The 57,615-nt window shown below is 54.2% G+C and overlaps 17 protein-coding genes across 17 annotated transcripts; 3 read left to right on the forward strand and 14 right to left on the reverse strand.

Moving 5' to 3' along the window:
• Positions 1–13,484: 13,484 nt before the first annotated feature.
• IUM83_17621 (rab-like protein 5-like) lies at positions 13,485–14,574 on the forward strand (the record flags this gene model as incomplete). The annotated part of the gene is made up of 5 exons (XM_067942583.1): positions 13,485–13,538; positions 13,606–13,742; positions 13,811–13,909; positions 13,980–14,207; positions 14,316–14,574. 5 exons carry the CDS (start codon positions 13,485–13,487, stop codon positions 14,572–14,574), a joined length of 777 nt encoding a protein of 258 aa, XP_067779962.1.
• Positions 14,575–15,843: 1,269 nt separating this feature from the next.
• On the reverse strand, positions 15,844–17,487 carry IUM83_17622 (WRKY transcription factor 19; the record flags this gene model as incomplete). The annotated part of the gene is made up of 1 exon (XM_067942584.1): positions 15,844–17,487. One exon carries the CDS (start codon positions 17,485–17,487, stop codon positions 15,844–15,846), a length of 1,644 nt encoding a protein of 547 aa, XP_067779916.1.
• A 2,512-nt stretch (positions 17,488–19,999) lies between these two features.
• Positions 20,000–20,731, forward strand: IUM83_17623 (uncharacterized protein; the record flags this gene model as incomplete). The annotated part of the gene is made up of 1 exon (XM_067942585.1): positions 20,000–20,731. One exon carries the CDS (start codon positions 20,000–20,002, stop codon positions 20,729–20,731), a length of 732 nt encoding a protein of 243 aa, XP_067779917.1.
• An 86-nt stretch (positions 20,732–20,817) lies between these two features.
• Positions 20,818–21,387, reverse strand: IUM83_17624 (40S ribosomal protein S8; the record flags this gene model as incomplete). Its single annotated transcript, XM_067942586.1, has 1 exon — positions 20,818–21,387. The coding sequence occupies one exon, from the start codon at positions 21,385–21,387 to the stop codon at positions 20,818–20,820; it is 570 nt and encodes a 189-aa protein (XP_067779976.1).
• Positions 21,388–23,399: 2,012 nt separating this feature from the next.
• IUM83_17625 (CCT domain) lies at positions 23,400–24,740 on the reverse strand (the record flags this gene model as incomplete). Its single annotated transcript, XM_067942587.1, has 3 exons — positions 23,400–24,029; positions 24,148–24,339; positions 24,420–24,740. The coding sequence occupies 3 exons, from the start codon at positions 24,738–24,740 to the stop codon at positions 23,400–23,402; spliced, it is 1,143 nt and encodes a 380-aa protein (XP_067779920.1).
• Positions 24,741–26,134: 1,394 nt separating this feature from the next.
• IUM83_17626 (DNA primase) lies at positions 26,135–27,406 on the reverse strand (the record flags this gene model as incomplete). Its single annotated transcript, XM_067942588.1, has 1 exon — positions 26,135–27,406. The coding sequence occupies one exon, from the start codon at positions 27,404–27,406 to the stop codon at positions 26,135–26,137; it is 1,272 nt and encodes a 423-aa protein (XP_067779963.1).
• Positions 27,407–27,553: 147 nt separating this feature from the next.
• On the reverse strand, positions 27,554–28,955 carry IUM83_17627 (E3 ubiquitin-protein ligase TTC3; the record flags this gene model as incomplete). Its single annotated transcript, XM_067942589.1, has 3 exons — positions 27,554–27,979; positions 28,056–28,370; positions 28,455–28,955. 3 exons carry the CDS (start codon positions 28,953–28,955, stop codon positions 27,554–27,556), a joined length of 1,242 nt encoding a protein of 413 aa, XP_067779919.1.
• Positions 28,956–31,074: 2,119 nt separating this feature from the next.
• IUM83_17628 (E3 ubiquitin-protein ligase TTC3) lies at positions 31,075–32,465 on the forward strand (the record flags this gene model as incomplete). Its single annotated transcript, XM_067942590.1, has 3 exons — positions 31,075–31,575; positions 31,661–31,975; positions 32,052–32,465. 3 exons carry the CDS (start codon positions 31,075–31,077, stop codon positions 32,463–32,465), a joined length of 1,230 nt encoding a protein of 409 aa, XP_067779921.1.
• Positions 32,466–33,723: 1,258 nt separating this feature from the next.
• IUM83_17629 (uncharacterized protein) lies at positions 33,724–35,046 on the reverse strand (the record flags this gene model as incomplete). The annotated part of the gene is made up of 2 exons (XM_067942591.1): positions 33,724–34,152; positions 34,231–35,046. The coding sequence occupies 2 exons, from the start codon at positions 35,044–35,046 to the stop codon at positions 33,724–33,726; spliced, it is 1,245 nt and encodes a 414-aa protein (XP_067779922.1).
• Positions 35,047–35,342: 296 nt separating this feature from the next.
• On the reverse strand, positions 35,343–36,364 carry IUM83_17630 (uncharacterized protein; the record flags this gene model as incomplete). Its single annotated transcript, XM_067942592.1, has 3 exons — positions 35,343–35,744; positions 35,807–36,118; positions 36,188–36,364. 3 exons carry the CDS (start codon positions 36,362–36,364, stop codon positions 35,343–35,345), a joined length of 891 nt encoding a protein of 296 aa, XP_067779912.1.
• Positions 36,365–40,170: 3,806 nt separating this feature from the next.
• IUM83_17631 (uncharacterized protein) lies at positions 40,171–41,634 on the reverse strand (the record flags this gene model as incomplete). Its single annotated transcript, XM_067942593.1, has 3 exons — positions 40,171–40,611; positions 40,689–41,003; positions 41,080–41,634. 3 exons carry the CDS (start codon positions 41,632–41,634, stop codon positions 40,171–40,173), a joined length of 1,311 nt encoding a protein of 436 aa, XP_067779973.1.
• A 317-nt stretch (positions 41,635–41,951) lies between these two features.
• IUM83_17632 (uncharacterized protein) lies at positions 41,952–42,482 on the reverse strand (the record flags this gene model as incomplete). Its single annotated transcript, XM_067942594.1, has 1 exon — positions 41,952–42,482. One exon carries the CDS (start codon positions 42,480–42,482, stop codon positions 41,952–41,954), a length of 531 nt encoding a protein of 176 aa, XP_067779975.1.
• Positions 42,483–43,301: 819 nt separating this feature from the next.
• Positions 43,302–43,856, reverse strand: IUM83_17633 (uncharacterized protein; the record flags this gene model as incomplete). Its single annotated transcript, XM_067942595.1, has 1 exon — positions 43,302–43,856. The coding sequence occupies one exon, from the start codon at positions 43,854–43,856 to the stop codon at positions 43,302–43,304; it is 555 nt and encodes a 184-aa protein (XP_067779974.1).
• A 971-nt stretch (positions 43,857–44,827) lies between these two features.
• IUM83_17634 (uncharacterized protein) lies at positions 44,828–46,327 on the reverse strand (the record flags this gene model as incomplete). The annotated part of the gene is made up of 3 exons (XM_067942596.1): positions 44,828–45,268; positions 45,347–45,664; positions 45,740–46,327. 3 exons carry the CDS (start codon positions 46,325–46,327, stop codon positions 44,828–44,830), a joined length of 1,347 nt encoding a protein of 448 aa, XP_067779970.1.
• A 501-nt stretch (positions 46,328–46,828) lies between these two features.
• Positions 46,829–48,107, reverse strand: IUM83_17635 (uncharacterized protein; the record flags this gene model as incomplete). The annotated part of the gene is made up of 2 exons (XM_067942597.1): positions 46,829–47,248; positions 47,319–48,107. The coding sequence occupies 2 exons, from the start codon at positions 48,105–48,107 to the stop codon at positions 46,829–46,831; spliced, it is 1,209 nt and encodes a 402-aa protein (XP_067779969.1).
• Positions 48,108–48,275: 168 nt separating this feature from the next.
• Positions 48,276–48,797, reverse strand: IUM83_17636 (uncharacterized protein; the record flags this gene model as incomplete). Its single annotated transcript, XM_067942598.1, has 1 exon — positions 48,276–48,797. The coding sequence occupies one exon, from the start codon at positions 48,795–48,797 to the stop codon at positions 48,276–48,278; it is 522 nt and encodes a 173-aa protein (XP_067779972.1).
• Positions 48,798–50,457: 1,660 nt separating this feature from the next.
• Positions 50,458–51,012, reverse strand: IUM83_17637 (uncharacterized protein; the record flags this gene model as incomplete). Its single annotated transcript, XM_067942599.1, has 1 exon — positions 50,458–51,012. One exon carries the CDS (start codon positions 51,010–51,012, stop codon positions 50,458–50,460), a length of 555 nt encoding a protein of 184 aa, XP_067779971.1.
• Positions 51,013–57,615: the final 6,603 nt, after the last annotated feature.

The following is a 57,615-nucleotide window of genomic DNA, read 5'->3' on the forward strand; positions in this document are numbered from 1 at the left end:
TAGTTGCGGAAATGGTGACGAGCGTGAGTGGCGTCGACGTCAGTACGCCGGAAGCCTCGACCTCCGCCAATTCGCGGAAGCGGCGCCGAAGCGTCCTCCAATATTCCGGCAGAGAGGAGGAAGAGCGTGAGGCGTGCGCTGGAGGTATTGCCGTGCCGTTACCACTAGCCTGTGTAGTGGACGGAGACGCGAACCTGATGCCTGCATGAGCTGATCAGTGCACGGGCCTCAACTCCGACGAGGACCCTTTGCTGCAAGAGGAGCCGGAAGACGACGACGATTTGGGTGACGACGACTGGGTGGAAGACTGGGATATTGGAGACCTCACTGACGAAGACTCGGATGAAGAGGTTGTCGATATTCCGGAGTCGGTGTGCTTGTCGACCGCGCGAAACAAGAAGACGATATCAGAGATGAGAGCGGACGGCTGAGAATATGGTACGATATGTTGACAATATCCAACATAAGGACAATCACCATCCAACATACGGTCAACATAACTAACTGTGGTGTTTGTGTGGCTTGTAGATCCTGCAAAATTTGGTCCGGGTCCCACATACGCCGATTTGTACAGCGGAGATTACGGACCAAGCAACAGCGTGATAGCGGCAGCAGACGACCCGTTGGCACTCCTCTTCTACTTCATGCCCCCCAAATTATGGACCCAGATAGCAGTGGAGAGCAACCGCTATCACAAGCAGTCGATCCCTCTTTGGGCGAGGTCGATACGATCGCAGCAGCGACGAAACGGGCTGGACGTCGAAGATCTCGACGCTATTCACCAACGGCTTGCTGCCGTACCTGCCATTATGCCGCACGAGGTGCTGTGCGTCGTGGCATTGCTGATCGCGCGGATGCTGACGCCTATTCGAAAGGGAATCGCAGCACATTGGTCAACGAAGCCTGTCGGTGCACTCCCTGCCAATCGGTTTCATTTGTTCATGAAGAAGAACCGGTTCTTCCATATCATGGGCTACCTTCACTTTTCGAAAAACAAGTCGCCTCGAGCAGGCATTGACCGGGCCTGGAAGATTCAGCTGGTAGTTGACGTGCTACAACGCACGTTTGCTCGTGGGTACCGCGCGCCACCGGTGATCAGCTTGGACGAAGCTACCCTGCCTTCGCGCTCGCGCTACAACCCTACAAGACAGTTCAACAAGGACAAGCCCCACAAGTGGGGGACTAAGGTGCTCGTGGCGGCCTGTGCCAAGACAGTGTATTGCATGAGGTGCGTGGACGAAAACTGCAGCAAGCTCCGGCTTGCTGTTTTTTATTTTTATAAAGTCCTTATGTTGGCTCAAGTCAACATACCTTACTCCTGGTCTTTTATTTGTAGAACATAACGCTAACATAACTGTGGGGCCAAGACACACCTCCAGACGCCGGTTCCAAAAGACAACGATACCGGTGAAGCGGCAATGCTTAGGAACATGAACGCGCTGTACCCACCATCTCCCACATCGCCGTGGCGTTTGGTTGTGACTGATCGGTTTTATACGTCCGTGAAGCTGGCCTTAGAGCTGATGCATCGGCGGATGTACATTACGGGGACAATACGGACAGACCGCGCAGGCTACGCCAAGGGCGTGATCACTACGAAAGACTACAAGACCGTGAACAAAAAGAAGATGATGGTACCACCACAAGGCACCATCAAAATCGCGCAGAACAAGCACTTCCCGCAGCTAACAGCGGCGATGTGGATGGACGGCACCCCGGTTCATCTCTTATCGAGTGGAGGCAGTCGAAAGACAGGAACCGTCAGTAAGTACATCATACGAGGTTTGCTTATTCTCATAGTAGTGCTAATGCTGACTGTTGTATTTGTTGTTTGTTGTAGTGCGCCGGGTCGATGGAGAAATGCGGAGTGTTCCTGCTCCGGAGTTGGTTCGTGACTACCACCGCCTGATGGGCGGTGTTGACATCCACGACCAGCTCCGGATGCAGAAGTACAGTGTGCAGCTGTGCTACAAGACGCGCAAGCATTACAAGGGGCTATTTCTAGGACTACTCGACATGGCGCTGGTGAATGCGTTTATTGTATTCCGGCATCACCGAAAAGTAAACAACAAGAGACCTGTCAAGTACTTCGCCTTCTTCGAGACGCTGCTGGAGCACCTGCTGGCGATAAATTCACCAGAGGCGTACGCTGAAATTGAGGTACGTAGTATGTTGACCAAGACAAGATCAGACTGTTAGTGGATTGTCTTGTTCCAACATAACTGTTGCTTATGTTGATGGGTTTGTTTGTAGAACGCAACTTGCGCCCAGGAGAGGACAACGGATTCGCCAGTGCGAAATACATCTGCAGTTGCGGAGGCTGCATACTCAGTAGACGGCCACTGCCTGGAGGAGAACCCCGACACTGTCGACAATGACCAGGGCCTCAAGCGCCGCCAACGCTCATGTAAGGTGTGTGCCCTCTACAAGGTGCAACCGAGGAAGTACACGAAATACTTCTGTCCCGAATGCTCAACGGGCAATTGACGGTGAGTTACTCTATGTCTGTGTGATAATATTTTGGACAACCTTCTGACACTGATGCTATATGAAGTACATACCTTTGCAATGTAGTGCGAGAGGGGAAGGAGAAGACCTGCTATCACATCTGGCATGGTGACTGGGACAATGGGGACGTTATCCCACGGCACCTGCTGCAAGAGCACAAAATCCGTAACCGCCGGCCACCATCTCGCCACGGAAAGAAACGTCGCCGTCGAGCTTTGGAGAGTGCGGTGGACGAGAGTGGCGGCGACGGTGGAGCGATTTCGGATGCGGCGCATGGCAGTGAGCACGGAGATGAAGAACTGTCTGACGACGAAGCGTAGGCTAGGTATTCGGTACAGACCAGGATGCAATCAATTGAAACTTATTTTTGCTTTCTTTCATTGGGCTATAGATCTCAAGTCAGCACACTAATCGTGTGCAATATTTCAGAAATGGGACTACCCGATAGTTATTATGTTGGCTTTGCCATCATATGAGACACAGCCTCCCAAAATTGAGCCTACGTAAAGCCGATTATGTTGGATCTGTCAAATCTTTATCCGCAACAAACCCTGTACTATCCCGGTGGCATAGCTGCTGCGACAGTTAGGCCCATACAAATTCTTATACGTTAGTATATGGGACAGGAAAAGTTTACACCTCGTAACTAATCCGGGAACTAAGGAGTTAAAGTTTTGCCATTTGGGCCGGTCGAACACCACATCAGGATGTTTCATCCGAATCCATCCCGCTGAATATCTCTTCGCCCTTCGAAAAGGTTCTGAACATAATCACCATGCGCTGTTAGCCAAAAAGCGCCGCGCAACGACGCGTCTCAAGACTGACATAGTTGCTCCACCGCTCAAAGTTTTCCTCAAACAGAATTCCAGGGCAACGGTGTTCTTCGGGTCTTCCACATCGTCGAATAGCTCGCGGCTACGATGACGGTATGGCACATCGGCAAATTTCCGCAAGTACTTCCACGAATCTTCGAAGCTGAATGGCTGGAGGAATTTGTTCGTGTATCGCGCGTACTCCACGCCTCTTCCTGATTGTATCCTCGGAACGACCTGACCTCGACAATCGGCATCGAGGCCATGCCACACTCCTCCAGGCTTGCGCGTAGCTGTTGTTGGTTTCGTCAATGTAAGCCTTATACAGATCAGTATCGGACGCAACTACCTGGAACTGTGACCTTGCTCTCGCAAAATTGCACAGAGGTTCTCGATGTACGAAAATTGAGACTGTACCGCAGCTACAAGACGCTCGTGCTCCTTCTCAGCCTGTTGGCGGTGTTCAAGTTGTCGACCTGCGACGTCTTCCCAGAAAGAAGGAAACAAAGCTGATTAACAATTTACTGAACTACTCGTGTTGCTAGCTACACTTTTTCTTTTTTTATCATGTGTGTGTTTTTTTTTCTTCTTTTTTTACTACGCACGTGGAACCAAATTCGGTGTTCAGAAGGCACAGATAGAGGGAGCGGTTTGTCGAATTCAAGCCGCCCTAGTACATCAACGACAACTTTATCTTCAATACCAAATTCCGAGGAACGGTGAAAGATAAACCGACAGTGACGATTGAAGGAGCTTGTCACACTCTGTGTGCTCGGTGTTTCTGCATCGGATTCATGGAAATGAATAGCATTTCGTAGCCTCCATGTCGCATGAAAAGTAATAGCAGTGTGTACTCTCCACGAAAGCAGTACTTAAGTATAGCTTTTTGTACGTCTTCTGTTGCACTTTGAGAAATCCCGCGAGGAATTTGCCGCCGAGGAGAAGCCTTCGAGGTCGATCTGCGTAGTTGATAGTAAATTGGAAAGTAAATTTGAGTTAGCCTTGCTAGTCCTCCTCACTACTCAGCTTAGCTTACATGCAAGCCTGACGCTTCACACTCCTGCTGCCGGCGCGATCACCGGCCAGGCCTTCATCCAGCCTGAGCGACTGCGCTTGTTCGGTTATACCAGTCCTCGCCACTTGATTTGTGCTAGCGTCATCTTCAGTAACATCACGGTGACTGCCACGAAAGCAGTCCATCTCGATACTTGATTCCATCGTCAAGTCCGAGACCACACAATTACCACCCAGAACTCCGCCAAGAGCTGGTTAGGTTTTGCAAAATGCAACAGCCTCCCTCAAAGGCTACGCCAGCTCGACAACGCGCAACTGAGTTCTCAAGCGTTCGAATGACACGCGCTGGAGCGGCTTGGTCAGGATATCGGCGAGTTGCTGCTCCGTGGGGCAGTACTTGACCGTCAAATCGCCACGTCTAATCACATCCCTGATGAAATGAAAACGGGTGTTGATGTGCTTGCTCCGTGCACTCGCCACTTCGTTTTCCATCGCCTTGATTGCGGACTGATTGTCCACTTGCAGCAAGACGGCCTCCTTGGTCGTCCACAGATGCAACTCTACCAGCAATTGTTTCAGCCAGACAGCATCCTTTGCCGCCATGGCTGCTGCTACGTATTCAGACTCCATTGTAGACATAGCCACTGACGTTTGCTTCTTTGACGCCCAGGAGATAGTCGAGCCGTTGATCATCAGCACTGCGCCAGAGACAGACTTGGCATCAGATGTGTCGCCGGCCCAATCTGCATCACTGTAGATAGTCGCAAGGAGCTTCGTGCCGACACCTTGTCCATACTTGAATTTTAGACCAAACGATGCCGTACCACGTAGGTAGCGAAGTACGCGTTTCACACCTTGCCAATGAGCTTGCTGTGGACGAGCGACGAACCGCGCCAAGTAGTTGACAGCTGTAGTGATGTCAGGTCGGGTGCAATTCGAGATCCACAAGAGGGACCCAATTGCCTTTCTCATGATGGTCGTCTGCTCCATCATCAGGTCGTCATCATAGACCTTCGAAGTGTCCATGGGAGTGCGGACGGGTCTGCTCTCAGCCATTCCCATGTCGCGCAGCAACATTTCCACAGTGTCACGCTGGTGCAGCAGGATACCATCATCAGTGCGATGTACCGTGATCCCCAGACACTTGTCTGCGACACCTATGTCCTTAATGTCGAACTGGCGGGCTAGTTGAGTCATTGCCCAGTTACTGTCAGCTTCATCTTCACTTACAATGACAACGTCATCGACGTACAGCCCCAGCAATGAGAGACTTCCATTTTGGCGACGGAAGTAGAGGCACGGGTCCAACTTGCTCCTCGTGAAGCCCAGCGACAGCAGAAAATTATTCACCTCCTTATTCCACAATAGTCCGCTCTGTTTGAGTCCGTAGAGAGACTTGAGAAGCAGCCACGCCGTGTCGTCGTCTACTGTCCCTTCTGGAGGCTTCATTAGTATCGGTCGATCGAGATTAGCCCGGACGTACGCGTTTGGTACGTCTCCTTGACGCAGCTTTCGCCGCCAGAGTGCTGCTAAAGCTACCAGCAGACGAAGGCTCGTGATTTTGAGCACCGGTGAGTAGGTCTCATCAAAATCAATACCAAAGCGCTGTGTAAATCCGCGCGCTACGAGCCGCGCTTTAAAGCGCTCAAGTTCACCTCTGCTGTCAAACTTAATGCGAAATACCCATTTTGAAGACACCATCTTAGCTCCAACTGGAGCTTTCACAACTTCCCAGGTGCCGTGTGCCTTAAGATCAGCGAGCTCTTTCTCGATGGCCGCCTTCCACTGCGGCCACTCGGGTGTTTGTTTTGCTTCTGTAATGTTCCTCGGCGTGACCATTTGCGATGCTGCTGTTGTCAATAGCAGTGTTGCCGATCCTGCGAACTCTGTGATCAGCTCTTGTGGCAGCGAGAAGTCCTCAGTTTTCTGCTTCTTGCGTGAACCGAACACCCGGCGAATTGCACCAGCGCTGATTGGGTGCCCAGCATATTCATCTTCACCAACGTCACTTGAGTCACTGCCACTGACTTCCACCAACCCGCGCTTTTGCTCTGCGCGGGAATCTGCCCTGACACCAACACCTTCGCTCTCAGAATTGATCCGTGCGTCACCACCGCGCAGGTTATTTGCGCTTGAGGACGCAGTTGTTGTTTCAGGTGCAGTGTTGGCTGTGGTGACATCGGCTTCCGTCGGGGACTCGGTTTCCTCATGGAGTTCATCCAGCGTCTGACGGATTTCTTCGTCATTTACATCCAGCTTGTCGACGTTCTGTACGTCAGCCGTCACGATTATTTTCTTCGTCCGAGGAAGTAAAAGTCGATAACCTTTTTGCTGCTCACTGATCCCGATAATTATGGCCCTTTCTGCTCGTTTCTTGAGTGAAGCACTGGTCTTGTGAGCGATGTGTGCCGTACAGCGCGAGCCAAATCGAAGAATGTGTGCCACCTTCGGTACCTTATCTTGTAGCACATGCAACGGTGACGTGTAGTCCACGTTTGCACGAGTCGGCAGGTGGTTTCTGATGTAGGATGCGTATCTCGCTGCGTCTCCCCAGTAGCGTTCTGGTAGCTTGGACGCCCAGAGCATGGCACGCGCAGAGTTCATGATTGTTCGATGCATTCTCTCGACCTTGCCGTTTGAAGCCGAGTTGTCAGCAAGTGTCAACTGCAGTCGAATGCCATGGCGCTTGAGAAAGGCGAGAATCTCTCGACCACGGAACTCTCCGCCACCGTCTGTGCGAATTACTTTCACTGTGGCCCCATATTGTCGCTGAAACTTGGGAATGAAGTCCATCACATGCTTCGCAGCCTCATCCTTAGACTGGAGCAAGTAGACTCGATTGTAGCTCGACCCATAGTCGACGATAGTCAGCATGTGTTTGTTGCCATTACGATCAGGATCCAAGTCAACCTTGAGGTCCATGCCAAGTACAGCTCCGATCTCCTCGGTTGGAGCGGAGGTTGACGTGTCCACTTGTGGTTGTTTGTTCTTCTGTTGTTTAGCCTCAGCGCAAGACATACAAAACCGCAGCTTCTTTGACACGAGACCCATGTCGTTCGTCAGGCCCTTCGAATACATTCGAAGCAGATCTTGGAAGTTCACATGACCAAGTCGCTGGTGCCAACGCTGAAGCGTTGACGTCGGTACGTCCACGAACATTGCTGCTGCACCTTTATGTGAATTGACCGATTCACCATGCAGAATCCACAGTTTGCCGCGACGCTCCGCGATGGCAACGACGTTACCTGCATGGTTCGACAGTCTGCACGTGGCTCTGTTGAAAGAGCAGGAGATCCCATGTTCACCAAGTTCAGTCACCGATAGCAAGTTTCGCTTCAGCCCTGGGACGAAGTGCACTTCGTGCAGCAGCACGACTGAGGTGCCGTTTTCTTTTTGTACGCGTATGACGCAGCTTCCCTTCACGCTCGCATGAAGCAAACCTCCATTCGCCACTGTGATAGCCAAGTCTGAAGGCGACGTTCCGAACAACATTTCCCTGCTTGAACACATATGATGAGAGGCCCCTGTGTCAACTAGCCAACTTGTCCGCCTTGATGATCGGTCATTCGTCACACCTGTAGCCATCCAGAGGTCAGCACTCTCATCGCCATCGCCACTTTGATTGTTTCGTGCGGGTTGTACTTGGTGTGCTGAACCGTTCTGAGTGTACTTTTTCGGGTTTGGGCACTCAGCTTCCTTATGCCCTGCCTCACCACAATTCCAGCAAGTAAGCACTCTAGGTGTCGTACTTGACTGAACGTTGCCATTTCGCTTTTGGTCTGAGCGTGTCTGCTTCTTGTACTGCTTATTAGGCTGGCCACCGCTGTTGTGCTGCTGCTTCCCGACGTTCGTCTTCTGCTCGCTGTCGCCAATACCGGTGCCTTGCTTCCGCGGTTGGGGAGCGCTCCCTTGCCTCCCTGCTTCGCGTGTCCGATTCGGCGGCCGTCGCCCTTAAGGCGGATGAGAAAGTCGACAATCTTGTCTAGCTCTTGCCCGTAGTTAATCTTGGATACGTCAACCTTAGCGAGCAGCGTAGACTTGAGCTCGGGGCAGGCATTGTTGCACACGGTTTCAAGCAGTAATCGTGAGTTGTCACCCTCCATGAGTCGCTCGATAAATTTCAGGTATGTGACGTACTCCGTCCACGTATCACCGGCGCGCTTGCCGGTATCAAGTCGCTTGCCTAGTTCATACTGGCTCAGCCGGCAGCCGAATTCCTTCTTCAGGTACGTGATAAGTTCCTCATACGTAACGTCTTTGTCCCCGGCGAACTCGTGGTAGGATCTGGATGCCTGGCCTTCCAGGAACGTCCCGAGGACGGACGCCTTGAGCTCGCTTGACCACGTAGACTTGTTGAGCAGCCGCTCCATGCGCACAGCTGCCTCGAATTCCTTCAGGAAATCCTCGACTCCAGCGCCGAGACCAGGATACTCCTCTTTGCCATTGAAGCGTCGGCAGTGAATGTCCATGAGCTTCGGGGGCTTCTCGGCGGCCTGTCCCAACGCGACAGCTGGCATTGGTGGTTCCACCGCAGACTGGGAATGTTCTGGTAGCTGGGCAGACACTTGCCCAGCAGTTGGTAGTGGAGCCGATGGCTCCACCCCGACTCGGTGCTCTTGTTGCAGTGCCGACGGCTGCTTGGACTCGTCGGTTGGTGTTTCATGCGCAGTTGCCACTGTAATCTGCGCTGCCACTTGAGGCTCCGTCGCCTCCATTGTCTTCTGCTCAGTAGCAGCTAGCTCGGAGCCGCTAACAGGCCTCTTTCCCTTTAGAGGGTCGTTCTCTTTCATTGGAGTGCGCAGCCCTTCTGCGCTGTGCCGCTCTTTCAGCATTCGCCGCTGCGTGCTGATTATCACCATGGCGTCCTCCAGGCGGGCTGTCAACATGTCTACCATAGCCTCATCCGACAAGGGGGAGGAACGCGACGACGGCGTCGTCCGTGATGCTTGTTCGGGCGTTATCATGCCCCGATACGAGTCCGTCTCCCTGTCGTGAGGTGAGCCGGGTGGTGTCCGCAGTTGATCATGGAGCTCATGATGAACTCGGACAAGTTGACGCCGGTGTGCTCGCTCTGCCCTCGCGGCAGGCGGCATCGCCTGCGGACTATCCAAGTCTGAAAAGTCGAGACGCCCAGTGATCGACATTTCGAGAAGGGTCTTCTAATCGGCGAACCACGGTTTGGGCTCAGAACCTGTTGCACTTTGAGAAATCCCGCGAGGAATTTGCCGCCGAGGAGAAGCCTTCGAGGTCGATCTGCGTAGTTGATAGTAAATTGGAAAGTAAATTTGAGTTAGCCTTGCTAGTCCTCCTCACTACTCAGCTTAGCTTACATGCAAGCCTGACGCTTCACACTCCTGCTGCCGGCGCGATCACCGGCCAGGCCTTCATCCAGCCTGAGCGACTGCGCTTGTTCGGTTATACCAGTCCTCGCCACTTGATTTGTGCTAGCGTCATCTTCAGTAACATCACGGTGACTGCCACGAAAGCAGTCCATCTCGATACTTGATTCCATCGTCAAGTCCGAGACCACACAATTACCACCCAGAACTCCGCCAAGAGCTGGTTAGGTTTTGCAAAATGCAACATCTTCCCAGAAGGATTTGGGAACGACCAAGTCGTCGCGCTTACTAGACTTTCTGGAGTCCTTGGTGTGGTGCAGTTCTTGAAGTCTCATAGAAAGATCCTTCTCCTGCTGACGGAGTCCTTGCGCTCGTTCTTGATATGCACACGGAATCTCTGACGCCGGTCGTCGGGTGGGCTAGCCCATTTTTTCGGAGCTTGTTCACAGACGCTGTGTGGCTCTTCAGCTCCACGTTTCTGACGAGTGTTTGACAGCGACAGGCAGTGCCTCAAAACTAGAAATATCGGTCCTCTGCTGCAAATTGCTCGCTTCTGTTGATGCCTGGTGTCGCCACTTGGGGGAGATTGTCGATGTCCAGCCAGGAATGCCGAGGTCGAACGCCATTACGCGTTGTTGAGACAACCAAATGTGTCATAAGATTTTTTAGACGTGGTCTGAATACACACATGTTTATTAGAAACGGAGGATCTAAAGGCGGGCTGGAGAAGCCAACAAAAGGGAGATGTGCATTCTTACTTTCATGACATATGAAGAATTCGCGACGACATCTATTTCCAAGAAACAGAAGCTGAAATACTGAACACATCAAATCTTACTGCTTCATTTAGAATTCACTGCCAATTCATATTCCGACACGCCAAAGCGCTCGGGTTCGATGATCATACGATCAGTGTTGTCCTTCAACAGCTGGGATTCGAAAAACCTATGGAGACCACCAAGTCGAGTTTGGATCACTCGTCCTCAAAGATAGATACCGCCATTTAGGTAACTAGCAAACGAGAAGTCCAGTTATTAGTTAATCAACTTTGTTTTTCTTCTCATGTATATAGGTGTATCCAGGTAAGCAAGCTACAGTACGATGTTTGATTGTTTGAATGTTCGTGATGCAACCATAAGTATCTTCAATACTAACATAAGTTCCTGGTAGTAGCTAACTTACGGCGTGTAGTACATGTATTACTCAAGGAAAAAACAAGCACCATCGACTTTTTATCAAGGCCCTCTGGCAGGTTATTGCAAGGCTCAGAAAACACGGCATTGTTGCCAACTTCTTACAGTACTGTACCTATCGTCCAAGTGCCAGCCAGGGTGACGTGCGGGCCAGTCATCAGGGATGGCGTGGGGGACAAGGTTGTCCAGCCGTGTAATCACAGTTGACGTGGGGGGGACAGACCACCACGCTATCCCTGTTGACGAGCTGTTTCACGATTTGAAAGGGGTTTGAAGTGTTGGCGACAATGTTCCGTTATTGCTGGTGTGTTATGCTTGCTTTCGTGCCGACATAAAGCATTAAGCAACTTTACGAGCGATACGAATTAGCGAAAGCGCGAGCCATTTGCTCAAGTTTCCTCCGAAGCTGGGAGTCTTGACTTAATAACCCGGGGTTTGTCGTGCTCTCCTCAATACCGGTGGAAATTCGCTCCTGGGTCAATGCATGCAACAGCTGCCATTACTTCAGCCGCGTGCAAGGTATCAAGTTCATTGCAAGCTGACAACAGGATTATCAGCTCAGCTGTGTCAGGCTGACTTAGCAGATCGTGTTATCCCAACGCCACTTCGGAACTTGCCAGCGATGAAGAATAGCACTTCCAACGCCTTAGACGCAGCGGTTCTCGCTTGATTCCTGCGTGAGTGCGAGCCTCTGACGCCCCTCCTGCATTTTCGTTTCCCGACTTTACTACCTCGATAACTTCGAGTGGAGTTTTCGAGCTGGAGGAAGAGGACAAAGTCGCAATTCTGGAGGCACTCAACGCTTATACTGGCCATTTCCAGCCAGATGAAGCGCTGGAGGATGCTTTTGAATCTGCAGGCGTTGATCAACCTGTAGTTCGCATATCTGAAACTCCGAAGGCGCTCAAGCTGTGTGAAAAGCGCGCCAAGGCGAACAAGAGCCGCACTCGACACCGTCTGCGCGTGAAAGAGGAATGGGAGGCATTGAAGCTGCAAAGAGTGCAGCTGACGGCGAAGCTGGAGGTGCTCGAGAGCTCACATATCCCGAGTGGAGATTGCGTAGACAAGTTTGATTGGCAGTCGCGGGCGTCGCACGAACGAGAAGCGAGACTCGAAGCTGAAGGTCAACAGCGCGTACTTCAATCGGCAATTGAACGCAGCACTGCAGTGATCGAGCAACTTCAGGAACTGCTCGATAGACACAAATGCACCAACAGGCCGCAAAAGCGTGGAGGGAAGTCGCTGCGGTGGGGGGCCCAGCGTTTTCAAGCATAATTTATTGTTTGAGCAGTTTCCATTACCGTGGGAGTTCTACCATTTTTTATTAAGCCTTGTCGAATATGCTAGGTGTACAATCCGTGCTTGTACACGGATTCCTGGTTGTTTCAACTTTATAAAAATATATCAGCAAGTTTTGTGTATCAAGCAAATTATGCTCAATCAGAACTTCGGCAGTATTGTTTGTTGATAAAGTGATAAATCCATGGGTGAATTTTGAACATTGTTTCACGCTGATGCGGGTTGCGGTATTGTACGTTTCGTGCACTTTGGCGGAGACGACTTATATTTTGACGATTTAGAGGACGACTTAGCTGTGAGTGAATAACAGTTTAGGGATATGAAGGGCGATTTGACAAAACGACATCGAGCAACTGATGCAAAACAGCGAATGGCGGGTGGCCCGTCCGCCTTTCGTTTTCGCAACTCGCCCAAGCTGCAACATACTTTATGAGAACGTCACTTGTACGCGAAAACTACTGAGTCAAAGGCCCTAACACACTCTTGAATTGTCAAATATCTCTGCCTAGTCCAGCACATCTCAGCTGCATAGCGGAGGTAGGAGCGGTTTGCACATTTTGTATGACGGAATCGAGTACTGTCTAAGTCTAAAGAGTAGTGATCACGATTCCATACTACAAACGACTGCGCACTACACCGCAGTCCATTCCCAACCGGTAAAACCTCTCCGCGATTAAGCCTTACCTCAGCCAATTGCACACGTTCTAATCATTTTCTCGACACCTCGGGCATATACGACAACACAACTGATGCATGCGCTTCGTGCACTGATGGAGATATATGTTGCTAGTGGTCTAGTATGCAAGAATGGCCAGCATTGCTGTTCTGGTCGCGAAAAAAAAAGAATCGCGAAGTGCACGCGTGCAGCCGTAAATTTATCAAACCATGTAGTCTTCACCGGGATTAGGTGCTACAGTACTCACACTCAAAGCAAGCGAAACAACTATTCCCCATTCTCCTACATCAAACTTCTTAAAACCCTTGACAGATGTCTCAAGTACCTCAAAGTACTAATTGTGTTGTTGAAAACGCCAGTTCAGCTACCTGGTCGAAACCTGGTGGCCGAACTACAGTAGTCGCAAACCCAACTCTGTCGGGATTTTACGCTTTAACTGGCACCGCCAAAGACTTCGCTTCACGCACGTCGTCCACCTTAATTTACAACACCCCGAAGTTGAAGAATATCGGCGAAGTCTTGATAACATTACTTGTGTTGTGATGGAGAACGCAACAGCTAGTAATAGTAGACGAAATGATCCCTACCTCTTCTCTTGAATCAAAGCGTCGCGTCGCCTCAGAATCCAATTTTCTCTTACACTATGGCGCCGCTGAAGATCCTCATTGTTGGTCCCAAGGAGGCCGGCAAGTCCACCGTAAGCCTACAATGCACAGCACTACATGTATGAGCTTCAGTTCGCATCACTCTGCTGTAAAAACTAGATCGCCAACTTCGTCGCCGAGCATTCGGATCGACTCGGGGGCCAGGAGCGCTATCAACCGACCGTCGGTGTGCGGATTCTCGAGCTGGAGAAGGGCAAGGCGAACATCGAGCTCTGGGACGTATCGGGCGACCAGAAGTACGCACGCCCGTCGTCTCTGCAGTGCAGCTCGATCTCCAGGCACTTACCAACATTTGTCAATGCAGCTATGAGGCTTGCTGGCCTGCCGTCATGAAGGACACGGACGGCGTCGTTCTCGTCTACAACCCGGAGTCGCACGTCCACGAGAGCGAGGCGATGCTCTGGTCCGTAATTCACCGAGCTCTTCCTTGAGAACCACACTCACCTTGTCGTCGTCGTCCTACCTTCCTTCAGGTACGAGTGGTTCATCCAAAACGCTGGCTTGGACGCCTCGCAGTGCCTCGTGTTCGAGCACTCAACGGGCAGCAGCAACGCTGCCGTCCCGCTGACCTCCAAGTCCCGCCTGCCAAGCCACCTACGCGTCGTCGCAACCACCTACGACACGCCCAACGTGTTCAAGAGCGAGTTCAGTCGACTCGTGACGACGGCACTGGAGCGTCAACAGCGCTCGGGCAATCGCAAGTGAGTCAGCGACGCATATTCCTAAGCTAACAAGCTCCTTCCGTTCAATTCTAGCCCCTCGCTCATCACTCAGCCGCATGAGCTATCTAGTTTGTTGTTGTTGACCAGGTCAGACATTTTCAGGCACAGTCAAGAGCGCGACCTTCTCGTCCGCCTCGACATCTTCGTCGCCATCATCTTCGCCGGCCCCGTCCACCTTCTCAAGACTGCACAGATCTCCATCAAACCCGTCGCGTGCGACATCGAGATCATCGGCAGGGACGTCGTGACTGACAAGTGCCACGGCAGCGGCACCAAGCGCGACTCCCGAAGCAGGACCAACAATATCTCCGCCATCTTCAGGAGCGCATGCATCTTCATCCTCTGAAGCAAAAGCCACCGTAGGCGTGTGGCCAGTGCTGCTGTAGAGCGCTTCGCGCGTTGGAGAGACCAGCGGCACAGTCATCGCCGGCGGAACAAACGTGCAGCTCTCGTCGCTACTGCTCACCAAGCGCTTGGTCACTAGGTAGCCGCAGCCTCCGCAGACAGTGACCACCACCAGCGTCCCCCAGGATCCACCACAGCAACAGCACGCGGTTCATCAAGTCGCTATCGTCGTGGTACGGCGGCATCGCGCCGACATACGCGCAGATGCAGACGAAGTCGGCTGGAGACACTGCACACGGCGTCCAACGGACAACAGCACGGCTCGAGCGATCCCTCCAGCTGCCGCAGAACTGACCCGGGCCGTCTCGAAACGCGTGAGAGCAGTCACCGGTGCTCGCACACACCTCACAACCCGATGGCGGCGTCGTGGCATCGCCCATGTCCGCCGGGCTCAAGCCGGATGACACCAACGCCAACACCAGCACCAGCACCAACACGGTCGTCACACCGCCGCTCTGCATCGACCTCGCCGGCTTTTAACAACGACAACGCGCCCAACCAACGACGCGATGCGGAGAAATCGGTCAACCAAGCAGCACCTCGTCCCGCGTGACAGTTGAACTCAAGTGCGAGACTCATCCGCGGCAGACATCGTGCAGTCGAACGTTTAGCCTCTCGCCAGTTGATCCTTGACAGTCATCATCGCAACCGAACGAAGGTGACGACCGCGCTCTTCTCCGAAGCTCAGTCGTTCCGTTGTGTAAAGATCAGATCGGCACCCCGTCGACATGGCGAAACCTCAACTGAAGATACATGTACCTTCGTCCCTGGTCCTTGGAGATAACAGCGTCACACGAGAGCACCACCACCACCAACAGCAGCGGCAGCACTACACCAGACCAGACCAGGAGAGCTGCAAAATCGTCAAGCTTTACTTTACTTTCATCCGTACTTTATCTGTAGGGCCAAAACTTTGTGCGCGTCCGTGGAATCGGCGGACTCGCTTCTATCGGGGGCTGGATGGCAAGAGCTTCGACCGCTCGATGGGGTTCACGGCGCCGCATGCGCCGTCGAGTCGGAGGCAACTCGCTCTGCCGATGAATGATGACTGCCATTCGCATGGCAGCCGGGTGGTAGGTAACACGCCACAATGTCCTCGTCGGGGATGGGGTCCGACCGAGGAGAGCCGTCGGGCTCATACACGCGCGTTCGTGGGGGACCACGAGCACTCACTCACTTGATCACACTGAGATTCTCTCTCGCTCAAAGCCTACGCGGCGGTGACGCCCGTGGGCTTGGGCGTGGGCGTCGTGGCGGCCGAGACGCTGGACGTCTTCATGCCGCGGGCCTTGTCGTTCTTGCTGTCCGCGAAGAACTGCGCGGCGTAGTCGCCCGAGGGCGCGGGTCCGTCGCTCGTGGACGCGGGGAAGCCGGCGCTCTGGAAGTTGTGTGCCGCCAGGCCGCGCGGCGACAGGAAGTCCATCTTCATGCGCTGCTGGCCGTTACCGCTGCCGTGCACCGCAGCCGCGGCGGCCATGGCAGCCATGTGGTTGCGGCTGCCATTGGCGCCGTTCTGGTGGTTCTGGTTGTTCTGGTCAAAGACATTAGCGCCAATGTTCTCTAGCAGCGGCGCCGAGCCGAACTGGCCGTTCGGGTGGAAGGCCATGGGCGTGTCGGGGCCCATGAGTTTAATGTAGTCGCTCATCATGGCGTCGTCCGATCCGCCGGGCGTGCGGTCCGCAAGCCTCGGCGTGGGGAACAGCCCGAGCGACAGGTAGTTGCTGCCTCCACGGGAGACGCTAGGCGGGCCGCTGGCCAAGAAGCTGTCGATCCCGGGCGTGCGCTGGCCGCTGGACGTGCCGTTGGCGCCAGCTCCAGCATTGGTCATGGCCAGCACGCTCGGCAGCTGCGAGTTGTCGATCTGCGGGGACGGGAGCCCCATGAGCAGACTGAACTCGTGGCTGCGCGGCGTCGGGAAGCTGTTGCCCAGCGGCGTGCGCAGACTGAACTTGGGCATGGTGGTGGGCACGTTGATCTTGAGCGGCAGGCCGAAGGGGTTGGCGGCCTGTTGCTGCTGCTGCTGCTGGCTCTGCTGCGGCATGGGCTGGCTCTGCGGCACCTGGATGGTGAGCGGGTGCGCGTGCTGCTGCTGCTGGTGGTGCGAAGCAGGCACGTGCATGTGCGCGTGGTGCGGCTGCATGTGCGGCTGCGGCTGGTGGATCTGCTGCTGGATCTGCTGGTGGTGGAACTGCTCCTGCTTCATCTGCTGCTCGCGCTGCTGCTGCTGGCGCTTCTTGCTGCTGAGCCTGCCGCCCTTGGAGATGTTGAGCTCGGGCACCTCCTCCCCGTGGGCGCGCAGCTCCATGGCGTGGCGGAAGCAGATGGAGCCCGAGTGCTGCGCCGTCTTGTTGCAGCCGTCCACGCGGCACTCGTGGCCGTGCGAGTGGCGGTTGCAGAGCCCGCCGGCGCGCGCGTGCTGCATGCAGCCGTCCACCTTGCAGCGCCTGCCGCCGCCGTGGCGCACGCACTTCTGGCGCGCGTGGGCCTGCTTGGAGCAGCCCTCCACGATGCAGAAGCGCTTGACCACGAAGCCGCCGTGCTGCAGGCAGAAGCCGCCGCCGCGCGCGTGCGCCTCGCAGTTGTCGGCCTGGCACTGCTTCTTGCCGCCGTGGCGCACGCACAGCTTGCGCGCGTACACCTGGTTCGTGCAGTTCTCGACGCAGCACTGGCGCCGGTTCTTGTGGAACGCGCACTTGCTCGTGCCGTCCACCGCCAGGTTGTCGCAGTCGTTGAAGCGGCACTTCTTGGGCTTGCCGTCCGCGCTCGTGCGCGCGTGGGCGGAGGAGCTGGGGGACGCGCCGCCGTCGCTGCTGGCGCTGGGCGACGCGCTGGGGCTCCGCGTCTCGGCGCTCATGGCTGTGTGAGGAGCTGTGTGTGCGTGGATGTGGTGGGGAAGGGGTTTTAACGGGGCTGGAAGGGCTGGCAGAGCCTGTGGCCTGTAGTAACTGAGCTGTAAGGAACGCGGCGGCGCAATGCGACGACCGGGTGTCGAGTTGCCAGCAACTTGCGGAATGACAACCCTGCGGCGCCAGCGGCTGTCGTTCGGCCGCGCCAGCAGAACGAGACCGAAGACAGGCGCCGCGGTGGCCCGGCTCTGGCGCCGGCCCCTGCTCTGAATCAGTAGGTACCTCGCGCTCCCACTCTCTCTCCGGAAGTAGGGCGCGGCTGCCAGAACGTGCACACGGGGTGTTGTTTAACTGACACAACGCGCAGGCGATGGAGACTGCCGATTACGAGCTGCTGGCAGGTTGCTGTTACGCACTGTACTCCTATGGTGATGTAGGGATCCCGGCGGCGCATTGGCAATTCCCACGGCACGATCGCGTAGAGAGCAAACAGTGTCGACGCCTCAGGCCAGCCGGCAGGTTGGCTTCTGCCCCAGTGGCTAAGACACCGGACGCGCGTCTTGGGAGCGGAAAGCCCTGCACGCGCGCTCATCCAAAGGCGCTGCCGCATGGCTCCACCATGTAATCAACCGAAACATCCGCGCCGATAATCCCCGATCTTTTCGCTGTTCATCTCGAGTTCGGCTGAGGCGTGCGGCGTGGCTCTGCTGCCGGCTCGGGGCAGCCGCCGCTACATGTAATCCACGTAGTAACCACCAAATATATCGATCTCTCTTTCATCGCCTCGGTGTTGCAGCCCTCCCACATCGGCCCGCCACCGCTGCATTTGACTCTCCGCGGCGCGGGCGGCCTCGGTTTGACTTGACTCACTGGCGCCGCTGTGTGGCACATTCTGTCGCGCGGCGCGCCCGGCTGCGCGCGCCGGCCACAATCAAACAATCCAGTGCCGGTCATCGCCCCATCGTATAGGAGCGGTGGCGTGCGTGCGGATGATCAGGGCGGAGCGATGAGTCCGAGCCGGCTCGCCTAATGGACCGCGGCGCGCCCAGCAGATGTCGGCTCACTCACGCTCCGGGCTTCGGCGTCGGCGCGCTCCGGAGCTGCAAGACTCCGAGGCCCCACAGGCGCGTTCAAATCGCGCCCGTTCGAGTCAACAGTCCGCGCGGCCAGCTGGCGCAGTCGCTGGGCAGAACAGAGGGCGGCTGACCGTGTCCGCCATCAGCCCCGCAGTCACACTGGCGGCGGCAGCATGGCCGCAAAGCAGCATGGAGCTTCCGCGCGCAGGCCCACTGCTGCGATACGTGTGGTACGCTCAGATGATCCGCGGCGGCGAGGATCCACGGCAAGTTGCCTGCAACTCGCGGCGGCAGCCAGCAGAGCGAGCTTCCGGGTTTCACGCGGACTGCTGGCCGGCAAGGCCGGGCCCGGCTCGGCTCGGGGCTCGTCTCCTGGGCAACAACGAGCCATCACAGCCTGGTGGCATGGACGGCGAGCTCCGCTTCAAGCGCCTTGCTCCAGCGCTGCGCGTGTCCCAGCGGCAACTAGCTCGGGCGTCGGTGGCGAGCCTTTCCCCTCCTCGCTTGACTGACCGCAACCACTTCAACGAGATCTTGCGCCGCCAGCCTTCATAGAGCAGGCCGGTGGCGTGCCGCTGCCTGCCTGCCTGCCGGTGTCGGTTTGCCGCCCGGCCTTGACTATGATTGCCTCCGCTCGCGCCCGCAGCCCCTTTCTGGGGCGCACGCACGCTGTCTGTTTGCGTGGAAGTGCTTCACCAAAATTCCAGCGAGAGAGCGAGCGCCTCGGGTCATCGGCCGGCGGGCACTGCGCCATCGCCGCTGGCGCACAGGCGGGCCCGCCGGCAGCCAGGCAACTCCATCGCTCGGCTCGCTAAAAAATCCTAGCGGCGTGTCGAGTCGGTCGCGCGGTTGCGGAGTGGCCCTCGACACCTCGCGGCCTTGACAAGCTAAGCAAGCTTCGGGCCCGATCTTTCGCCGCTGGCAAAGCCGCCAGGAGAGCTGACCGCCATCGCATCGCTCGATGGCCAAGTACAGTGCAGTGCAGTGCAGTGCAGCACCGCTTCATGTCCCGGGGGCCACGCCGCCGCCCGCCCGCCGAGACAGGCCCACCGTGTCCGCAGCTCGAGGTGGCGACACCTGATCTGGGCCCATCGCCGCGTTCAAATTGGCCCGGAAGATGGCGCGAAGGCGCGGGCTCTCTTCCGCGCAAAAATTCAAACGCCTCGCTCGATAGTCGCCCTGCGGCCGGGCTGTCCCCTTCGCCAGCAAATTCAACCCGCTCGGTTTAATCCACCGGTCCTGCCACAACCGGCAGCCTCATTGCTGCCTTTTAGCAGGCATTGCTTTGCATTCATGTTACTGATGCAAGTAACACGATACATACCTAACTAAGATCACTAGCTGTCTGTCAACAATGCTGGGACGGGGGTCTCTCGCTTTCGATGCGAAAGTGATGGAGAACGATGCCAAAAAGCCTCTGGACATTGTCTTTTAGTACGCAGCGATGCGGAGCCTCTTACTGCCGCTAATAGCTGCAGCACTGCTGTTCGATGTCGTCTCGGCGCAGTCCAACTCCACCAAGTCGGGCTGCGAGGTGTGTGCTGCCACGGGGGACTGCTCCAGGGCCTACATCGGCGAGGAGGGTCAATTGTGCGGCCACTGGCTGGACCGCCAGAACGACCGGCGCCCGTGCTGCTGCCCGGTTCACGTCGTCTGCAAGGTCTCCAACTACGCATGCAACTGCGGATACGCCCGTGGTGCAGACCAGTACGACGAAGACAGCAGGAGTCTGGTGTGGCTCTGGTGGCTGTTCGGGTTGCTGGCGTTGGCGCTGTGCTGCTGCGGCTGCTGCTGCTTCTTGGCGTCCAAGCGGCCGAACGAACCGAACACCGCCATCCCAGTCGCAGCTCCCGTCGTCACGGGTGGCACCTCCAACCAGCCCTACGGGGATTCAGCGACAACGTATGCAAGCGCGCCGCCCGAACCGGGGTACGCCAATGCCACGCCGGTCTACGGTCGGTACTACGGTCAAAGTACAGGCAGACGTGGTGGAATGAGTGCTGGTACCGGCGCAGCGTTGGGCGGCACCGCCGGTCTCCTCGGAGGCGTGTTGCTCGGACAAACGCTAGCTGATCATGGTGGTGATGCTGGAGGTGGCTACTACGACGGCGGTGGCTTTGATGGAGGAGGCGGCGGCTTTGATGGCGGAGGTGGGGATTTCGGTGGCGACTTCTGACCGCACGAAGTTCGTGACGAACAGCACCCGTTGACATTACAGTCTTAAATATTCAAGAGCACTTGCTTACTACATACATACTTACTTTACTTGGCCAGCTCTCTTGCCAGCTTCTCCACCTTGAGTCTCTGCTTCTCCTCCTGCTTCCGGCTTTGCTCGGCCTCGTACGCCTCCCACGCCAGTCGGTCCGGGAAGTCGAGCACGAGCTCCGCGTCCTCCGGGATGCCGAACCTCGCGTCGTCTTGGGCCAGCAGCAGCGACCGGCGGTTCGCCTGCATGGGGCGGGAGAAGGGCACCCGCAGGCCGCCCACGACGACGCCCTTGTGCTCACCGTTCCTGTACACGATGGGGATCTTGACGCGGACTCTCGGGGCCGGTGGAGGCGCCACCTTGCGGCTCGTGGCCACTGCAGGCTCGAACAGCCACTTGAAGAAGCCGCGCTTCTTGCGCTTGGGCTTGCTAGTGTCGGACTGCTGGGGCTCTGGGTCGGGGTGCTTGTTGTCCTTGTGCTCGGCCTTCTTGGCCGCTTCGCGCTGCTCACGGCGGAGTTGACGCCGATACTCGCCATTTTGGGCCTGTGACTTGAGCCTGCGCAGCTCCTCCAACGGAGGGCTCTCGTCAGAGCTAGTGGTGTTCTTGCTGGGGAGAACTGTCATGGCAGATCTTGGTGCTGCGAGGTATATGGAGGAATGGCGGTGTGCCTGCAACGGAGACCGTGGATCGAGTGCATTGATTCATAGTTGAAGTTCGCATGTTTTTGCAGCTTGTAACGGTCCTGTTATATTCGATATTCTGGGCGAATGTATAGAGCACAGGTATTGTGAACTGCAAGCATTTCGTATTATTGGATATTGTACATTAAACTTTTAGTTCAGCAGCACATAGTGCAGTAAGGAGGATCTGAAGTATGTGTTGATCGAGTATTGCGAGGTGCATGTCTGAAAGTTGCACTGCAACCACCGCCACTTGGCACCGGCAAAGTAGACCATCAACGCCCGACAAGTTGTCGGCGACAACTGGCGGCAACGCTGCCGGCAGTATGCTTTAGCACGGAGATACCTTTTAGCGGCTCACCGCGGGAACCTCCCGAGTAACTGCACGCAAAATATTGGGAGAACACCGAGGCCGTCCCCGTCTCGCGCTAAGCGGCGCTGGTGGAGTGCAAGCTGATCGTGGGAGAGTTGCCGTGCACCCGTGTGAATCAAGTTGGGACAGCAGCGCGATCAAAAACATGCCGCCCGCAGCAGCGATCACGCCGCCGCCGGGATCTGCAGTGCCTTTTGGCAAGTTGGGCGTATACATAATGTCAGCGGGAAACTGGTGGTTTATGGTTGTTGGGAAAACTCGCAACTCGAGTTCGACCTGTACTGCAACAGCAACATGTTGTGGTGCTTGGATCGCGCTGACGACATCTGATTCGTGTTTATGTCCGATCGGTGCGAAACGTCGCAATCGAGTTTGGCGGGGTTGTCGCGGCAAGACCATGGTCGTTGCTGAAAAAGCGAGCAACCTAGATGATCCGTGCTGCAGAATGAAGAGCGAGGGGCTTGAATTGATCCAAAGCGGCGGAGTAGTTTTGCACTACTTGCGATTGTCCGAGCGTTGTTGGCGCTCCAGCTCTGCGGTTACGAGTCGAGTGAACTTGTGATTTGGTCCAAGTCACTTGGACGTTTGCGGGATGGCACCGTTGTTGCCTCCCCCCCCCCGAGTATTCGAGCACAAGGCGCCCAGGCCATCTTTTAGATTAACCACTCGTACCTGGTGGAGTATTGTAGGGTGATTCATCCTGCGCGAACGAGTACCATACAATTGTCATTCCTCCTGTAGAAAGCTTGCCAAGTTACCAACCCAGAGCATCACCTGGAAATGTCAACGCTGATCCTGGAGTCACGACACCAGCCTGTTGACACCACTTGAAACTCTGGTGCCAAACTGTTTTTTGGCAGTCGTAGATGCTGATGACTCGCGATTCGTGAGTCACGAAGTTCTTGTCGTAGTTCGTTATCAAATTCCTTGAAGAGACCTGGTGATCCCATGCGTTTCAGCATTATGTTTCTTTCTGACAGCTTCCTACAATGGCCATCGTTAAAACCAGAGCCCCAGCCAAGACGCAGCGTGAAAAAAGAAAAACAGTCTGCAAATTATCTTATATCGAGACCGACCGAATCGAATCGAACCTGAAGCTACTCCCTGCACGCACCCCGGAGGTCGACTCGCAGTTGCTCGCCCTCCAATAAACTACGTTTCACGCACCACATCCGCCACCGCTTATCTCGCATATCCCATCTCTTCAACGCCCTCAGATCCCCGTTGATATCGTTCGCTCCCAAGTCACCTTCGCCTCTATTTCAACGGATTCAGTCCGCTGCAGTCGAACAGACCAGTCTCGCCGACTCAAATCCGCGCTTTCTCTCCCCAACTTAATCCAACTCAACCCAGCGCACCGCGCCCCACTTTTAGCCGACTACATCAGCAAACGCAACTCGTGTGCCTTTAGCACCTCCCTCGGAGAAACCAGAGCGCCGAGCCGAACCAAGCTGACCTGCTCCATGCTGTTTCTAATCCACCTCGTCTTGTCCTTTTTGGCAGTACCCTTTTCCTTCGCTCGCTGGGTGTGCACCATCGGTACCCAATTGGTAGCGTCGCGGCCGAAAGCCAAGCCCCCACTTTACGTAAAGCTCAGCAACTCGCGCAGTAGCTGCTCGTCCTCCTTCTTGACGAAGCGGCCCTTGACGCGCAGCCGCGAGTCGGCGAAGTTCTTGCGCACGTCGTACTTGACCTCTTTCCGCCATACGCGCTTCTGCCTCTTGTCCAAGAACTTCTCGATGCGTTTCCGTCTCGAGTCGGGCGAGTACGCGCCCACGAAGTTCTGCTTCTGGCCGTCCTTGGTCTTGGCGCCGTCGATCCCGCCGAAGGTCCGGGCGGCGCCCGCGCCTGCAGCTCCAGGGATTCCAATGGGGCGGGACGTCGACAGACTCGACGCAGCGGCGGCGGTCGACGCTGCGGCAGAAGTACCAGAGGCGGCAGAATTGGGCTTGGCAGCGTCGCTTTTGCTCTCGGATTTGAGTCCGGGCTCTGTTTTAACCTGGTTCTCCAGAAAGTCCTCGGCGAAGCTGAACCCGGCGGGCGGAGTGATACCGAGGCCCATGGAGGGCAATGAATTGGGCAGAGACGCCCCCAACGAGGAGCTGTAGAACTCCCCATCTAGAATATCACGGGCGGATACGTCTGCAAAAGAAGAGTCGAAGCCCAATTCGTCCCATTCGTCCAGAGACTGATTCCGAGCACCGGACTGGAACTGGTTAGAGAAAAAAAGATAATACACCGCAACTTGGTTAGAGACTTTTTGCTCACGAGGAAAAATAAAAGTTTTCTTTTTGCAAATGCAAATGCAAAAAAAAAGAGAAAAAGATTACCTCATCTTTCGGTGTGTCGCCCAATGACCCAACGTTGAGGAAGCCGAGATCCAGGTCGTCCAGCAGGTCAATACTCGACGACTTGCGGTTCAGTGCTCCACTATCCAGCATGGCTTCCAGTGTAGTAGGGTCACCCGCGTCAAACTTCTCTAACGCCTTCTGCAGGGCTTCATCTCCGCTGATAATAAGATCCTACCACAACCACAAAAAATGCAACGGTTAACACTATTATAACCCGGATAGAGAGTGCTAACCAAATAAGAGAAATTTACCTTAAGCACCCCCTTCTGATACCTGTCAATGTACCCTCGCTCCTCCAGATCTGAGGCGCTCAGCAGGCGGCTGGAGATGCTGCCGCTGCGCCCGCGCTTCGTCATGGGCATGGTGAGGCTGCCGGGCGAGAAGGCCGGCGGCGTGTGCGAGATCATGCCCAGGAAGTCGTCGGCGCCCCAGCCGATGGAATCTTTGCGCGGGATGCTGCCGGCGCTGCCGGGGATAGACATGGAGCCGGAGAGAGAGGGTGCGCTCTCTTCCTTCTCCTTCTTGATTGCCACGGGCAACGTGGGCGGCAGGTTGGACTTGGAGAAGCTCATTTGCCTCTTGTGTTGTGTGTCTCTAAACGATGACAAGCGACAAAAGGTGAGTACCTTAACCTGGTTACTTGGCTTGAGTATGGGAGAGAAGGAGAGAGAGACTTACTTCTTTTGATGGGTTGCTTTCCTTTTTGCCGCTGTTTGCAAGTCTGTTGCTTTAGTGCAAAAGCGACAGGGGCGCCTTGCCTCACTCCTCTTTTCTCTGGAAATAAGACGCAAAAGTTGCAGTCAGCGCACATGCTCAGACGGCAACAGAGTGCAATACGCGGAGTTGTCTGGCTCACCGCTTTCGCTAGGGGGGTAGGCAACGGAGCGCGTGCAGTCGCTTCAGCGGCGGCAACAGCCTGCGTCCTTCGGGCCGAAATTCAGTTTCGCTTTGGCTCCCCGGTGACGGAGCCCCTTGACTCAACCCATGCCACAAGAGCGCGCGGATTGGCCGGCCCGTTTGCCACATCTAGGTGGCCGGAACTCGGCCCGCCTGTGGTCAACCTTAGTTAAATCAAGGTAAAGTCTTGCAAACGGGCCGAGTTTAGTCTACTTATGGTGCAACCCGTGTAACAAGGATTAACCAATCAGAGACCGCTGTGATCTGCCACAAAGAAATTTATTCGCGGCAGGAGGAAGTGTAGTTTGTGGGGTGAAGCTTCCCCGCATGTTTTCTGCCTAGGGCACGGGGTCAAGCGTGCAATTGCCGCCTCGCATTCGCCGCCGCGAGTGTCGAGCGCAAAGCATTGCCGAGACTTGCTGACTCGCTTATCCATGACGCAATACAGCAACTTGCACTACAAGTACGATTCGCGTTGCTGCAGATTCCGCACCAACTTACCAAGGCGCTGGGAACTCGCTCGCCCTCGACATTCGTTAAACCACGTGCTGCCAGGCTTGATAGATTGAAAAGAAGCCGCCAGCTGGGCCTGAGCACCAACCACCCCCTGCAATTTTCCACCATCTTGACGATAAGTCTTACGGCCATTACTGCAGATGGAGATTCGCCCCAAACACCGTGTGAAACAGCGCCGTGACTTTCCGTACGAGCTGTCAAAATATTTCCATTCGAGACCAGCGGGAGCAACGAAAACCCCAAAGCAAAAGCCCTCAATTTCCTCCGTTCTTCGACCTGATCGACGCGAGCCCGCGATCGGCAACTGCAACTCGACCAGCTTCAGCTTCAGGATCCGCGGAGTGTGTGACATGGAGGGCATTATCAGGCGAGATGCCCTCCCCAGCTGCTGCCAGCCAGTCGTTCCCGTCGATCAAGTGCCAGCTGGCGACTGCTATGTCGCTCAGAAAGGGCGTGCAACCCCCTCTCAAACTGGATATGGCTACATGAGTTGCAGTGTACAGGTGCGACCTGCTCCCTTCTGGCATTTTCGAGCTCGTTCCTCTATCAGCTGCTACATGAAGTCTTCGACGGCCTTCATAACGTATGCACCGACCAGGAACCCGCTCGAAGTCAGACCGGCTATGAGCTCGCGCCGAATGCTGGCGGCGTCCTCACCCGTGTCCATCCACGGCCGATGCACTCGCTGCCCGTTGACGGCCACGACAGCCGCCAAGTTCTGCTTCAGCGGCTGGTAGAAGGTCTCACACAGGTCTTGGCACTCGAGCGCAAGCGCGTTGAAGATGTCGTCGTTCTTCCGCTCGAGACTGCTCGCCATGCCGTCGAACGGCACCACGGGAAACTTGTCGTGCTCACAGATGTGCGCGAGGATGTCGTCGGCGGAGCTTTCGGCCGCATTGGCGTCTGGGTACGAGTCTTCCGGGAACATGTCGGCTTTGAGCTCGCTGCGGCGCTCGTGCATCTCATCGTCGTCCAGGCCCTCCGCACGCCACTGCACTTGCTTGGCCTTCAGCACACGCGAGAACTCGTCCATCAACGACTTGGCCTCTCGCCGGTACTCGCGCACAGCCTTCTTGGCTGCGTCGCAGAAATTGCACTTCTTCTTGGCGTCGCGCTTGCCCACGCTGATGCTCTCCCAGTGCATCCCGAGCTCCGACACGTGCACGTACTCCGTCGTGGACGCTGCAAAGTCGTCCCCCAGGCGCTCCCACATCGAGTTCAGCGTCGCGCGGGCATCCTCCATCGTCCACTCCACCGTTACCTCTTTGTCTGCCCGTACAGGCAGCGGCACCACAACTGGCCGGGCACGACAAAACTCCCCAAAAGGAGTGGCAACGTATGCGCGACTGTAGAATGGCTTAAGACGCGTCTCCAGCCTGCCAATGAGCGACAGCACCTGTGCAGCTTGGCCGCGTGAGTAGTCCAAAGGCGCCTTGTCCTCCATCAGTCGACTGTTGATCTCCCGCTTCCAGGCGACGTGGGTGTGCTCTCTGCATTCCGACCAAAAGCTCGACTCCTCTCCGTCCCCAGCACTCGAAGCTTGTTGTTTCTCCAGCGATAAATCCATCCAGTCACCATTGCACCCGTGCAACAAATGCACCCCGACACTGCAATTGCTCAGCGCCATGACACCCAGTCCACGATCATGTCGAAGCACCCGACACGTCCCGAGCAGCTGCACCATATCTTTGACGCCCAGGAACCACAGCGCGCCGGCCGTGAGCGCTGCATAGAGTTGCTCGCTGTACTCGGAGCCACGCGCGGCGTCCCCCGTGCTGGAACTGCGCTGGCGCTTGGTCTCCGCTCGGGTCCTCGGGCCAGCCATGGTCGGTCGGTCTTCGTCGCTCGACAACAGTCTCCAACAGGAAAATAGATGTCCGTTTTTTGGGAACGGTCTCTCATAAGGGCCAGAAAACTACACTGTAACACTTCAACATGTATCCACAACGCGCGACTCGCAGCAACAAGTCTCCTAGACAGCCATGGGGACGATTCTGCAGGCCGCTCGACGGTCCTCTTCGATGAGGAGGTTCTGTAGCATTTGGTGGTCCCTCCGCACTTTCCCGCTGAGCGAGCTGAGGATGTAGTCTCGGGTGTGCACCACGTCCTCGTTCGACGAGAAGCTCCCCGAGCCCTCAGCGTAGAGCTGGTAGCACGTGCGCGCAACGGAGGCGTGTGCGGGGTCGGACTGGGACCGCGAGATGATGATCCAGCACCGGTCGCGGAACTCGAGCCCCATGTGCGGCAGTGTCAGGATGTTGTGCTTGATCACCACGACGCGGTCGGACTCCTCGAACTTGCGCATGAACTGGAAGCCGTCGATCTTGAGCACGCCCGACGGGTTGTGCAGCGCGACCAAGAAGTTCTTCTCCAGCGAGTTTGGTTTGCGTCCGCGGATCTGCAGCGACCAGAACATCAACTACTCGTTAATCACACAACTCAGAGCACCCCAGCACAGATGAACGCAGACGTACGAAGCTGTAGATGCGTTCGGGATCCTGGCTCTTCACGTTGAGGTCCTTCCACACCACATCCGCCGCCACGCGCAGCGGACACGACACGGGCGTCGTGGTGACGATCTCGATGCAGTTGCCGTTCGTGTCGCCGCTGCACTTGACCCTCGTGTTGCACGAGATGGAGGCCGGCAGGTCCGGCGGGAACACCGAGTCCGAGGCCAGGTACAGGCTCTCTACGCTCTTCTCCAGCTGCGAGATGATGGTCATGGTCTGGTCCTCCACGGAGCTCTCGATGGCGGTGCTCTCCTCGTCCTCGAACACGACCTCCTTGCCCTGCCAGCAATAAAACCCACCCACCCGTTAATAAAACCCACCACTGGAAAATAAAACCCAATAAAATATCCCATATCCACCCACATAGAGCAGCGAGCGCCGCTGCACCAGGTGCCGGAAGGCCCCGTTGACTTTGTCCTGGTTGGCCCAGATCTCCTTGAGCTTCCTGTTGGTGCGCTCGGCCTTCTGTCGTCGCTGGAATTCACCCACGGCTTTTTTAAACCACTCGCGACTGTCGTCCTCCTGGCTCTGGGTTTTTGGGTTTTTCTCCGCCTGCTGCCTCTGCTGCCGCCGCTGCAGCAGCAGCTTCACCTGCTGCTCCAGCTCCAGCGCCTGGTCCCTCAGCGCGCGCAACTCGGCCTTCTTGCGCTGCTGCAGCTGGGTGGAATAGCACTGCGAGTCACCCACCCGACGCTGGGTTTTATTCGATTTCGGAGCCTTCCGCTGCGCCGCAGCGCTGCAACCGCTGGGTTTTTTACCCGCGCGAGTGCTGCGCGGTTTGCCGTCGCTGTCGCACTCGTCGATGAAGGCCAGCGCCTCCTCCAGCATGGCGTCCAAGTCCTCATCGCGCTCCAGGAAGCTCATGCTTGACGTTCTTTACTTTTTTGGAATGACTCGTGTGGCCGCGGATTGGCTGGCAGATAGAGAATATTCAGGGATTGGCGGAAAATAAAATGTATAGTATACCGTTGCAGTATACAGGACCTATTCTCAATCTCGTTTTTTCCCTTTCGCAAATCCCCCAAACGCTGCCGCAGACCACATGTGTACGAATGGGAACTGAACTCCGACGAGTTCAACTTGGTCCGGGTCAAAATATGAATGTTATTAATATACTCAACAATTGACCATGTTGAAGTCGTTGCTCCATGAAGTTGCCGTGTTGACTGGCAGTTCCTCTGTTGCACCTTACCAGTTGCAACAATGATGCCATTCTTTACTCGGCCTTGACGGCAGTGCTGATGTTCCAATGTGGCCGCCTGAATCGAGGCGCGGAATGCCGCCAGCGCTCCCTCTTCGTCGAACCCGCTCGACTTGTAGCTGTACGGTTGGATGTTCTGGCCCACCACGGCGCGAACGAACTCTTCGGCGAGTTACTTGTTGCCGATCTGGACGCCGCGGATGGTGCAGCTTCGCGACATCCGGCATTTCCTCCGGCTTCGCTGGCGAGAGGACCGATGCCACCGCAGCGATGCTGTGCGCAATGCTGCCCGATCGTCCCGTTTCGAAACGTCACTGTAGTCGAAATGACAGTCGTTGAAGGACGTAAGCAGCGTACTCTCCGCGAGCGTTATCCTACTGCGCACCTCACCGACACCCAAAGTTCAGTTCTAAACCTTTACTCGGTCACACAAGAAACGCAGCAGCTTACTACCACCATGACGACCACAAGTGTGATCAACCGCATTGGCGAGCGCACCACGTTCAAGAACATCACGCAGTCAACAGACCCCGCCGCATCGGCCCCGAAAGACCACGAAGTGCTCGTCGATGTTCGAGGTGTCACCGTCAACTACCGCGGCCTCGCCATCGCAAGTCCGGCTACCCCGGCACCGTGAAAGAGAATGCGGTGCAGTGCTCGGACGGCGTCGGCGTGGTAGCAGCTATAGGCCCCGCTGTCGAGGGGATCCAAGTGGTCGACCGCGCCATCGCCAACTTCGACGTTTCCAACATGTACGGACCCGGGCTGATGGCGGCACACTGGACGAGATGCTGCGCCAGTATGCTGCAGTCCCGGCTCAAGCTGTGGCCAACATTCCGGAGATCTGCACGTTGAGCTTCGTCCAACTGGCATCACTACATGTGTAGCGGCGTGGAACGCGCAGTGCTGACTGATAGCGCTTCGCCCGGGCCAAACGGTGCTGCTTCAAGGCACGGGTGGTGTATCTTCGGTCTCAAGCTGTTGGCGCCACAACCATCATCACTTTCGTCGTCGGGTGAGAAACTCCAGTTCGTCAAGGACGATTTCGGCGCCGACCACACCATCGACTATTGCAAGACGCAGTATTGGGAGGTGAAGGCGAAGCGTATCACGAACGGCAAACGCGTCGACTTTGTTGTGGAAAGAGGACGATCGGGCAGCATTGCGCACAGCATCGCTGCGGTGGCATCGGTCCTCTCGCCAGCGAAGCCGGAGGAAATGCCGGATGTCGCGAAGCTGCACCATCCGCGGCGTCCAGATCGGCAACAAGTAACTCGCCGAAGAGTTCGTTCGCGCCGTGGTGGGCCAGAACATCCAACCGTACAGCTACAAGTCGAGCGGGTTCGACGAAGAGGGAGCGCTGGCGGCATTCCGCGCCTCGATTCAGGCGGCCACATTGGAACATCAGCACTGCCGTCAAGGCCGAGTAAAGAATGGCATCATTGTTGCAACTGGTAAGGTGCAACAGAGGAACTGCCAGTCAACACGGCAACTTCATGGAGCAACGACTTCAACATGGTCAATTGTTGAGTATATTAATAACATTCATATTTTGACCCGGACCAAGTTGAACTCGTCGGAGTTCAGTTCCCATTCGTACACATGTGGTCTGCGGCAGCGTTTGGGGGATTTGCGAAAGGGAAAAAACGAGATTGAGAATAGGTCCTGTATACTGCAACGGTATACTATACATTTTATTTTCCGCCAATCCCTGAATATTCTCTATCTGCCAGCCAATCCGCGGCCACACGAGTCATTCCAAAAAAGTAAAGAACGTCAAGCATGAGCTTCCTGGAGCGCGATGAGGACTTGGACGCCATGCTGGAGGAGGCGCTGGCCTTCATCGACGAGTGCGACAGCGACGGCAAACCGCGCAGCACTCGCGCGGGTAAAAAACCCAGCGGTTGCAGCGCTGCGGCGCAGCGGAAGGCTCCGAAATCGAATAAAACCCAGCGTCGGGTGGGTGACTCGCAGTGCTATTCCACCCAGCTGCAGCAGCGCAAGAAGGCCGAGTTGCGCGCGCTGAGGGACCAGGCGCTGGAGCTGGAGCAGCAGGTGAAGCTGCTGCTGCAGCGGCGGCAGCAGAGGCAGCAGGCGGAGAAAAACCCAAAAACCCAGAGCCAGGAGGACGACAGTCGCGAGTGGTTTAAAAAAGCCGTGGGTGAATTCCAGCGACGACAGAAGGCCGAGCGCACCAACAGGAAGCTCAAGGAGATCTGGGCCAACCAGGACAAAGTCAACGGGGCCTTCCGGCACCTGGTGCAGCGGCGCTCGCTGCTCTATGTGGGTGGATATGGGATATTTTATTGGGTTTTATTTTCTAGTGACTGGGTTTTATTAACGGGTGGCTGGGTTTTATTGCTGGCAGGGCAAGGAGGTCGTGTTCGAGGACGAGGAGAGCACCGCCATCGAGAGCTCCGTGGAGGACCAGACCATGACCATCATCTCGCAGCTGGAGAAGAGCGTCGAGAGCCTGTACCTGGCCTCGGACTCGGTGTTCCCGCCGGACCTGCCGGCCTCCATCTCGTGCGACACGAGGGTCAAGTGCAGCGGCGACACGAACGGCAACTGCATCGAGATCGTCACCACGACGCCCGTGTCGTGTCCGCTGCGCGTGGCGGCGGATGTGGTGTGGAAGGACCTCAACGTGAAGAGCCAGGATCCCGAACGCATCTACAGCTTCGTACGTCTGCGTTCATCTGTGCTGGGGTGCTCTGAGTTGTGTGATTAACGAGTAGTTGATGTTCTGGTCGCTGCAGATCCGCGGACGCAAACCAAACTCGCTGGAGAAGAACTTCTTGGTCGCGCTGCACAACCCGTCGGGCGTGCTCAAGATCGACGGCTTCCAGTTCATGCGCAAGTTCGAGGAGTCCGACCGCGTCGTGGTGATCAAGCACAACATCCTGACACTGCCGCACATGGGGCTCGAGTTCCGCGACCGGTGCTGGATCATCATCTCGCGGTCCCAGTCCGACCCCGCACACGCCTCCGTTGCGCGCACGTGTTGCCAACTATACACGGAGGGTTCGGAGAGCTTCTCGTCGAACGAGGACGTGGTGCACACCCGAGATTATATCCTCAACTCGCTCAGCGGGAAAGTGCGGAGGGACCACCAAATGCTACAAAATCGCCTCTGTCAAACGACCAGCGAGATTATCACCGTGACTGTCTAGGGATATTGCTGTGCATGAAGCCAAGCCGCGTGTGATACCAATGCCCGGTTAAGTGTACGTTTCAGTCGGGTCCTATACCCAATCAAAGAAAAGCGGTGCTGTTCGGACGGTGCTGCGGTGGCATCAGCAGCAATACATCCCGTTGTTGACAACAGTCAAGTGGATGACTGTGCCATCACAACCTTCGACGGTGCCAACATGTACGTGCTGGATGACGGCATTCGCTGGCTCGGCGGCACGCTGGATGCGATGTTCTGTCAATACGCTGCTGTTCCAGTTCAATCTGTGGTGCAAGTGACCTGCAGGCTGGGTTTCGTGCAGCTAGCCTCGCTGGTGGCACCAGGATTGCGCCTTGGGACGCGTTGAACGAAACCTGGTGCCACTTTCATCACTGGTTGTCATCGGACGAGAAGCTCAATGTCCTGGACAAGAGAACCATGAACTGTGGTCATACCAATCTATGATTATTATCGCGTGGTGTAATACTTCGTGTACGTGATACCTGGGGCTGCCGGAACATGTATCGCCCATTACACTTCTCCTTTCTGCGCTTTGCGGAGCACATTCAGCTGTGTTCCGCAGTTGAAAATGGATCTGACGGACCCGCCTCGCCTGAGGCAATTCTTGATTTTATCCACTCATTTGACGAAGACGACGAGGACGACGCATTTTACTTTGAATAGCAGTGAGGCTATTGAATCTTCCGACGCAAGACGATTATCTGCTCTGTACGATGCAGTTTCGATTTGGTCAAATGCTGTTGCCATTTCAAGGGTGACAAACTTCTCCGCCGTTCTTCTACGACGTAAGCTCCAGACGTTGCAAACACATGCAGAAGCGCTTCAAGAGTGGACGGAACAGTGCAAATGGAGAGTGGGAAGTCTATCTCCGAAGCAGCAGTCTGGTGTCGATTCTCCCGGTTGTGAAAGAACTATAGAGCTCCGGACACGAGAATTTAAGACGTTGGGCGAGTTCCAAAGCCTCCCCCCCCCCCCCCCCCGGTCGGAACAAATTAACAATAAGCTGAGAAAAGTCCTGGCCATTTCCAGCACAAATAGTGGCATGGCAGCCCGACTAACGCCTATTGGCTTTTGGTTGTGCACGGGCAGGAGCGAGTTCTGTTGACAGCAGAGCAGAAATAGGGAATGGAACACAGCTTAAACCCTCGCTCTACTGTAACATTAACCATACCACGAATAGGATGTAATGTGCAAGTAGATCACCACTCACAGGTAGTTTTTTTTTCGCTGAGGTCACATCAACAGCCTGCCACAGAAGAAAAAACGCCGTACCGCTGAGTCTCCTCGACCAGCATGTCCTGCAGGTGCTGCGTGTGCTCCCGAAGCTTCCAGTTTAGGTTCTTCAACACCACGCTTTGCGCGTACTCCACATCCTCCGGTCGAGCAGTTTGGATTCCCACCTGACGATCCAAGTACATCTGCTCGCACACGTGCACCACCGACGTGTTTGGGTTGGTCTCGGAGCGCGAGATAATCGTCCAAGTCTGGTCGCGGAACTGCAGCTCTTCATTGTTCAGCGTCATGAGGTCAGCCTTGATGATGACGATACGATCCGGCTCCGTGAACTTCTGTAGGAACTGGATGCCCTTAACTTGCTTCACGTAAGACTGACATTGCATCTTAAGAATCCAGTTTTTCTCCTGTGAATCTGGTTGAATTCCCTTCATCTAAAAGCCATAAGCATCAAAGTTTCGTTAGTACACGACTATTTAAGCATAATGTGTTCAATAAGCCCATGAACTTACGCAACGCGCCCACTTCTCCGGACAGGGTCGATGAACAGTCAAGTCCTTCCAGCAGATATCAGCGGCAACTTCCATCGGACACAGCATCGGAGTCGTCGAGAGCGCTTCGGCCGTTATTCCCAGAATCTCTTTGTACTTCATCTGCATGCTGCAGCTGATTGTGGTCGTTGGCTCCGCTTGGAAGATGGAATTCGAGTCCAGGTACAGGTTCGCCACCTTCTGCTCGAGGTGGTCCATGATCGACTTGCTGTTCTCAAACGCAGCGAACGAGTACCTCGATGTCGGTTCATTGCCGAACACAAAGTCAATCCCCTGCAACAGCGATCGTTTCTGTAGAATCCGCCGCAAGTTCTTGTCTACTTCGGCCTGGTGGGCCAAAATGGTTTTGAATCTGCGATTCGTCTGCTCTGATCGTCGTCGATGGTCATGCTCAGCGGCTGCTAGTTGCTGCCACTTCGATTGAATCTCAGCCGACTTCGGCCCGATTGTCGTTGTCCTGTTGGGCTTCGACTTCTTCACCTGGTCCAGAACCTGCTCCAGCTCTCGAACTTCTTCTCGCAGGTCCAAGAGCTCCGCCTTCTTCTTTTGCTGCATCCGAGTCGTGTATCCCGGTGGGTTCCCCTTCCGTTTCCGTTTCGGCCCAGCCGCAGCCTTATCAGCTATAGGATACACCATCCCCGAGTCCGAAGACACGCTTGAATTGGGGGAGCTAGCACTATCCGAGTCATCTCCAATAATCTCGTCAAAAGAATCAATAAAGGCGATGGCTTCCTCCACCGTCATGACATCATCTTTCGCGGTCTGGGCGAAGCTCATTGTTGCTCGGTTCGGCGCAAATTGTAGAGTGAGGCGGTAACTCTCTACAGAGGAAGAAGGGACGTTTACGTGGTCGCTGCTGTGGCTCAAAAGGGATAATACTACCATACGATTGGCCCTTTCCAGCTTGTTTGGGGGTTTTATGGTGGTAGAGGTTGATTATGGAGATCGACGATTATGAAGACAAACCACATGGGGCTAGAACGAAGATTGGCGGTACGGAGCGACCGATTTCTCGATTTCTCATGCGGCATCATTACTAGCACCAGCATTACGTTGGTAACTAATCCAACCGTCTAGGAGAGCTCGACATGTTCCATCAGCGTGTCTTGCAGTCTCTTAGTGCAGTCTTGCAGCTTCCAGCTCAAATTCTTGAGAACGACGTTTTGCGCGTAGGCAATGTCGTCGGGGCGAGCGCTGAATCCTTCTTGGCATTCCATGAATACCTCCTCGAAGATGCGAACCACAGACGCGTGCCGTGGGTCTTCCTCAGAGCGCGTGATGGTCGTCCACGTCTGGTCACGGAATTGAAACCCTTGTCCGGTCAAAGTGATGAGGTCGGTCCTAACCAGCAAGATGCGGTTGGGCTCTTCGAACTTCTGAAGGAACTGGATACCCGTCAGTTGTTTGACGTATGATTGGCACTGCAGCGTCAACACCCAGTTCTTCTCCTGTGAGTTCGGCAGGCGCCCTCGCATCTACACAGCATTAACATGTCAGTCAAATTGAGGCAATCGAGGCAAAGCAAAAAAAATCTTACCCGTCGAGTCCATTTTTGCGGATCCGGTAGCTGTCCACTTTGCTCTTGCCACGTTAGATCGGCGGCTGCCTCCATCGGACACCCGACGGGAGTTGTCGCTTTCATTTCGGCGACTTTGCCTCGCTTCTGATCAAACTTGAATCGCAAGCTGTAGCTGATCGCTGAAGACGACCACGACTCGAACACGGACCCCGACCTGAGGTAGAGCTCACCCACAAGCTGTTCGAGATGGCCCGCAATGGCTTTACTGTTCTCAAACGCTGTGAAGGAGTGCGTTGGCGTGGGCTCGTTGCCGAACACAAAGTTGATTCCCTGTACCAGTTCACACCCCAAATGGTTATTCAACACAAGGTTTTGCCCTCGGGAAAAATGGGCACCTACCTCCAGCAGCGTCTTCTTCTCAAATGTTCGACGAAGACTTCTGTTTACTTCGAGAAAATGCGCAAAAATGGCTCTGAGTTTGCGGTTCGTCTCCTCCGAATGCCGTCGCCGATTTCGCTCAATTTCCAGCAACTTGATCCACTTGGACCGGGCAGCAAGCGATTCTCCTGTGACCATAACTTGTTCGCTGATCGCGTTGGATGCCGTTGTTTCAAGAAGATTGAGCTGAGCTTCGAGTGCCTGAGCTTCGTCACGCAAATTCTGCAACTCCGCCCTTTTGCGGCGCTGGATGCGCGTCGTGTATCCAGGTGGGTTCGATGTTTTCTTTCGCCTTTGTGGGATTTTTGGCGCGGAGTCTGTTGTATCCGCGGATGACGAAGAAGTCGAATTGGTGGCTGACTGTGAAGTCTGAGCCGCTTCTCTCTTGTGGTTGATACTTTGATGCTCGCCATCACCGTGGTTAGTATCGAATGAGTCTATGAATGCGAGTGCCTCAGCGACTGTCACTGCGTCGTCGGTAGTTATCTCGAATAGGCTCATTTTGAGGAATGACGACGCTGAGCTTTGGTGCACAGATTACGGTGTCGAATGATTACGATGTCGAACAGGGCTCTCCCTCCGTTTTTGGTTTTTGTATCAGAGTCATGTGTACCAAATCATATGGACCTCTCTTCAAAAGGGACGTTGCCAGAGGTACCCCGCGTACTGTAGAGGACTTCTGAGCCCCGATTTTTAGAAGGCCATTTTAACGAGCCCCTCAATCACCCCTGCGTGCGATGTCGAACCCCACATTCGCTCGGAGCAAGTTGAAACCATGGTCAGCACATACTACTTAGCAAGTTGAGAAGACCAATAATCGGTAATCGACCATTCTTCTTCTTAATCGTGGGTAATTTAATTTTTTGTCATATAAGACACCAAACGGAGCTCTGAATGGGAGGATTCAGCATTTCGCTTTCATCAGCGGCAAGACTCCACAATACTACAACGCGAAAAGGCCTTCTCCGCAGGCTGTAACTCGAGAGTACTCAGGATGCCACTGTATTGAAGATGCTGTACGAAAAAAGCCCTTGATGCAACATTTCTGGCAGCAGCCACTGTGCTTCGAAAGCCTTCTCGAATGCATCCGACGCTACACACCCAGTATCAATCAACATCTGCAAGCTCTCGGGCGTTTAGCTGCAACTACAAAAGCGTTACCGATCAACTCAGGGTCGTTGTACCCGATGTTGATCAGGTATTTGACCGTCTCCATTTTACAAATCCGCGCGATTTCCACGGGCAAGTTCCCACCTTCAATAGCTCGGGCATACCGATCATAAAGCCGTTTCACAAGAACTCTCTTGCCCATTAGGACCGCCACGGCAACCGGTCAAGGTCCAGCAAGTGCACTTATTCAGGGCTGCACCTTCGACGTAAGGAAAACGCTGTCCATTTGTCCCGTAGCATTTGCCGCGGGAATCACGATGCGATGCGTTTGTGTACGCTATCAAAATAAAAGCCCAAGCGAGATGACATCTTACAAACTCTAGTACGGGAATTCAACAACCGGATTGCTTAGTAAGCGATCTCGTGGCCTATTTTCTTCGGAGTGTATAAGCGCCCCAGCGGAACATACCAGACCCTCTCAGTTATTCTTGACGCGGAAAATGCGCCTCAGCAATCCGATGAATTTTCGGTATCCCTTTTTCACGAACTCGGATGGATAAAGATATCCTACTCCACTCACTCGTGTACGTCGTACGCCACCTCTTCCACCCCCACCGCCTCCTTTCGCTCGCTCCTCCAACGTTGGGTCACCTCCAAGCAGCGTGCGCGTTGCATCCTCGGTAGTAAGCGTCATGTGCCGCAACCCTTTTGACTCAGTCGTGGAGATCTCGCTTGTGGCGCTTGTTAACCCGTCGGTGAGAGCAACCAGTGTGACCAGAATGGCCAGCACAAAGTGGAGCAGACCCATGTTTGTTCGAGCAGGATGTCTTGGTCTGACTTGAGGGGAGCAAATTGCTGAATGCCGTCCCGTAACCGACTGAGGTCAATCCAGGAGATGCCACGCAAGGACAACCGCTTTCATGGGGCTTCGCGTGGGTGGCTCAGTACAACTGTACGTTATTTACATTATTTTGTAACTAAGTTAGTAAGCTTATTCATGAAAATGTAATCGTCGGGTTTTTGATTACGGAACCGTAATACATCGTCGTTTTGATCACGGAAATGTACAGCCATGTTTTCAACCAGAGGGGGTGAAACGTGGATGGCCCGAGGAAAGAACGCACCACTGTCACCAACCAATAAGAACAGTCATCCTCAATAACAGTAGCTAGCAATCTTTTTGCGCCATATACCTCACCTCCTCGATTCGCAGCACGACCGAGAGAGCTACCTGGTACGTTTGACCGCAGTAAGGGTAGTTCACCTTGACCCATAGGATTGTAGCGGATTTGCAGACCGTGACACCCGTCCCACAAACCAAACATGTTTGGTCACGTTTCAATTCATCGATGCAATGCTTACTTCGTCAACGTGATACTCAGGCGCGAATTTTTTCAGTCTTACTCTCTGCGCTGCTGGGAATCATCGCCTTCACGTAGTTGTCACGTGCTGCGGCGAGCGCAGCATTGAAGGTGTCTAGTGGCCAGTCCGAACTTTTGTCCCCACGTAGCACCCGGAAAACTTAAGTTATTCCACGACGCACAGCAGCAGCGACGCTTTGTGTTTCACTGCTTTCGAAACATGTTTACCCAAAAACGGTAGTGCTTCAAGTTGTCCAACACTTTACAGCATTCGTACGACGACGATGCAAGCGTAAATGCCTCGAAGAGAGCCTCAGATGATATACGTGACTTGTCGTGCAAAGACCTCAAATTAACTTGATCGCATCGGTTCGCAGAACATCCAAAACCGCAGTTTGACTACTGATGGCTGCACTCACGAATACCTTGTCGATCAACTTTGAGTTGATGCACTCGAGTTTGTTCAGCAGTATCAGGTACGCGTTCCACTGCCGCCATCAACAGATCAGCATTAAGAAACCACGCCATATTCCGAGTCAGCTACTTTTTCCTATTGTATTGAACATATCGTATTATGGGCACTGTTCGACTAATACCACGCCTTATCGAACCTCAGCTTAAAACACAACTTGAGCTTGGAGACATAATAATACTCTATCGGCAACTTGCACAAGTATTTCACAGCGTGCTACCGCGGTTAGGGGGGGGGGGGGGAATGAGTGTCGCCACTCGCGAAACTATCGCCCCAACGTATGGAGTTTCGACGGGAGATGGAACCAGGTATTTTCCCCACCTTCGTAGTTGTCTCGCTCAACTTTTTTTCTTATGTTCGACTAATACACGGCAAGAAAAATAGATACATTACCACATACCGTTGAGAATCTTTTTTTTCAGTAGCCCAGTATCAATAAAACAATTGCCGTACTTTACTAATCACTGGTTCGATAAGATCTCTGAATACTGGGGCCGATTGGACAAAATAGTTTTTTGAAAGTTTCAAATTGCACCAAGACCTCCGTGATCCCGAACACGTCGCTCACTGTCGATTTAAAAATCTAGTTTCGTACAGCGATTCAGGCACGACTCAAGTGCGGCGCTAAAAACGGTTTCAGTACAGACGGCACCACCAACAACAACCCGCTTGACATTTTTGCGCATATGATCTTGCTACTTTACGAGCAGAGGTATCGGCATTAAGCTGTACAACTCATGAAAGCGCAGCACTATTTTGATTATGAAATATTTAGCTGGTCAATAAAGTTTTTATCAGTAATCTAGGCCCTCAGTTATCTCTCCGTTCGGGTTTCCTTGCACTTTCACCCATGTGGCTTGCTGCAGTATAAGGGGCAGAAGTTAACTTGACACACTTTTTTTCCTACATGTAAACGATCCATACATTTCCAGACTTTGTAGCAACGTGCTACTTCGTAGATTACCATTTCATTTTCAACATCACCTATTCTTCTCGTCGACTTAACAGATAGACTTGAGCAGCAGCTGCGACGCCCCCGCCGGAGCGCCTGCAGCAGCTTCAACCATCACCTCTTGCAGATACTGGGCGTGCGTACGCATCTTCATACTCCATGTTTCGAACGCCACATCACGCAAGTACGCGACATCTTCCGGGGTGGGTGAAAACCCTGGCTGCGTCTCCATATAAAGCTGTATGAAGGAGCGGACTTCGCATGTTTCAGCCGGATCTGCTTCTGATCGAGAGAAGATTGTCCACACCTTGCCACGGAGATGTAAGCCATCCGTCGCTGGCAGCATCCTATATGCTCGCGCCAACACTATCCGATCCGTTTCTTCAAACTTCTTCATGACCTGCAAACCGTTAATTGGAGTCGCGCCAGCTTTCCCCCTCAGAATCTGGTCGAAGCTCTTCTCCATCACATTCGGGGTGCTTGTTTGCATCTGCCAACGCAATTCACAGCAAACTGAAGTGAGTTTACAGTCTCCACGAGAACAAGAAATACTAGCGCAGTACGTACGTAGCGGTAGGACTTGTCGGGGTACGTGCGCATCGTCATCAGCTCTTTCCACAACGACGAGCAAGCGACTTCCATGGAGCACGACAGTGGCGCGTTCGAGATGATCTCCACCATTTGCCCAAGCTGCTTATCCACTCTGCGCCTCATCTCGCAGCTAATCGTCGAGATACTTGACTCCTTCTCAAACAACACCCTGGATCCGAGATACATCTCCGACGCCTTCTTCTCCAGCTCCGCCATGATCACGGCGCTGTTGTCCACTGCATCCAGAGAACTCTGCACGGTCGGCGACTTCTCAAACAAAAACTCCATTCCCTGCTTCAAAACAAACGCAGCAGCACATCAGACCCCCCTCTCTCCGCAATCTATGCCACTCTACACATCCACCCACCTCCAGCACGGATCTCTTCATCACGACGGCTCTCAACGCGTCGTCGACCTTGACCTGGTTGGCCAGCAGCGCCTTAAGCTTCCGATTCGTGTGCTCCGACCTCTGTCGCCTCTGGAGCTCGATCTGCGCCAGCTCTATCCACCGGCACTCCGCCTTCTCCTTGAGTTGCGACGCGTGTGCTGCCAACGCGCCGACGCCCACCGCCCTCGTCAGTTTCAACTGCGCAACCTTGGCTTCGAGCTGCAGCGCCTGCTCCCGCAGCTGCTGCATCTCCGCCTTCTTGCGGTGCAGCAACTTGGTCGAATAGCCCGCCGGGTTCTTGGACCTGCGCTTGCGTCTCGGCTTGGGCTTCTGCTGCCCGTCGACGGTCTCTCCTCTGACGGAATCCACGGAATCCGATACTTCGACCCCCGACGCGGAATTTGGATCGGGGCCAACGGGGGACGCGACGCTGTCACTGCCACTGGTGCTGCCCTCGTAGGCGTCAATGAACGCCAGCGCCTCGGCCACCGTGGCCAGATCGTCGGCTTCGGGCTCCAGGAACGGTGTGGTCATTGCTGCGGTTGAGGAATGACGCATGGGGGGAGAGCGAAGGAATACCAGGCATTTGATTGGTTGAAAAAGAAATGATTATGCAGGCGAAATGTTGACGCGGAAGCAAAAGTGGGTGTGTTGGGGGCAAAGGTGGGTGCGATAGAAGAACTCTTTCGGGAATGCGACGTGCATACCTAGTGCCTGGAATACTGTGTGTGCTTTGTTTTGGTCTCTGTGAAGGCGGATGCGTTGGCGAGTAACGAATATGGGTAGTCGCATTTAGCATCACGATGCGCTGTTTATTTAGTGATACTGTATTATATGTACGGCTGTCAAATTCATAGAAGAGCATGTCGCTCGGCGGCGAGTTTTAGAGCGGCGCTGACCTGCAGCTGGTTGTCCATGATCCTGCGCAGCGCGCGGTTCGTCTCTTCAGCTCTTTGGCGCTCCTTGTACTCTGCTACGGCCAGCTCTTGCCAATCGCACGCCGCGTTCTCTGTCACCAGGACCGGGCCAGTCTGCTGCTTGAGCTTTTCTGCGTACGCCTCAAGGTCTCGCACGTGCTCCCGAAGGAACTGTAACTCGGCCCTCTTGCGGCGCTGGAGCCCCGTTGAAGAGCTCCAGCCCGTCCTCTTCCGTTTCCGCTTCGGCTTAGCCGAAGTGGCTGTGTTGGTGGCGGGAGTAACTTGGTCAACCGTTGTAGGCGATCCGTGCGCCGGCGTCTTTCTCTCGATGGAGGATAAGGTTATAGGCTCGCAGCAGCTGGCAATACTGTCCGAGTACACGTCGGGACTCACGCAGCAGTCGATGAACTCGAACAGCTCCTCCAGCGTCGCCATTTGCACGTCTTCCCGCTGTAAAGTATCCATCTCGTCCTTCTAGAGAGCTTGCTTTTTCTTGAATGAAGGCTCCGCTCCCTAGTGACAGGTGCCTGACCGCCACCTCGGCAAAGCCGCCGACAGTGCTGGTACCGACGACGCGAGAAAGTCTAACCACCCACGCGAGTCACTGGCGATTCGCCAGTGGCGAAAGCGAAAGCACATCTATGTATTGGTCTCTTGTTCGCCGGTCTCACGTGCCAACTACGGATTCCTTCAAGGTGTAATAGGTACATGTACATGTACGGAACCACCTACGTTCGTGTACATTCGTGCCAGCACGGACGATGCATTTTATTGCGCGTAGAGCCGATTCGTTTCTTCCGCCCAGCTTACTGTACATCGTAAGCAAAGGGTGTTTTCAGGTTTCAAGCCGAAGCAACGTGTACGTGCACCATCCAATCACTCCAACGTGACCACGAGTTAAAATCATGAGGCGGACTTGCTTACGAGGACCAAGTCGATTACCACGTCCGTATAGACGACGAGAGGACACAGCAACGGAATACTTCAACCACCAAGCACGCGCCTTTTGATCAATTTACTCCTTCATCTCATGGCTCTGCATGACGCAGATTGCGTCTAATCAACTCCGTGACGCCCGCTCGCTCTGGGTACATGCAGCCTCTCGAGTCCTGACGTCGATAGATGTATTTGCATTACATTGTTAAATAACGCCCTGCACCTTGCGAAACGATCATCGAACAATGTCGCATGCCGTAAATTCAGATTTGACTAATACGATACACATTCACTGGTTTGGCTCACTTAGAAAGTATATTACGCAGGCGCCACGAAGGCTGCTTTCTCTTATACACTCCACGTATCCTCATCTCGTGCGGGCGTTACGTTCTTCGTGCAAATGGTACTCTCCTCGAAGACGTTCTTCAGCGCGTCATGTATCTGGAGCTGGTTGTTCATAATGGTCTTCAGCAAGCGGTTGATCTCCTCTGCCTGGACGCGTTTCAGCAGCTCAGCCATCGCCAGATCCTGCCACTGACATGAATCTTCGTCCTTCGACGCGTCCAAGTCCGTGGTCGGAGGCGACTTGAGTTGCTGGAGATACGTCTCGAGGTGGAGCACGTGCTGCCGCAGGAACTGCAACTCTGCTCGCTTGCGCCGCTGCAGACCCGTGGAGGAGCTCCAGCCTGTGCGTTTCCTTCGCCGCTTGGTAGATTTCTGCTGTGCGCAGGAGTCTTCTGAGCCGGGCAGGCAACAGTCTCCAGCATCCGATCCATCGACCGCCAACGGGGACTCGCCGCCATTGTTGCTGTCGTCGCAGTCGGCGCATTGCCCCGCGCACTCGATGAAGGCGAACAGCTCGTCCAGCGTCGCTAGCTGCTCATCCTCAAGCAAGAAGCTCATGTTGCAGTCACCGGTGCAATTCGAAAATAAAGGTTCCTGTAAGATCGCCATTGACTGATTGTCCCGGGCCACCCGAACCAGGAAGTGTTGCCCACACTCGAGTCTGTCATGGTGCACCGAAAGCTCGCGATCCGAAAATCGGCGGTACAACCAACACCGGGTTTGCGTCTACATCTCCACCCCCGACACGAACAGCCTGCCCGTATCCTCACTGGTCGAATGGCTTAGATTGCCAAGCAGCATCGCATTGACGAAGAGATGCACCGCCGGATATTTCTGCGAGCGAAATACCGATCTAAACGCAAAACAATTGGTACCCTGTCAATAACGTTATTTAGATCCTATCGACTTCGAAAGTAGAAGGTCCTTTATCTATGGTATATGTTAGCAACGTGTACTTTAGCATTACCGTATAATATATTATATTGAATACCCTCTATGAACTAGAAAGTACTATAATCGGCGGTACCTGAGGTATAAATGCGATCACTTGGGGCGTCTCACGCTCTGCGTGTAATAGCGCTACGCATAGTCCAGCTCGCGGGATTCCTCTGCCATCGCTTGTTGGCACCAGTCAGTCTCCTCAAGCTACGAATCGAGGCAAACACCGACTCCGGTTGCAATCACCGAAGGCTCTTGACAGGTCAGCAAATCACGGAACCTCGCACGCAAATGCACAGTGCCGCAACTTGCACATTGCTATATCCCTGGTGCGCTGCCTGGGTGTTAAACAGTGGGTGGTATTATACGTAATGCCTACGATTAGGAAGAAACATATCCTGGGCTTTTGGCCCACCAGCTTTAACGCGCAAGTAACGCAACCGATCGTGACCATGCCGTACACACCGAAGGAATACAGTACATGTACACGAGTGCGTGTTGTTGGAGGCGTCCAGCGATGCATGTCCCGCAAACGCTGAGCAAAAATCCATTCACCAAAATGTAGTCTCATTAATGTCGCTGGCGGCATCTCATACCGGACTACATGTTGCTGCACCACTGGTGGGCATGCGGATCTGCTCGGCTTCCAGCGCAAACTCTCCCTGCTGTCGATGAAGATATGATCGCAGCCGCTGGCTTAGTACCCCCATCACCAAGTCTTCGACTTCTTGAAGGCAGTCTTTCTTCCCGGTGAAGCCGGTTGTGTATTCGGCGTGGAGTTGCAGCATTGTTCGGACAACCGAGCTTGGTCGTGCTTCATCGTCGGAGCGAGTGATAATAGTCCAGCGATGCATGCGGAATTGGATTCCTCCTGTTGCGAGAACCAAACGATCGGCCTGGACCAGTACCACGCGGTTCGGTTCTTCGATCTTGCGCACGAAGGTAAACCCGCTGAGCTCTCTCGCACCCACATCGCTTTGCAATAGCCACACGAAGCTCTTTTCCACGGAGGCTGGCTTGCGCTGTCGGTGCTGGAAAACAAGCAGCGCGCAATGTTGAAATTGAAGTTAGTATCTACGGGTCAGGGCAACAACCTCAAATTGACTTACGAAGTGGTACGACTTGTCGTTGTATTGCCGAACAGCGAGAAGATCTCGCCAAAACATCGCGCTCGCCTCCTGCACCGAGCACGGCAATGTGGTCGTCATTGTGATCTCGACCACCCTGCCACGTGTAGGCTCTTGCTTTACGCACAGGACGGAGTCAGTCGAAGGAGTTTCTTTGTGACGAAATACTACTTCAGAATCGAGATACAGCCCTTCAGTCGTCTTCTCCAGCCCGTCGATCACATCCACAGCGCATCCTGCTTCAGTCGACGGAAGTTGAGCTAAAGGGGAAGGCTGTCTGCCAAAGACAGATTCAAAGTTCTGTACATGTATAAACGAAAGCAAGGTTAGGAAAAAAAAACTTGAGATAGAAATACATTACAGCAGAGTACGTACTCGAAGAGAGATCTGCGCCGGGAAATCATCACGTAGGGCTGTATTCATCTTCATTTGCTCTAGCAGGACCGCTCGTAGCTTCTGGTTTAGCTGTTCCGACTTGAGGCGCTCGTGGTATTCAGTTGAAGCAATCGTAGACCATGAAGTCGGCACTAAACTGTTTTCTCCATTTTCAAGTGGGACGCTCACCAAACATGGTAAAGTAGTTGGTCCAGCGTGATTCCGTTGAAGTCGCTCCAATTCCCTTTCTAATTGGTGGCTCTGAGCCCGCAACGCCAATATCTCGGCCTTTTTGCGACGCTGTAGTTGCGTAGATGCGCCCGGAGCTTTCTTCCTCTTCCTCTTCATGGGCTTTGGAGCCTCTAACTGCTTTTCTGGAAGAAAACTCGCCTCCTCCAGCACACCGTCAAGCGAGTCAAGCAGCACCGATTCCATGTCTTCGTTGCTGTAAGGAGAGCTGTCGTTTTCACTCTCACTCGTAGTGACGTCGCCGGTGCCGTTGCTGTTACCATCATCCCACGCGTCGATAAAAGTCACCAGCTCCTCTAGCGTCGATATGGTATCCGCTTCCCCGACCAAGAAGCTCATGAGAAGCGATTACTGTAACTAGGTCCGATCACGCAAGACGAAAAATGAGCGATGCGGTCCACCCACCCGAGTTAGTGATTACGATAGCAGACGAACACCGGGTGTTTATGCAGGCCCAATACTCACGTGAACATCGATAAGCTGCGTCGATAAGATGCAGCCGCGACAACTGGAGCTCGCGCCAGGATGGGTGAGGTCCTACAGCAGTGCGTTTCCACTGTGCAAAAAGCAGATACCCTGAGCCTGAAAACGACGCTTTTCATTGCCACCGCCACTGTTCCACGTTAGTCGATCTACGCGCTTTGCATCATCGCCGGCTCTGCTCGTGGTCCAAGACGCTCTGATCTAGCGCTAGTGCTTTGGAAAGGTGTTGCTATGGTATCGTTGCGGATAGCTTGCTGGGTTTTATGTGAAACTCCGGTTCAAGTTCATACTTGCAGATTTACGGTACTCAACACGCAGCTATTCATACACAATCGCTTTGCTCCATTCAGCGCACGCTCACACAGAGATCCCTTGTATCATCACCGCAGATCGAGTCTCGTTCAGCATCACGTTCTGTTGCGACTGCAAGTAGTGGCGGTACAGCTTGCTCAATTCCTGAAACGCTGATTCTCGAGCAAAGGAAGCTTCTTCGACTGGATGACTCGCTTCCGAGTCGAAAAATAACTGCTGAAAAGAGCGTAGTACTGATGTGTCCTTGGGGGCATCCGCCGACGGCGTGATGAACATCCACGACTGATTGCGGAACTGCAACTGGTACTTCGGCAGCCGCAAAGTGTCTACCCAAATAATGACGACTCGATCAGCTTCTTCGTACCTGCGTACGAAGTTCTGTTTCCTGAATTCGAGCGTGCCAATTTGACTCTCCAGAATTAGCGCGTAGCTTCGCTCGAGAATATTTGGTCGATCTCCCAACGACTGACAAACAGAGGTCCCCACTGTAAGTAAAAAATACTGCGTATCGAATACAAAAAATCACGGCACGTACCTTGGAGAGACTGAACCATTTCCACAGCGTATCGCTCGCCTCCTTCAACGGGCACATCATCGGCGTGGTCGACATAATCTCCACCGTCTTACCCAGCGACTGGCTGTGCTTCACCATCGCTTGCACACTGATCGACTGCAGCGCCTCCGGCCGATAGACCGCGTCTGCCTCCAAGTACAAGCTCTCCACGCTCCTCTCCAGCAACGCCAAGCTGCACGCCGATTCATCGACCAGCGGTCGACACGGCTCCGGCTGCAAGAAGTCCATGCCCTCCATCGCTGCTGTCCCCTGCAGTAACTTTCGCAACGTCTCGCTGACCTTGAGTTGGTTGGCCATGATCTTCCTCAGCTTGGTATTGGTCTTCTCCGCTTGGAGACGCCCTCGCCACTGCAGCGCCGCCTGCTCCGCGTAAGTTAATGCCCCCGACGCTGCCTTTTGTTGCAGCAACGTAGTATCTTCAACATCCAGAGCTTGTGTTGCGCCATGCTTAAGTTCCTCCAACCGAGTCTCAAGTTGCGCGACTTGGACTCTTAGAGCAACAATCTCCGCCTTCTTGCGGCGCTGTAGCACGGTCGAGGAGCTGTTCGGGTATTTCCGACGCGGTTTCTTGGGCCCAGCAGCATAGGGCTCGCCTTGTTGCTGCTGCTGCTGCTTCTGCTGCTGCTTCTGCTGCGGCGTGAGGCACCTCGGCGCGGTAGAAACGCCCATTGGGGAGCTCCATTCGTCCACGAAGGCCAGCGTGGCCTCTAGCGTAGCGGCTTCGTCGGCGTCAGTGACCAGAATGCTCATTATTAGCTGTCGAGTAGGGGAATACCAGTCACTTTTGCACTGGCGTTGACTTATGTGGACTACATAATCATATTGACTGCGTAATCACAGACCAACATTCACACGACAAGGTTTTCAACCAATGGATGGAGCGATATGGTGTGATTGGACAAAACAAAAAGGCAAGTTCTAGTTGAAGTTGGGGCTCTGGGGGCTCTGCTGCAGCACTTGGGTGAGCGTTTGGCCCACGAGCGTTTGGTTGTCGAGAATCGTCTTGAGCACGCGGTTGGCCTCCTCGGATTTTTTCCGCTCGATGAACTGGTCCAGCGCCACCTCGCGCCAATCCACGCCTCGGTCGTTCGCGACAACGGCCACTTGCGGCTGCGAGGCTCTGGTTTTCAGCTGCTCGAGGTACGTCTCCAGTTCCTGGACGTGCGCGCGAAGGAACGCGAGCTCCGCCCTTTTGCGCCTTTGCAGTCCCGTAGACGAGCTCCAGCCGGTGCGGATACGCTTGCGCTTCGGGGGCGGCTTGGTCTCACTGGCGGAGGTCGCTCGTCTGACGGACTCGGTGCTCTCGACTAAGGCCAACTTGAGGTCTGCGTCGGCGATACCGCACTCGTTGAAGGCCCTTTCGTCCATCTTGAATGTATCGACAAACGCGAGGATTTCCTCAACGATAGCCATGTCGTCGTCTTGCAGTTGCAGAGTCATGTTCGTACTCGCGTATTTGTGTGTGTCGCTCTGGCGGTGAGAATTCGCAAGTGACGAACTACCCGAATTCCGTTGGACGACGACGGCGATGGCGATGCCAAGTACTATTTCATGGGGAGACCTCATTGGCGCCTGCGCACGAATCTATTGGTGCTGGCTCGTTGGACCTTTCCTCTTTGATGGTCATCTGCAACGTGTGCGCCCGCTTAACGCCAGCTACGCGCCCACCAAGCTCTCGTAAACCGTCGTTTGGCGCAGTTGCTGCAATTCGCTAGTAGAAAGGGCACCCCCCTGTGTTCCCGCTGCGTTTTGAGGGCATTTTGCGCTGGTGACGGTGACGAGATAGCTATAGATTCATAGCCTTACACACGTGTCCTGGTACAAGTGTCGGCGATACTAGTGGTGGACTCAGCAAAGGAATACATCCTACTATCTGGGCTTAGATCGCTTTTGCGTAAATCTACGGTAAAGCCCTTGACGAACGGCGAGAAGGTGTATCTATTATTGCGGTCCTGGTCTGTGTGATCGCCAACGCAGCGGGGCGTAGTCATCATTGCTGATGCTCCATCAGGCGATGCTTGACAGGCATAGCGAGTTTTGCTAGTTAAACACGTGCAAAACACTAGTCATCCTCGAGATACACTAACGCGTTGCGGATATTGTTGGTTCCGTGTTTGCGCGTCATCGATGATTACGTGTTGCAAGAAAAGGGAAACGCAGCAGCTCTCTCTTTGTTTTGTCACAACCATGGCTTACTACAGCTCACCAACAGCAGCCGTATTTCTTCCGCCCAGCTTACTGTACATCGTAAGCAAAGGGTGTTTTAAGGTTTCAAGTCGAAGCAACGTGTACGTGCACCATCCAATCACTCCGACGTGACCACAGGTTAAAATCATGAGGCGTAATTGTTTACGAGGACCAAGTCGATTACCACGCCCGTATAGACAACGAGAGGACACAGCAACGGAATACTTCAACCACCAAGCACGCGCCTTTTGATCAATTTACTACTTCATCTCATTGCTCTGCATGACGCAGATTGCGTCTAATCAACTCCGTGACACCCGTGTAGTGTCTGCAGGGAAATCGAAAACACGCTGGGGGAGTCGGCGAAGACCCCGGAAGTTTAGCCGTAGTGTATTGCCAAAGGTAAATAGCAAAGTGAATAGGACACGAGGTATTCCTAGTGCTGCGGCTCCTGCTAACCAATGAAGCCGTAGCTACTGTAATCTAGGTTGTCGTTAGCTAGTCATCAAGTTTGTCGTTATGGCGCACTGGATTTCTGGCTGGTCATCAGCTTTACGTTATGCTCCGCTTGCTTTTCGTTATGCACACGATTTGTTGTCGCAGTCATCACGTTTGCCGTAATTGACTGCGACCAGTTGGTGCTGAAGCTGCTAGCTTGGGCAGGCTGGAGATTTCCTCCACTACAGCCCGCTCGCTCTGGGTGTACACGGTACATGCAGCCTCTCGAGTCCTGACGTCGATACATGTATTTGCATTACATTGTTAAATAACGCCCTGCACCTTGCGAAACGATCATCGAACAATGTCTCATGCCGTAAATTCAGATTTGACTAATACGGTACATATCCACTGTTTTGCTCACTCAGAAAGTATATTCATGAATTTACGCAGGCGTCACGGAGGCTTCTTTCTCTCATACACTCCACGTATCCTCATCTGGTGCGGGCGTTGCGTTCTTCGTGCAAATGGTACTCTCCTCGAAGACGTTCTTCAGCGCGTCATGTATCTGGAGCTGGTTGTTCATAATGGTCTTCAGTAAGCGGTTGATCTCCTCTGCCTGGACGCGTTTCAGCAGCTCAGCCATCGCCAAATCCTGCCACAGACATGAATCTTCGTCCTTCGACGCGTCCAAGTCCGTGGTCGGAGGCGACTTGAGTTGCTGGAGATACGTCTCGAGGTGGAGCACGTGCTGCCGCAGGAACTGCAACTCTGCTCGCTTGCGTCGCTGCAGACCCGTGGAGGAGCTCCAGCCTGTGCGTTTCCTTCGCCGCTTGGTAGATTTCTGCTGTGCGCAGGAGTCTTCTGAGCCGGGCAGGCAACAGTCTCCAGCATCCGATCCATCGACCGCCAACGGGGACTCGCCGCCATTGTTGCTGTCGTCGCAGTCGGCGCATTGCCCCGCGCACTCGATGAAGGCGAACAGCTCGTCCAGCGTCGCTAGCTGCTCCTCCTTAAGCAAGAAGCTCATGTTGCAGTCACCGGGGCAATTCGAAAATAAAGGTTCCTGTAAGATCGCCATTGACTGACTGTCGCGGGCCACCCGAACCAGGAAGTGTTGCCCACACTCGAGTCTGTCATGGTGCACCGTAAGCTCGCGATCCGAAAATCGGCGGTACAACCAACACCGGGTTTGCGTCTACATCTCCACCCCCGACACGAACAGCCTGCCCGTATCCTCACTGGTCGAATGGCTTAGATTGCCAAGCAGCATCGCATTGACGAAGAGATGCACCGCCGGATATTTCTGCGAGCGAAATACCGATCTGAACGCAAAACAATTGGTACCCTGTCAATAACGTTATTTAGATCCTATCGACTTCGAAAGTAGTAGGTCCTTTTTCTATGGTATATGTTAGCAACATGTACTTTAGCATTACCGTATATATTGAATACCCTCTATGAACTAGAAAGTACTATAATCGGCGGTGCCTGAGGTATAAATGCGATCACTTGGGGCGTCTCACGCTCTGCGTGTAATAGCGCTACGCATAGTCCAGGTCGCGGGATTCCTCTGCCATCGCTTGTTGGCACCAGTCAGTCTCCTCAAGCTACGAATCGAGGCAAACACCGACTCCGGTTGCAATCACCGAAGGCTCTCGACAGGTCAGCAAATCACGGAACAGTAAACTACCTCTGTCTTGCCAGCTACCACCTGTACCTTGCCCGAATCTCGCGCCTGCAGTCGTGAGGGCTTCGATGGCTAACGACGACAGCTCGACTACTTATGCAATGTACAATATCTACTGACAGGCAGAGCTTCGCTATCACCGAAATTGTCACAGGTACTGCTTGCACGTGCTCTCGACCCTTTGCTTCTCCTTTAGGCCCAGAGAGGCTATAGCTGGTTGGAGCTGTCACTATGTAGACCGTGCCCACATGCGTGCACAGCCTTCGTGTTCTCCCTTCCGACGGTCTTCTACCGTGGGGCCTGTCGACGAACGTCACCAGTGGTACGGCGACTACGGCTTGCTTCGGCTTCAGCTGCTTCCGCACGACTTCGCTCGACAGTGGTTTCTTCACTAGCGCTCCTCTAGTTGACTCAAGTGGATGCTCGCTCAGGAACTCAAGTATATTTCTTCGTTAGCTTGCTGCTGCCTGTACCGGCAGATACAATGCTCTGGTTGGCGCTTGCTTCGCAGCGCACGCACTTCCGCGTCTTCGGCTTGCCACCGACTCCGCAGATCTTAGACTGAGCCGTCTTCTGGGTTCGCTATCTTTGGTCCTGGCTGAGCGTGTCTTTTGGGGCGGGCGATCTTTGGCAGCGACGTTTGCCAACACGCCTCAGCCACACAATTCTCAACCATACAGACGATGTCATGGCGGTCTGCGCTCGCTGTCACCTTGCTCACCCCTTCTGGTATCTTCGCGCTCGCTGGTGCTGCAATCTTTCCACGCCGTCGCCTGCCGTCCTTGATCCGTTACGCCACTATGCTGCTGTATCCTGCTGTCATCGTCGTCAAACACCACATTAAACACCACATCAAACAACACCTGCTCTCCGCTGTCCATTGTAGACGGCCTCCTTCACGGATCAGCGTGACCCTGAAAACCACTCTGCTTACTCTCTCCCCCTAGCCCTATCATCGTCCCCGATGATGTTTCATTTCGGTGGTCGGACGTTATTCACCCCCTCTGTGCTGTTGGCTTATTCTGGAAGCGTCAGCTCATGTTGGTTCGCCTCGTCCTTGTGGCACATACGACCTTCCCACCAAAGTTGCTCGTATTCCTGCTGGTTAATCCAGACACACTCAGGGTTTTCGCTGCTTGATCGACTACCAAGCCTTTCAACTTCAAACTCCAATACGTAACGTCCGGAACGTGTACGGTAACGACGGCGTCGACACTCGCAGACTCGTTCATCCGGTCGGATCCGAATTCGACTGGGGGCTGAAGCTGCCAAACTATCCACACCTCGCCGCCCTCGACCAGCGAAAACGTAGATATGCTCGTCTTCAGCTTGCATAAAGGTTCCTTGTTCGCCTGTTCTTGTTGGTTGTTGGGTGGATACTGGACCCTGTGTCGAGGGTGCAGCACTGCTTCGCTTGTCATTTGCGTCTTCGCCTGATATTGGTGCTGGGGTTCTACCTCGAGCGCTCTTCCACTAGTTCGGGGCCCTTCGGAATCGACTGGTTCACCGATACTGTGATTGTGTATATCTACCCGAGGGTACGGTGTTTGCCGCAACTGCGATCTCGTGCGTTTGGCCGCCGGCGTGACGACAACTGGTTCTGAGCCATGGGCATCTACTGTTACTGGGGCACGGGAGGGCGGCTCTGTGATTACTGTTAGTTGGATGTCAGTTGGCACTTGTCTTTGTGTCTCGTCTTGCTGGTCACCTGCCAAATCCGCGCCAAGTCCTTCATGTTCTGGCTCCACTGGTTCTTCCTCCCGCCCGGGGTCAAGTTCAATAACGTCACCGGCTGCGTCGGCTTCTTCATGCAGGTCGAGCGCGATGTCCTTGGCCATCTTGTCCAGCAAATTGGTGGGATAGAAATACGGTAATAAGAACGAGCAATGCGTGACTAGCTCGGCTCTTGACTTTAGCTTCGTTAATTTGTGGTTGTCAAAACCAGCCGGTTCTATCACTTGCGTTGGACCTCGCCACTTGTGGCGGAACTTAGTGATACCAGGGCCTTTGGACGGCCTATAAATCCAAACTAACTGTCCTGGAGCATACGAAGCCTTCTGTTTGACACGCCTCTGATTGTAGTAGATGGCTTGTCTCGCCTGCTCCTTCTCCAGGGCCTCTTTAGCCAATGCTTGTGCTCGCTCGAGATCATCAATTAGCAACTCAGGTTATGATTCAATTGTCTGTGTTGGGTGAACTAGACGACTCTTGCGCAGCAATTCACTAGGTGTTCGCAACTTCCTCCGAATCATAAGCTCGTTTGGAAGCTGATCATATCCTTCCATGTCCGATGGAAGCGCTCAACCAGTCCTAATAAATTTGGGCGGTATGGAACCGGGGTTGTTTGCTTTGCTTGCATCAATTGAAGGAGCTCGTCCATCGCCTTGCTATTAAACTCAGCTGCTCCATCCATCATTATTTCACACATGGGTCCGAAAACTAGCACAATTCTCTCCATTAAGAACTGAGCGACATCTTTCCGTATGTTGCGGCACTGCAACTGCGACAGCATAGCGTGTGGCATACTCAATGCCAGCAATAACGTAGCGATTGCCACGCGGGGTTACTGGAAGGGGACCCGCGACATCGATAGCCCACCTATCACATACATCACCAGTGCGAACACTGCGCAGCGGTGGCACTACAACTGTTGGTTTAGCTTTTCTGGACCCGCAATCTTGACACGCTGCCACCCACTGAGATACACTTTCACGCATACGAGGCCACCAATACATACGTCTGAGCCGCTCGTATGTTGGCGGGCCTCGCAAATGGCCTGCCCAGATGCTGTCATCAGCCTCTTTAAAAGCAAGTGGCCAATATACTGCCGGTAACATAATCCTATCACCATCAGCGCAAGTCAAGTAGACAGGACCATCATTATGCACTGTCACAGGGCGTCCTCGGTAACACCCACGCCTCTTTAACATTTGCACCATCACTGAATTTTCTTGCTCACGTCTAATGTCATCATCAGTGAACTGTACGACACCCAGCTCAACTGCTTCCACACGCTGCACCTTCACTAATCGAATTACATCTCCAGCTGCGTCGTTAATCATCTGCGCAGCATGCTCGTCAGTAATTTCGTTGTCATGTTTTTCCACCAGTCTCGCAAAAGTGAGTCCTTCCGTGTGCCCAGTAAAGAACCATTCTTTGCTTCATCCCTGCTGTCAGTAGTTAGATTCACAAAGATCTCGTCACTACTGCAGAAGTTTTCATGAGTCGTATCGACAATTGCTTTCGACCCGGTAGTTACCTCCAAGATTTCCATAGCCCACGCAATTGCATCTTTCGCTGCACGCTCGATCCGTTCTCGCACAACGTTGGTTATCATGCTTGCTCTAGAGCTTGTTGCAGCATTACTTGTGTATGTGTGTGTTGTCCGGGTCATCGTGGCGTACTGCTTGTACCTCCCGCTGAGAAACGAATGGTCGACCTACTACTCGGTGAACTTCAGCAACTACTTCCACAGCTTCCGTATCTGTGGTTCGACCTGTGGTTGAGGCTGGTGTCTGCCCCTCACCGGCGGGAAGATATCGAGATAACGCGTCTGCAATGTGATTCTCTCGCCCAGTGCGATACTGGATATCAAAGTCATATTCTTGTAGAGCTAACGACCAACGATGCAGGCGTCCAGCCAAATCTTTCGCAGTTAGCAACCATTTCAGAGCCACATGGTCGGTCATGGGGTCGAAAAAGCTTGACAGCCCACACAACTGCGAGACACTCAAGTTCAGAGACACTGTAGTTCGCAACAGTAGGGTTGTTCACGCGGGATGCATAAGCTACTGGTTGGTCACCCGATCCTTGGTCTTGCGACAACACGGCACCTAATCCTGCTCTTGATGCATCGGTCGTCAACTTGAAGGGAAGATTGTAGTCCGGGTATATCGGTACAGGCTTCTGCATCAACTGTGCCTTAGCCCATTCAAATGCTTCCTGCTGCGCCACACTCCACTCCCACTTACTAGTCTTACGCAAAAGGCGAGTCAAAGGCGTCCTTCGTGCGCCAAAATCACGGATAAATCGCCTGTAATATACGGCGAGGGCTACAAATCTACGCACTTCGTCTGCATCCAAGGGAACGGCGACATCTTGCACAGCCTGTACGAGTCTCCCCAGAGGTCGAACGCCATCGGGCGATAACTCATGACCCAGATTCTCCATACGTGTAGCTGCGAAGCTGCACTTGCTTACTTTGAGGCTCAATCCTGCTTCTGCCAAGCGTTCCAGTACTACCGCGAGTTCAACCACATGTCGTGCCACAGATCCTTTTGTAAACACTACGACATCATTGAGGTAGACTAGGCAACTGACCCATGCGAGTCCTCGCAAGACACAGTCCATCAGCCGTTGAAATGTGCTGGGAGCATTGCACAAACCAAATGGCATTCGGCAGAATTGGAATAGACCTCGCCTCGTAATGAATCCTGTCTTTGCTTTGTCTTCAGCTGCAACGGCTAGCTGCCAATACCCAGAATGCAAATCAAGTGACGTATAACTGTAACGGGGTTAGACGTACAAGTGGCTACAAGCCACTTGTGAATTTAACAGATAGGTTATCTGTTAAAAGTTTTAGATACTTCCTCACCTTGGTGTAAGTCACACCAATGGATACATTGAAGTGGGCCACCACAATGAGTGGTCCACACCTACCCAAAGATCCTATTGGTAGAATGCAGCATCTTTCTACCAATTAGAGACGTGCATATTGGCGGGGCTCTGACAGCCAGCCGCTGTCAGCCCCTTTCATAGATGATAATCAGTTTTAGCAGATTTAGGAGAAAGATCAATTTACAAACAATACAGTTCTCATTTTACCTTAAAGTAGCTACTTGGAGTCTTATCGGATTTAAATTATATTTGTGTTTTCAAATATAATTAACCTAAGTAATTATTAAGTACTTACGCTTCCTCATACACGTAGCGCGACGTGTAAGCTAAAGTAGTGAGCCAAAGTAGACCCACTACACCTGGTAGCACTTTGTAGTCCGTCCAACGACCGACTGCTTGACGTTCGTATGAGGTGTACGAACGCGGAGCCGAGAACCACATGAGCACGGAGGTGCCCATGGAGAGCTCCAACACGCCTGCAACATGCGTTGCAGGCGCTGACTGTCCCCACCTGTCGGATCCAGAGTGGGAGGCCCTCCAACGACTGTCAACAGTCATTGGGGAGGCGGCGATAGCTACGATGCTGCGTACGCTATCGCCGACGGAGCAACATGGTGTTGCTCTGGGGTTCATCATGATGGAGCAGCGTGATGATGCTTCCTCAGTGACGGCGTCGTCAGGGACGACACCGCGAGCTCAAACATTGAAATTGAGCGTAAGCAATTATGTGGGAAGAGAGGGCGAGCCTCTCATCCGGTGGCTTGTCGAGCTCGACACAGCCATAGCGGCTCGACGCATCGTCGACCCGCTGTCGAAGGTCGCGTTCGCCATGTCCTGCCTTGGCGGACGCGCAAGGAGTTGGGCGTATGGACGCCGACTCTCCGATCCTACGTGCTTCAGCACGTACGAAGTGTTCAAAGAGGAGCTCAGACAAGCCTTTGAGCCCCCGCAAAACGAGTTCCGGTCGAGGGCGGAGTTCCTCGACCTTCAGCAGGGTAAGCATGACGTCCATGCTTACGCGCAGCGCGCACGATACTTGGTCTCAAATATCGTGACCAATCCGATAGACGAGGCGACTAAGGTCGTCACGTTCATGAAAGGACTTAGAGATGGGCCCGTGAAGACCTATCTCTTCCGAGAGTACCCGAGTACTCTCGAAGCTGCACTCACCCTTGCCATGCAAGAAGAGTTTAGCCTGCGGCAGGCTAAACTCCATGTAAATGTACCGGGGCCGCAACCGCGCCCGGTAGCGAGGACGGGAGGTCCGGAACCAATGGACCTCTCGAATGCAACGGCTGCTGGTCGCCAGCAGCACGGAAATAGTGT

Source organism: Phytophthora cinnamomi (assembly GCF_018691715.1).
Source record: "Phytophthora cinnamomi strain GKB4 chromosome Unknown Contig131, whole genome shotgun sequence".
Lineage (NCBI taxonomy): Eukaryota > Oomycota > Peronosporomycetes > Peronosporales > Peronosporaceae > Phytophthora > Phytophthora cinnamomi.